General features: G+C 37.9%; 1 protein-coding gene and 2 long non-coding RNA genes across 3 annotated transcripts in view; 2 read left to right on the top strand and 1 right to left on the bottom strand.

Moving 5' to 3' along the window:
- Positions 1 to 1,666, top strand: part of LOC137617895 (uncharacterized) — a 20,825-nt gene extending 19,159 nt beyond the window's left edge. Inside the window, exon 3 of the long non-coding RNA XR_011039692.1 lies at positions 1,080 to 1,666. This is a non-coding gene — a long non-coding RNA (uncharacterized lncRNA). The remainder of the gene's footprint in view (positions 1 to 1,079) is intronic.
- Positions 1,667 to 10,659: 8,993 nt separating this feature from the next.
- LOC137617894 (uncharacterized) lies at positions 10,660 to 33,286 on the top strand. Its single transcript, XR_011039691.1, has 3 exons — positions 10,660 to 11,278; positions 16,727 to 16,858; positions 30,318 to 33,286. It is a non-coding gene; the product is annotated as an uncharacterized lncRNA (long non-coding RNA).
- Positions 33,287 to 63,632: 30,346 nt separating this feature from the next.
- The window catches only part of LOC137618493 (uncharacterized), a 17,641-nt gene continuing 11,753 nt past the window's right edge, over positions 63,633 to 69,520 (bottom strand). Inside the window, exons 4-8 of the mRNA XM_068348651.1 lie at positions 69,161 to 69,395; positions 68,055 to 68,158; positions 67,044 to 67,187; positions 65,666 to 65,863; positions 63,633 to 65,342 (exon numbers count right to left, since the gene is read on the bottom strand). Coding sequence (XP_068204752.1) covers positions 64,872 to 65,342; positions 65,666 to 65,863; positions 67,044 to 67,187; positions 68,055 to 68,158; positions 69,161 to 69,395 — 1,152 coding nt within the window. The 3' untranslated portion in view covers positions 63,633 to 64,871. The remainder of the gene's footprint in view (positions 65,343 to 65,665; positions 65,864 to 67,043; positions 67,188 to 68,054; positions 68,159 to 69,160; positions 69,396 to 69,520) is intronic.

Below are 69,520 nucleotides of genomic sequence, written 5' to 3'. Positions count from 1 at the left end.
ACACATTCTCCTCTGTCCTCATACAACTGACAACACCAAACAATTCTTCTTGACCCAAGGGGTTAACTACTGCACTATAATTGTTCAGTGGCCACTTTCCTCTTGGTAAGGGTAGAAGAGAGACTAGCTATGGTAATCAGCTATTTTAGGAGAAGGACACGCCAAAATCAAACCATTGTTCACTAGTCTTGGATTGTGCTATAGCCTCTGTACCATGGTCTTCCACAGTCTTGGGTTAGAGTTCTCTTGCTTGAGGGTACACTTGGGAATACTGTTCTATCTTATTTCCCTTCCTCTTGTTTTGTGAAAGATTTTGTAGTTTATATAGGAGATATTTATTTTGATGTTACCGTTCTTAAAATGTTTTATTTTACCATGTTTCCTTTCCTCACTGGGCTATTTTCCCTGTTGGAGCCCCTGTGCTTATAGCATCCTGTTTTTACAACTAGGGTTGTAGTCTTATTCTCACAAAAATATATAACATGTACTCATATCTTAATGACGTTTTGACGCTGAAGCTTAAATTGCAAGGATACTTCAAGAGTTTATTTAATGAGGTTGAAATAGTCTTTCATTTAAGTGTTAGTTTTTGTAAACGAAATGTTGGTTTCTTGTGCCATAGTAATTATCTTTTAGAACAAAAGAAAATATTATGCTACTGGATAAGCTTGATATTTATTCCTACATGAATACAAACGAGTGTCTTATTAAAGGACAAATTACTTTTAAACTTGTGATTTTTCATAAATGGAATTGGAAGTATTTTAACAAAATTCTCTGTTATAAGCCGAGGTGGTATTCATTCAATTAGTATAACATGGGGCCGAGTACATACTGATATAGCAATGGTTTTTCTTTAGAAGCATGTGATTATCTTCATTACATTATTTTTACAAAATAGTAAAAACTTCGATTTATTTATTTTCATTCAATCTGCACTATGTAAGGTCAGACCAGGAAGTATACTTGGGAACTATATCTTAGTCAATATATTCAGGGGAGTTTGAGGCTGAATCATCACACATTGAAGTGAGTTTGTTTTCTATAAATAACTTTATTTTGTTTTTTCCTTTTTACAGGTTCATCACCAGTTACGACTCAGCTTCCTCGTTTTAGATATCCTGGTAGTGTAGGCGGACGACTAAATTTTACTCAACAGTTGAAAAAACATATCAGAAGCTTTTAAAAGAAATTTATAGAGATAAAAATTCAATTTTCTGCTACTGATGAGAAGGGGGAAAAGAAAGCCTTTGTGACAGCCAATATCCCAATTATAAACAGCGAAAGAAGCGTCAGTTAAAATAAGAATATACCACATGAGATGGAAAAATTACATCACTATAACTCAACGGGAAAGAGGAAAAATAAAAATGTGCAAATTTTCAAGTTCCAACCTTAAGTTGCAAGTACATCGTAAAATCTACAATTGCATAGCAAAAGTTGGCAGTAAAGTGAGAGTCACGAAGCATACCAATATAGAAAAACGTATCTTGACAAACTTCGTAAATAACAACATTCAGTATTCCACTTCCAATCATTTCTTAGTTCCTGGTTCTTTGAGCCTTCTTTCTGGCTGGCTAGCCACAGACATGGTTCAGAGTTTCATCCTACAAGTGGTCAGCTTTTCATGCATCTTTTTATTGCCTCGTTGTATCATCCATATTCAGACAGGGGAAACGTTGTCTTCCATATTATGTTCATGCACAATTCCAACATCAATGTTTCTCTTGTCTTCCAGTTGCTAAGGCAAACATTCTTTATCTGTTGAGGGAGTTTTCTTGTATCTTCGTCTTCACTATAATATGCTGTTCTTCGTATAGTGCATTTCATTCTCTTGCCTCGACGAACATTCCCAAGTAAAGTATCCTTTTGAGTAGAAGGAATTTTCTTATCAGCATTCCTTCTTGCATAGCTTTTTTGGGCTCAGGCCATGTCGTCCTGATGGAAGTTCCTAAAAGGTAGCTTCCTAGGGTATATTTGACTACAGTGATATTCCCAGAGAATTTTACCCTAAGGTATCCAGAATTCTAACTCCTGGAGCGAATATCCCTAAATAATCTCACAGGTATATCGCATAATATCAGAGGACGTATTCTTGACACGTCACATAGCTATATTCACCCCGAACAGTACTAACGCTTCGAGGGGTTACTGTGACAAGAATCTGAAACGAGAGTGAAAAGAGAGCCGCTCCTAAGGCATCTCTCCTATTCCATTTCCAGTGTGTATCTGATGAAGGCGGTAGCGCCCTCTATATTCCTTTTCGTGTAGCTCTACTACTCGGTGTTTTCCCTTGTGTTCTCTCGTTATTTTGGATTTAATTCAACATTTTGATGACTTCTCCGGCCTCTTCTGCCTCTGGAAAGTTGAGTATTATCTTTACTGGTATAAATGTAAGCTCTTGTCGTTTTGAATTAAATCAAAAGTGATATTAACGTAAAAACAAGAGCTGTTGCCTACCAGAGGCATCCTGGATGCCATCGCTCTCTATATAGGGGTCATTTAGTTAGCTAGAGCGACGTTCCCGGTTTGTTATGCTTTAATAATCTAGCTATTTAGCTCCTCTAGGAATGCTTATATGATGCCATTAGTTTATAATTCGGTGATTTAGGTAACCGATCTTGCCCTTTGCGAGGCTTAGTAGCTTAGGCGCCTGGCCTTAGTACTTTCATGCATGATATAAGTTTTTCCGAGTGTTATATTTTTGAAGCTATAGGCAAATATTTTATACATGTAAGATATTGTTGAATGTTCTTTCCAAGATTGTATACGAGAGAGTTTCGGTGAGTTAGGTAATCGATTCTCATCGCACCTAGGCTAGTAACCTAGGTACAGTAGTATACTTTCGCACATCCCCAATTGTTCTTTTCTCCTCCGGAGGCTAAGTTCAATCCCTCTCTCCCTCTGAGTAAGCCTTAGGCTTAATCCTAGCGGTTCTATCTGTATAATAATTCAGGTATAACTATACTAGGATATGTCTGTCCTGACCTGATAACCAGAGTGACTGGTTTTTTTTGGTTTGGGCAGAACATCTGAGTTTCTAGTCTGTGGTCTGCCTCTTCCTATCATAGAGAATGAGTCTCCTTTGCTAGGTTAGGGGCGGATACAGGAAGCTTTGCTTCCCTAGTCCACGTCTGAAGGATTCTGTACGAGATGATTCCTTCCTCTAGTGGTCTAGCAGACTGTCCTGTGTTGTTTTTCTCGGGCTGGAGAATGAGTTTTCTCTGTTGCCCGGCGAAATAACTTCACCTAACTTTGTTCTGGTTGGGAGGAGGATAGCAAGTATTGCCAGTCTTCCTCCCTAATAGACAACTCTAGATTAGGATGAGCTTCCCTAACTGCTGAGTGTCTCTCTTGCTAGAACGAAGTTTATAGGACCCTTATCCCTCCCCCCCCCCTCTTCTTTCTTTTGGCCGCAGTCCTACTTCCGGACCTAGTGTAGGTTAGGATGGAGGACCAGCTCAGCTCTCTGCCGGCCGGCAATTACGTGTCGGCCGGCAGAGGCCCCTTGTTCGTTGCAGAGTGAACCCTAGACCTCCCTTGGTCTCCCTTCCATGTCCGCCGGTAGAGTCCGGCAGGCTATGGATTCCTTGGAAGCCTGAATGCTACATTCTCCCCTTCCATAAGTTCACTCTTTCTGGATGGAAGGTCGTATGGCAATGCCGCCTTTTAACCTTACATCCATACTGTTTCTCTGACTATTGTGTTGTACCCCTAGCCCGGCTGCCGGCTTAACAACCGACAGCCGGACAGGGGGAGGTTCTCTGGTTCTAAGCCACTGCTGGCGGGCATGGGTATTGCTACCTTTGCCTGCCGACAGTGGAAATACAGCTGTCGGCCGGCACACATTTGCGAACCAGTGGCCTGCCTCCTATTAGTTAAAGGTAGTATATCTTTGAACTATACAGGTGTAATGCCGGCTGGCACAACAGCATGCGATGTACAGTAGTTACTATATTTGTAGTGTAGTATACACTGCATTAGTAAAACTGAAGTACAGAGTTTGTGATAACACTAAAGTTCTTCAACATACTTAATGTTATCTTGTACAGCCTTTTGTTGGGACTGTACAATATATAGAAAGTGAGTTCTTTCTGTATTCATTTTATCCCGTATATTAAAACTTTATTTTAAGGTGTGAACTACACCTTAAATTTCCGTTTAGGAAATTATATAAGGTATTCTAGAATAGAATTAGCCTTAGTTTTAATATCTTGGGAGGTTACAGCAATTGACTGGACAGGAAATACAAGTATGTGTCTTTCCTTCTTTCTTTTATAGCTTTTCTATATAAGCTACATGTTTTAATATAGGTGAAGAGCCTTCACTTGATACTCATGGATTTTTTTTCTCTTTACAGGAGGACCATCCGAAGTGCGGGAGTGTGTTCTGTAATGTCCGCAGTAAGAACTTCTGTGGACATTAGCTTTGCAGGAAGCATGCAGCATGCGCAGCCTCCAGAGGTGATCTCCGGTATTGGGACCCTCAGGTTTGCACTGTATGCTCTAACCTGATTACCGAGGCTTTTGACGACCCTAAGTCGACAATGTCAAGGGATGCTGCTAGGGAAAAGTTACGAACCTGGGTGAGAGGTTTTCAGGAAAAACACCTCAGGCCCCTACCTTCCAAATGAGAAGATGAGGGCCTACCTTTTCCCTAAAGCATCGGCTGATGCACTCATCCCTCAGCCTCAGGTGGAGATACCAACCGCCCAGAATCCGGTAGATTCTGAAGTCTCGGCCACCCTTCAAGACATCCAATTGGACGATAAGATGTCGGAGGTGTCGGATTCTACTGAGAAGGACCTTCTAGGAGAAGGTCAGGAGGAGGAGCTGTCCCAGGCTCCTGGAAGAGGTGGAATTTTGGCCCAACAAAGATTCTTATCCGGACTGCTATGTCCGTCTTAGGAAGGAGCCAGCCTCAAAGGAGGAGACGGAGCCGAAGGAGGTCATAGTTTTTTACCATAGTAAAGCTCAGGCGTTACTAGCGAGCTTGACGAAAGAGAGGGGCTTCACTAACTCAAAGGTGCCAGCCTTGAGTAAGAAGCTTCCCTCCTTTGTGGCCTCTCCTACCAGAGCCTTTCCCTTCATGGAAAAGGGATATAAGGCAGCCTTGAAGGCGGTGGAGGCGGGAAAACCATGCCCCTCCTTGGAGGAGTGCAAGCCGTTATCTCTGACCTTGCCCTTGGACCAAGAAAACTGGAAGGACGTACACCTTACCTTCTCAGTCGGGAAGCTGGAAGCTGATATCGCTGAACGTCAGTTTGGTGAGGAACTTCCAAAACTGTCAGAGGTTCTCTTGCGTAGAGAGCAAGAGATGAAGGAAAGACTTGCCGCATCGATGTCGTTGCAAACGACATTAGAAACGATGGCAAGTGACCCCAAGAACCAGGGCATGTTCATGGTAGGGACCAAAACCCATCTGGGCACAGTTACGAAGGATCTCTATAGCTTTATTAAAGCTAGAAGAGCCTGTAGAGAGTTCGTGTTCGCCTCGGCTGTGGTGAGGCACGAACCGAGGAAACTGATCTCCTCTCGTATCTGGGGTAAAGACCTCTTTCCCAACGAAGTGGTTAAAGAGGTAGTAGACAAGGCCGCCACAGAGAATAGGAACCTTCTCAAAAAGTGGGGCTTAGGTCTTAAGAGAAAGTCTTATCCGGATGAGGGTCCCCAAACCAAGACGACGACAAAAAGGCTTAGGCCATCCTCTCGGCCGGCTAAACCCTACCGACAGCAACAACAATGACAACTTCCTGTGACCGTGGTGCCTCAGATAGTGGCACAACCTCCAACCACGTACCAGCTGGTACCTCAACAAGTGGCGACACAGTCGCCAGTTTTTAACCCAGCCTTCGAAAGGCAGACTTCTTCCTTAAGTTCGAAAACTAGAGGAACAGCTAGAGGTTCTTCTAGACGCCCTTCAAGAGGAAGGGGATCCAGGGGAGGACGCGGTCAAGGAGGCAAGGCCTCAGGTCCACAACAGCAGAAGTGAGATACTTCCAGTAGGAGGGAGACTACAGCTATTTAAGGATCGCTGGACCTTCGATCCCTGGGCCCACAGCCTAATAAAGAATGGACTAGGTTGGAGCTGGAGCATTCCTCCACCTCAATTTCATCAATTCTTCCAACACTCAACCCCCAATCTGGAAGAATATGTCCGAGAGCTCTTAGACAAAAGAGTAATCCGGAAAGTTAAGTCCATAAAATTCTAAGGAAGGCTGTTTTGTGTTCCTAAGAAGGACTCAGTAAAACTCAGAGTCATTCTAGACTTGTCGCCACTCAACAAGTTCATAGTTAACTACAAGTTCAGAATGCTCACGCTTCAACACATAAGGACCCTGCTGCCTAGAAGGCCATATACTATCTCTATAGACTTGTCTGACGCTTATAGGCACGTTCCAATTAATCATCACCTCTCCTCCTACCTAGGCTTCAAGTTACATAGAAAACTTTACGCCTTCAGAGCCATGCCTTTCGGGCTAAACATAGCCCCAAGGATTTTCATGAAGCTTACGAACGCAGCCGTCCATCAATTACGCCTAAAGGGGGTCCAAGTACAGTAGTAGCCTACTTGGACGACTGGCTGGTGTGGGCAGCATCCAGGACAGAATGCATGCAAGCTTCTAAGATAGTGATCCAGTTCCTGGAACATCTGGGATTCAAGATCAACATAAAAAAGTCTCGACTTTCTCCAGCTCAAAAATTTCAGTGGTTGGGAATCCACTGGAATTTGGAGTCACATCGACTTTCCATTCCTGGTAAGAAGAGGAAAGAAATAGCAGGATCTGTCAAGAGACTATTGAAATCCAAATGGATATCAAGACGCGAACAGAAGAGAGTGCTGGGCTCTCTACAGTTTGCTTTGATAACAGATCCAGTGCTAAGAGCACAGCTAAAGGATGCAACAGGAGTCTGGAGAAAATACGCATCAAACCCGCGAAGAGATCTAATAAGACCACTACTGACTCGACTGCGAACGCTTCTCAAGCCGTGGTCCAATGCCAAGCAATTGAAGAAATCAACACTTCTTCAACCGCCTCCCCCGTCAGTAACTATCCACACAGACGCTTCAAAGGAAGGCTGGGGAGGTCACTCTCATCAGATGAGAGTCCAAGGAGCTTGGTCCAATCTTTTCAAGTCATTTCACATCAACTTTCTAGAAGCCATGGCAGTCCTTCTGACACTAAAGAAAGTATCTCCTCGCCGCTCGACCCACATAAGACTGGTTCTAGACAGCGAGGTGATAGTGAGAGGCCTGAATCGACAAGGGTCGAGGTCACCTCAAATCAACCAAGTGATGTTGGCCATATTCCGTTTGGCGGAAAGGAAGAAATGGCACCTGTCAGCAGTTCACATTCAAGGGTTCCACAATGTGACGGCGGACGCTCTATCCAGGTTTACACCTATAGAGTCAGAATGGTCCCTTGACGCAGGATCGTTCTCCTTCATCTCGAGTCAATTCCCGGAGCTGCAGATAGACCTCTTTGCGACGAAAGACAACAAGAAAATAGATCGTTACATGTCCCCATATGAGGATCTGCTATCGGAGGCTGTGGACGCTATGTCCCTGGACTGGAACAGATGGTCCAGTATTTATCTGTTCCCTCCGCACAACCTCCTTTTGAAGGTCCTTGATAAGCTGAGATCCTTCAAAGGGAAAGCAGCAATAGTGGCCCACAAGTGGCCAAATAGTGTGTGGTTCCCTCTGGCATTGGAACTAAGACTAAAATTCGTACCACTACCTAATCCATCCCTGTCTCAGCGAGTACAGAAGTAGACTGTCTTCGCTTCATCACAGAAAACACGGAACCTACATCTCATGATTTTCTCTCCTTAGCGATGAGAAAAAGATTCGGTGTTAAAAGTCAGTTTAGACTTTTGGAGCAAACCAGAAGACATTATGAGGCTTCAGGGAAGAAACAGATATCCTTTGTCAAGGCAAAGAAACCAAAAGAAATCTCGACAGATTCCTATTCATCATTCATCATTCACCTTCATGAGCAAGGTTTAGCAGCCAACATAATTCTATTGTTCAAGCCTGCCTTGACAAGTCAGATACCATATGCCTTACAGGTCGACCTTTATAACGACGTTCTTAATGAACTACAAAGGCCCATGCTAGACTTAACCCTTCAGTGCCTCCAAAGACCCTTTGCATGGTCATTAGATATGATTCTTCATTGTGTATAAATAACGAACAATGAGGAATATGCTTAGAAGGTTTTGAATTTAGTCATATTTCTGCTTGTACTCGCCTTGGGGGCCAGAGTTAGTGAAATAGTGGCTCTCTCTAGAGAGGAAGGCCACGTCCAGTTCTTGGAGGGAGAACTGAATCTATTTCCAGACCCAACTTTTCTTACCAGGAACAAGCTACCCACCAACGGGTGGGGTCCCTAGAGAATCTGCCCTCTGAAGGAAAATGCATCTCTATGTCCAGTGGAGTGTCTAAAGGTCTATCTTCATAGAACTTCAGACTTTATGGGAGGACAGCTGTTCAGAAGAGAAACCCTGGGTTCAAAGTTATCTATAACTTAGGGCGAAAATCACCCGTGTTATTCGCAGAACGGATCCAGACAGTACACCCGTTAGTCATGATCCGAGGAAAGTTTGCCTCTTCCATAAAATTTCTTTAATTATATGGACTTTGAACATCCTTGTTCGTACACCGACTGGTAGTCATCCAAGGCGTTCTTTATGCACTATGCGAAGCAAGTGGAGCAACTTAAGAGGTCTGTGGTAGCAGCAGGTAGAATTCTTTAACCTTCTGTTTTAAATCTGCGAGGAACAGTGTAAGTAATTTGGGATGATTAATTAAAAGGGTGCGTGTGTAGTCACTGTATGTTACTACACACTGAGCAATAAGCCACGAAAGTGTCCTTACGAACTGTTCCATTGACGTCGGTGAACTATAGCATAATACGGACACTTGTGCCAAGCGCTTCTTACGTTAGTGTAAACAAACAGTATACAGACTGTATCATTATTATTAATAATTCAATTGAAGTGGCAAATCTGTTTCCTAGTAGACGAAACAATATTTTCTGTTGACCGTTTTTTCTTTACGCTTTAACGCATATCATCCACATTTTATAATTTTATAAATGTTGATCTGATATGTACATTTATTAAATCTTAATAAACTAGTTCATAGTGAACCCTGCATCTTATTCGCCCACACTCATTTTATTAGAAATGTACAGAGCATTAAGATTAAAATATGGATATTTTTATCATGGTATGTCTTTTAAGATTGTTCCCTGATTCAAGCAAAAGTCCACTCACCTTAACCCTTCCTTAGGAAGGGTTGACGTGGTACCCTAACAGGATAGTGACAGAGAGGCAAAATTTGTTCCTATGCGGATACAACCGTTATCCAATAGTTAATAAGAGTAGTCACATTGGGGAAGGTGTCACAAATTCATACTGACATTGGTGACTCTTATACAAACTTTGCTTTATAATGTATAGGGCGAGACCACTATACAAGCTTGTCATTTTGTCATCCATAGTTATTATGTACTCCTCGAGACTTTTTCCAGAGTCTAGTACGACTCTTCCCTGTAGGGGGCAGGAAGCACTAACATAGTTCATGCTTAGATGAAATGATGTATGACGGTAACATCATAGGTCTCTAGGTCTAGATGGACCAGGAAAATACTTTCTTGAGAGTATGGCACCGATTGAGAATCCACAGATACAGTAATGCTCTGGTAAACTTCCATCAGGACGACATGGCCTGAGCCCAAAATACGGATTTTGAGCGAAGCGAAAAATCTATTTTTGGGTGAGGTAGCCATGTCGTCCTGATGGACCCGCCCTTCCTTTTATTGTAAAAGGGCTTATTGACCCCTCCCTATAATACAGTATCTGTAGCACCTCGTATATCGCTACAAGGAATAAAGAGGGCGCTACCACCTTCATCAGATACACACTGGAAATGGAATAGGAGAGATGCCTTATGAGCGGCTCTCTTTTCACTCTCGTTTCAGATTCTTGTCACTGTAACCCCTCGAAGCGTTAATACTGTTTGGGGTGAAGATAGCTACGTGACGTGTCAAGAATACGTCCTCTGATATTATGCGATATCCCTGTGAGATTATTTAGGGATATTCGCTCCAGGAGTTAGAATTCTGGATACCTTAAGGTAAAATTCTCTGGGAATATCACTGTAGTCAAATATACCCTAGGAAGTTACCTTTTAGGAACTTCCATCAGGACGACATGGCTACCTCACCCAAAAATAGATTTTTCACTTTGCTCAAAATCCGTTTTATCTTTTCCGCGGTGCTTTATATTTCATTACATTGTTTCGAATGTTAGTAATTACTGTAATACTGCTTGGTATATCTTTACCCTAACATCTATTGTCGTATTTTTTTGCCATTCCCTCTAGTGTTTTAACATAATAGAAAATCTGTCTTTTTATGCTGAAGGAATTTTCTCAATTTGAACAGTACCTCTCTCCAAACACTTTTCAATCTTAGCCTTTCCATAGGAATCCTTTTATACTAATAAGAATGTCTCATGTTTCTCATTGTAATGTCTCATGTTTCTCATTATAAACCCTTACACCTTTCATGGCCATGTACATTTGCTAATGACGCAATATGTTTAACAGTTCTACATGTTTATTTCTATTTGCTGTATTAAAGTCATTTGCAAAACCCTCCATAGAGCTAAGACCCACTGAAGTTATTTTCTAATTTTTATGTTCCTCCCTTTCAGTCGATTGGTACTAAGATCTCCTACAATTTACAATAACGACTGGCATTTAAAGTTGTATCTTGGTAATTGCCTGTCTGCTTATGTTGGCATTACTCTCTGTGGCAGTCGCATCACAGCGTTTGGGATTCATAGTTGTTCCTCGACATCGAACTTCATACTCTGTTTCTTACGTTAGGGCCCTTGTCACTGCCTTCCTGAATATTTATTCTGTTTCTACACCTTTATTACTGTGCAAGCCACTATCTTACTAACTACACGTTATGAACATGAATTAAAGTGGATTACTGGAAGGAGGTTGTAGAAAGACTAAACTCAAGGTTATTGAATTGTCTGCCTCAGAACTAAAAAGCAGCAGAATCAAGCCTATAATGAAGAGTAGATTTTAATAATTACTTCAAAAGTAGAGTGACACATGAAATCGTAATATACAAGAAATTAACGTGAAGAAAAAAATATGACCAAGCGGCTCGCTTGATGGGCCAGATGTGGGACAATAGGGCGACTTCCAGCCTTGACTTTTCGCTTATGCCACCTGTACATCTACATTTTCATCGGTGAGTGTTGAAGTATTAACATGGAAGATAAGTATACATAGTATGTTTAGAGAATACCGTGGGTGGTAGAATGAAAGAATCATAAATATTTAAAATGTATTATCCAAAAGGTTATTAGAATTTCCATAAGATTATTCAACCTGAATGTATAAAAAAAAAATAACTCTATCCTCAGAGATTAACAAAGGAATTTCAAGTAATTTCTTAGTTAAAGTGTATATAATTTTTATGAACAGTTTGGGTACTTCTGTTGTGACTGTATTCTGTCACTTTATATAACGAAAATTGTATAATCCTGTCGGGTGTGATGATACAGATATCCAGGAATATTGAACTGTCATAGCAAATGAACTATTAAATTTTGATTTACTTAGTTTAATTTGCTTTGCTGTGCACAGTTCAAATAATTATCAGGGATTACTTTGGACTATAGAGAACTTAGTTTAAAGGCTCCCAAGAAGTAGAGGCTACACAGCCTAAACTGCAAATAGTAGTAAAGAACTTTATGTAGCAACTATGCACTTAATCTGTATTTGTTCCGTAACTGAAATACAAACCACGCTATTTACATGGGGTAATTACTTCGGCGTAGCTGAATGACGAGCTATAAAAGATTTAACGAGGGTTTACTACCCCGCCGCTAGTTAGCGGGGGGGTAGGGAGTGGTAGCTAGCTACCCCCCCCTCCCACCCCCACTCACACACACACACACACACACACACACCGGTGAATGCTTCACTTTACTTTTGGCTCGGGCAGAGAACAGACCTGTCTGCTCTCTCCCTCGCTTTGACTGCCATATATAATCTGTTTTTGCTTTTTCTTTTCCAGTGTATTTTAAGTTGTCCTCTACTACTATGCGTACATGCCCTGGACTTCCCGGCCGCCCTTGTGGGACTTTTATGTCGGCGGTCGACACCGATCCCCACACCTTATGTCCTCACTGTAGGGGCCAGTGGTGTGATAGTGGTAATGTTTGTATAGAATGTAGGGAGTGGTCTACCTCCTGCCCGGCGCCGGAAGAAAAAGTCTAAAAGGGATCTTTCTCCTTCAGAGGCTTCTTTGAAGAGAGAAAATTTCAGGACTTCTTCTTCCGTAGCCCTTTCCTCCTCCGAAGCTTCCGCTCGAGCGGTCTCTTCTGAGAGGCCTGCGTAGACCATACTGCTGTTGTCCGATCCCGGGGTGCGGGAGAGGTAGTCGCCTCCCATAGCGAGGCGGCTGCCCCTCCTCCCATGGAGGAGGATTTGAATATGTCTAATCATGATTTTTTGCAGCTTTGGGCTTCCTTGGGGCTGCAGGGTTCGCCCTCCAAGGAAGCCCTGTTTGACATGATCAAACTTGGTGCAGCTGTCAAACAATCGCCAACTACAGCAGGGATAGATCCTCTGTCTGTGGTTGACGTTGTTGTGACGGAGACATCTCGTGGGTCTAGTCAAACCCCCGTTCCTGTTGCTGAGGTAGCTGACGGCTTAGATTCCCCCTCTGAACACCTTTCCAGGGAGGATCTAAGTCCCACGGTCTCTCCTGCCGGTGATTCTCCCCCTCGGGGGAGTTCACTTACAGAGACTCCTCTGCGGAGGCCTCTTGATGGTCAGCTTGCTGATCCCACGGCCCCTCGTGGGCGTATAAGGCGGAAGGCCCATCCTCCCCTTCGCCATAGAGGCCTTCCTTCCCTTCACAAGGGAGTTAGGAGGCACCTCTTCGGCTCGAAGTCACCACAGTCCTCTGCGGAGGAGACGACTCGCCGTTCGCCGATCCTGCCAGCTACCACCTTAGACCTCTCCGGGGATCGTTCGCGATCCCCTTTGGATGATGGTCGTCCTTCGGGACCCTGTGATCAGTCTCCCTCCAGACCTGCTGACTTGCCGTCACCCTTCGATGTTGCGGATGCGCGTTGCGCGCCACCTGATCCTGCCACTGCGCAGGCACCGGGCCCTTCGGGGCTTAAGGGCCTTGAGTGCAAAACCATACCTCTAGCCCTCAAGCGCCAGGTTCTTCCTGCGCGCCCTCCTGCTGCTGCCGCTGTTACTGTCTTAGCGCTGACCTGCGCGCGTGCGCGCCCCTGTTCCTGCTACGCGCCAGGGTTCCCCTGAACGCCCACATCCTTCTGCGCCCCGGCGCCCACCAGCAGTTCCTGTTCCAGCGCGCCAGCGCCCACCTGCGCACACGCGCCCACCAGCGCACACACGCCCACCTGCGCACACGCGCCCACCTGCGCACACGCGCCCACCTGCGCACACGCGCCCACCTGCGCACACGCGCCCACCTGTGCCCCAACGTTCCCCGGTTCCTGCCTCGTCGCGCGCAGTTTAAGAGGTTCCTACACTAGCGCTCAGGCGCTCACAGGTTCCTCTGGACTCGCAGCACCTGTCTGGAGTTACGCGCGAAGCACGCCCACGTGCAGTTCCAGTCCCAGCACTCACGCGCTCGCCAACGCAGCCCAATCGTGGCTACGTCTCCTCGGCCACCTCTCCTCCCTGGCCCGTCTCGTTCCCAACAGTCGCCTCAGAATGAGATCTCTCCAGTGGCGACTCAAGTCCCAGTGGAATCAAGGTCACGATTCCGCGAACACTTTGATCCCTATGGGTCCTGCGGAACGGACGGACCTCCAGTGGTGGGTGGCGGACGAGAACCTACGAAAGGGAGTGGATCTTCTCGTCCTTCTCGTCCTTCCCCCGGATTTGATGTTGTTCTCGGACGCATCAAAGAAAGGGTGGGGGCCCATGTTCTGAACCACAGGACCTCAGGCCTGTGGTCAGAATCAGAAAAGTACCTTCACATAAACCTTCTAGAAATGAAGGCTGTGTTCCTGGCACTTCAGAAGTTACACCAAGTCCTGGCGGGCCACTCTGTGGTGGTGATGAGCGACAACACCACGGTGGTGGCTTATATCAACAAGCAGGGGGTTACCTTTTCGGAACAGCTATCCCATCTTACAGTAGAGATCCTGAGATGGTTCAAAGTCCACTCGATCTCGCTAGCGGCTCGCTTCATTACAGGCAAAAGGAATGTGCTCGCCGACAGTCTGAGCAGAGCGACGCAGATAGCGAGTACCGAGTGGTCTTTGGAACCCCAAGTAGCCAACAAAGTCCTGACTTTGTGGGGTTCCCCGATGGTGGATCTGTTCGCTACAGTGCTGAATTTCAAGCTCCCGCTGTACTGCTCCCCGGTCCCGGACCCCAAGGCTCTCTGGCAGGATGCCTTCCAACAACGGTGGACAACATCGATGTGTACGCCTTTCCCCCGTTCTGTCTGATGAGGAGGGTGCTCAACAAGACCAGAATATCGGTCAATCTTTCAATGACCCTGATAGCTCCGCTATGGCATCACGCAGATAGTTTCCGGACCTTCTGCAACTCCTCGCGGAGGTTCCGAGAGAACTCCCTCCATGTCACGAGCTACTCAAACAACCACACGCCAACATCTTCCACAAAGCCGTAGCTTCGCTTCGACTTCATGCCTGGAGACTATTCAGCATCTCCTCACAGAGAGAGGATTTTCGCAACAAGTTGCTAACAGGATGTCTGGTCACCTGCACAAGTCATCCGCAGGGGTCTACCAGGCAAAGTGGCGAGTCTTCTGTGGTTGGTGTCGTGGAAGGGGTATCTCTCCCCTCGATGCCACTATTCCAGCAATAGCGGAGTTCCTCGTGTATTTGCGGGAGGAAATGCGCCTTTCAGTCTCGGCAGTGAAAGGCTATCGCTCAGCCTTAAGTCTTACCTTCAGGCGTAAAGGAATGGACATTTCTTCCTCGCTGGAACTTTCCCTTCTCATACGGAGTTATGAGCTTACCTGCCCCCAGTCGGAAGTGAGACCTCCTCCATGGAACGTGGTTCGAGTTCTCAGGTCTCTGAAGAGACCTCCCTACGAACCATTACGCCAGGCTTCAGATCGCCACTTAACCTGGAAGACGGTTTTCCTGCTAGCTTTGGCCTCGGCCAAGCAAGTCAGTGAGCTACATGGTCTCTCGTACGACATCGCCCATTCAAGGGGATGGGGGGAGGTAACGTTCAGGTTTGTCCCTGAGTTTGTTGCCAAGACTCAGAATCCGGGAGTGCCGGACCCACGGTTCGACTCTTTCCAGGTTTCGAGTCTCTGTTCTGTAACATATGACCCAGACCATCTCCTATTGTGCCCAGTGAGGAGTCTGAGGCTGTATCTTAAAAGAATGGCAGCAGTTCGTCCCCAAGTGCAGGCATTGTTTGTGAGCACTGGGAAGACGAAGAGGAAGGTTACCAAGAATACCATCTCGGCATGGATTCGGGAGGTAATACACCTATCCCTGAATCCTGACCCTCCTCCGTCACGTTGCCCTAGAGCACATGATGTCGGGCGTAGCTACGTCCCTGGCCTTCAAAAATAACTTCTTAGTGACGCAGGTTCTGCAAGCAGGGGTGTGGAAGCGTCAGACGACCTTCACAGCCCACTACCTGCAAGACGTGACCCACAGGAGACTTGATACGTTCTCTATCGGTCCTGAGGTGGCTGTACAACAGCTGGTTTAAACCTCGGGCTCCTCAATGGACAAGTAGCAGAGGGTTGAGGGCATTGTTACCCTGTCTTAGTCTGCATGAATGAAAAGGTATGTCTGGCCCTTATTCTTTTCTTCATCCTCCCCTCTCTTGGGGAAAGCAACATCCTGGGTTCTCTGCACAGCTGACCTCAAACCACTGCAGGTAAATCATATTTCCTTGTGTTCCTAGTATTAAGTTAATACTGTCACGTCCCCATACCCTGACGAGGTGGTATTGGGAGAGTCCTAGCCTAAAGTTTCCATCTAAAGGACTTCAGGTCAACTTCCTAAGACGAGTCACTCTTCAACCTTCACACACAGCTTACGTAGGCCGCAGCCCTTGCATAGCAAGGTGCTAGCGAGGTGCAGGGACTCCTTATTGTTAAGTGCTGACACACTCAGATATTGAGTCCCCGGGTAAAAGCCAAAAGCCAGTACTGGCCGGGACTTACCACCCTTCCTAAGGGGAGTCGCCCATATTAAATGGCGTGGTTTGTATTTCAGTTACGGAACAAATGACAAATTCGTAGGTAATTTGTATTTTTCCTAACTAAACAAACCTTAGCTATTTAATCAAACTTGCCTGCCAGCCCTATCCCCCGTGAAGTCCTACCTCTAAGCAAAGTGAGCTCAGCACAGGTGTGTGTGTGGGGGGAGGTAGCAAGCTACCCTCCCTACCCCCCCCCCCCCCGCTAACTAGCGGTGGGGTAGTAAACCCTCGTTAAAATTCTAATGGATCATCATTTCAGCTACGCCGAAAGTAATTATCCATATTAAATAGCTAAGGTTTGTATAGTTAGGAAAAATACGAATTTGTCATTTTTGAAGAAATCAGCACATCAATTTCATAGGTTTAAATGAATTTTTTTTATGAGAATTTCTTGAAATATTAGGTATCTGTCTTACTAAGATCTAATAACATGTTTTTCTTTCAGCTGAATCAGCTTTTGACGTTGACAGCTTATTCGAGGAACTAAGAATGTTTTTTTAAGGCCTATTCATTACATGGCAAAGTTAACCAGGATCAAATATGGCCTATTTTTCTGCTGGATCTACAAACTGTAGAGGTAAAGAACTAAGAAAACTAGGTCTTCTGTACAGAACTTGAGTAAAAAGAAGACTATCTTTGATTGATAGTTAAATCTAATAATGTGCAGCAATTATTATTTTTTTTTTTATCTAAAAAGGGGTAGGCCTACCTGCTAAGAGTTATGCCTTGGAAAATTGTAGATTTTGGACATAATCATCTGTTAATCTGGAATAACTTACTTTTCAGAAAGTTCATATAGAGTTCTAATATTTTGAAGGTAAAAAGTTTACGTCATGTTACTTATGTACAAAGGAAGTCATTTGGGAACACATTTGCATTCAGGAAACTTATATGCTCCAACACATATACAAACCTTTTGCTCTTTACTATGGATATATTGTTCTATAATGGCTGGAATCTAGCCATAAACTTTTAACTCAAGGTGTTAACGACCCTCCGCTAGTTAGTGGGGTTAGTGACTTAACTCACCCAGTGCGTTAAGTCACTTTTGGTTTTGGCACAGTAGAGTTAAAACGTACCATCTCCCTCTCCCATAAACCCATTTATTTACATAGCCATAAGCTCACTTTGTTTTCTTTCTCTTTACAGGTGTGCTTAATTTTTTAGGACTGCTAATATGTGGATTTTCCTTGTCATAGGTGGCTGCTCTTGTGGCACGTTTATGTTGGCATGGGAGACTGATCCTTAGACTCTTGGCCCTGCATGCTGACAACAACACTCTTGCACGCAGTCCTCTTCCTGCCAAGTGTCAGGAGAGGTCCTCCTCCCATTGGGAGTGGTATGGTGGGCGTTATAAGAAGTCTGAGGGACTCTTCCCCTTTGGGGTCTTCCTCGAAGTCAAAAAAATCCTGACTTCTTTCTTTGGCACCCTGTTCACTCCCTGCTGACTCTGATCGCTCGGCCTCCTCCGGAGGGCAGTCGAGCAAAAGTGTAGACCATTTGACCCCCAGACAACCCTTTAGCATGGAGAACTCCCCCGTCACTTCTCGTTGCAAAGCAGCGGTGACCCCGCCCTAAGGGAAGTCTAGCTTGTTTGACGCTTTGCATCAGCATTGGTCTTCCTTGGAACTTTTGGATCCCCCCTCTAAGGAATAGCTTGTAGAGGTACTTGATCTTGGGGCACAGCAGGAGTGCATGGCTGACTCCTCGGGTTGGCCACAGCCTTTCGAAGGGAAACTGTAGACTCTTGAAACTTTCATGTCCACGAACAGCTGAGAAGTCATGTTCTTAGGCACCGTCTTTGAGTCCTTGCTCTCTCCAAGTCGTGAACAACCAGAGAACGAGTGGAGGTGGTTTGTAGTCGCCTTCCTTTCCCTTGAAATCCTTGGCACGGGATGTGGAGGGATTTTCGTTCATTCTGAGGGGTGTTGTTGAACCTCATCATCCCATTTTCAACTGTAATGAGAGGTAGTGGTTGGAGCTCGTCTCCGTATGAGATTTCCCTTTGTTATCTAGGACCCCTATAGGTCCTAATGTGATGTGGAAGGTATTGCCCTGAGGAGAGGTCAACTGGTGTTGATGTTCATGTCCCTTCTTGTCCAGCCTGATTGGTATGAATTCAAATTCCTGTAACTGAGGATTAAGCCTTAGAGGAGCTCATGACCTAACGCACTCAGTTGTATGTTCTTAGAAATGTGAGAATTCTAGGTGTGGTTCAGCCAGGAGACACATGCACAAGGAACAAACCCTTTGTTCTGTTGGACCTCCAGCAGGATTGAGTGCCTTGCTGTGTCAGTTATTACTTGTAACCTGTATTCCAATGGCAAGCGACCGATGATGGATCGCCGCTTGGCATCTGTAGTAGATAGCTAACCTGCTGGCTAACTGTCTCTAGGTAAGTGATTGCAATAAAAATGCTATGTCGGACAACATACATCATAGCACATCCTTGCTCCTCAGATTTGGGTGAGGAATGAATGTGCTAAGTTACCTGCCACGCACGCACAGGTGAACTACTGCATTCAGGAACAAATGTGCTTCGAGATTTAAGAGCTTGTTGATGACTATTGTAGTGATTGTAATTGTTCATGGATACCAAGGGACGGACAGGCCACGCTTGTGGACTCGCTCCTGATGATGATGGAGTGACAGCTTTAAAAAGCTTGTGTGCTCAAGCGCAGGTGTGCGCTGACATTTCTGAGCTTTCTATAGGACTGATGGGTGACCTACAGAAAAGGCAAGAGAAGGTGTTTACGCCTATGCTCTAGATCAGGTTCTGAAGGGCTGACAAGCTTAGAAAGCATCCAGAGATGCGTTGATCATCAATACATATGAGACCCCCAGAGGAAGCACCTACAGGAGGCACACTAGTAAGCGTGTCTCCTACAAGGGGTTCACATGGTCGAGCGCCCGAGGAGGAGGTAGTGAGCTCTGAGAGCATGAGACCAATAAGGAGAGACTATTCTCTCTATTCTGGAAGGAGATGAGCCAGTGGCATCTCCAATAGACGCTAGAACACTCTCCCTCCTAGCCCCCAGAGAGCACTTCCACCACCCCATCCCAACAATCCCAAGGTAGGTCACAGCAGTTGAAAAGCATCTTCAACCTGAAAACTCGATTCTCCCAATAGGTGCCCCCCCCCCCCTTTTTTTTACGAGAGGAAATGGGATGGGGTGTCTACCAGCATTGACGTTTGCCCTTATGATGAATTTAGGACCATCACTCTTACCCGAGTGGTTTGCATAAGAGAAAGACAGGGAACAGTCTGAAGGGAGAATACCAAGGGAATGTGAGAGAAGTCTTGACTTAAACCTTGAGGAAGATCCAAAGGTGAAGAATCCCTTTTCAACTTCTTCTTCCACCTTTTGTCATATGCCTCTCGCTGGGAGGATGGCTACTCCCGACACTCATTACAGGGTGAATCCTGGTTGCAGGAGTGTCCTCTGTAAGCCACGCATAAAACATGATTATCTATTTCCCTTTTTGACATGGTGCCGCATATCCAACCCGACACATCGGGACAAGTTCAAATCTCTGACGGTATCCCCACCCAAGACAGTCGCTCACAAAGACACTGAAAAGAGAAAGCAATCGATACTCCAGTCAGTGATAATGTCTGTTCATACCAATGGCTGAAATCAAAGTTGTTTGACAGCAAACGGGGTTCAGTGCTTCCTCGTTAACGACTGGTAACTTCTGGTCGATTATTTACACCTAGTTATAAAATTATAACAGCTGTATACTCCAGCTTTGCTGTTATCTCTGTGAAGGACAAAGGTCTGTATATGTACCGGAACAAATGCAAAATTTAGGACTGAAAAATTCATATAACTTCTATCATCATAGGGCGGAACAGTGGATGTTCTATGCTCCGGCTACCTCATCCCATTCATTAGTTCTCTTTAGTTCTCTCCCTCCTCTGATTCCTCCATCAATGACATCATCATCCTTTCATCAGGGATTGACAAAGGACCTTGTTTCTTGGGCATAAGTCCAGACCATAGTAGAGAATGATATTCTCTAGGAGGTCTGTAATGGGTTCACTGTTTTCTTCAGTTGACACTCTCCTCTTCAGTTGACACTCTCCTGTCGAGAAGGTATCTGGAGGCTGGAGACAAATCATAGACTTCTTGGCGTTTGAATGAGTTTGTTCTTCAGACTCCGTTCAAAATGGAGATCACTGCCACTGTCAGGCAGGTAATCAGGCCCTTGGTCTTCATGAAGTCGATCGACCTGAAGGATGAGCACTTCCAGATGCCAGTACATCCCACCTCCAGGAATTACCTCTGGTTCATCATAGCGAACATAGTATATCAGTTTAGGGTGCTACGTTTTGGTCTAGCAACAGCACCTAAAGTCTTCAGCATTGTCTATTACATTACCTAAACAATTGGCTGATATTGACGTGCTCAGTGAAGGGCCCTCTCCTTCACCAAGTCAGACTTCTCAAATTCTGCCTTGATCTGGGAATTGTGGTAAATCAGGGGAAGTTGGTTCTCTTGCCTAACCAAAGACTTACATACCTAGGAATGGAAATCGACATGATCTTAGGGAGAGTTTTTCCATCACCGGATTGCCTGGCATGCCTACGAGAGGTGGCGCTCAGCTTTCTTCAACAACCTCAGCTACAGGCACATCAGTGGCAGAGGTTGCTAGGCCATCTTTCGTTCCTTGAACGTCTCATCCCAAACGAACGTCTCCAGATGCTTACCATCCAGTGGCAGCTGAAGAACCTCTGGTCACAAAGCATCAACTTCCCCCGGAATGATAGTTCTGGCAGGGGAAGAGCAAAGACGAGACGTGGAGTGGTGGGTGGACGAATCCAATCTCCTGCTCGGTGGAATTCCTACAACTTCACGTTAGGAGGTTATCCAGCATCTCCTGTCAAAGAGATCATCTACATCAGTGTATCAGTCCAAGTGGACCATATACTGTGGTTTGTGTCGTAGAATGGGTGTCTCTCCTCTCAGAGTATCTACACTTTCATAGCTGAATTTTTGCTTTATCTCAATAGGAAAAACTCTGCTTAAAATCAGTGATGAAAGGATATTTCTCAGCTTTGATCCAGGTCTTTAGACTGAAATTTGATGATATTTCCTCCTTGGTAGAACTCTCTATATACATGCGAAGCTTTGAAAAGTTCTACCATCTGTTGGAAGCGAGACCACAGCCCTGGGTACCAAGGTTCTTGGTTCCTTAAAATGGTCCCCTTATATACCATTGAGGTTAGCTACTGACAGGATCCTGACCCTCAAAACAGTTTTGTTGCTTGCTTTGGCCTCAGATTAAGCGAGTCGGTGAGTTGCATGGTATCTCCTCTGACATCTCTCTTCCAAGAAGATTATGGTAGGTCTCGTTCTCCTTTGTCCTTAAGTTCGTTGCTAAGACCCACAATCTATCGGTGCCTGATTCCAGGTTCACTTCTTTCCAGATCTCAAGCCTTAAATAGGTAACCGATGATCCTGATCAGCTGATTTTGTGTCCTGTGAGAGTGCTGAGAAACTATTTCCAGCACACACTCTCAACTCGTCCCCATATACATCATCTCTCGTAAGTACTAGGAGAATTTGAAAGAAGGTGGCCAGAAATAAAAGATGTTATCGACAGCACAATTAGACCATCATTACCATCCTCTCCAAGGGGGGATATAAGTCAAAGCACATGACATTAGGGGAATCAGTAAGACCCTAGTCTTCAGAAATGATTTCTCTGCGATACAGGTACTTCAAGCAGACGTCTGGAATTGTCAAACAACATTACCTGCAGGACTTCACCTACGGGTCCTTGTATACGTTTTTGCTACGACCTGTTGAAGCTGCACACCAGGTGGTATAATTACCTTAAATTCTCTCATAGGACTATCAGCAGCCGATCTACAACAGAGGTTACATGTTAGCCTTGAGTAAAAGTAAGAATGACTGGACTTTTCTTTTCCTTTTCCTTCCCCTCTTTTGGGGCACAGCATCTGTTTCCGTCAGATGGATCCGAATTGTCTGCAGGTAAGCCCCACTCAGTATTCAGCTGTTCTATGCCATATTATAGAAGAGTTGTTCGTACACTCCTTGCAAGGGGGAGTGTGATATAACCAGGCTGACCCATCAACATATATTGACACATGGATTTCAAACCCATTACATATTTTTCCTAATATTACAACACACACACTCTGCTCATTCCATTTCTTACATAGGCCATGGACCAGCTGGTATTGCTGAGCCTTTGGTACACAAGGTGTAAGGATTCGTCACTCCATCTGCATCAAAGCACACGAGTGTGGGAGTCCTGGGAGAAGTTTCCAGCCAGTTAGAATGGAGATTTCGTCCTTCCATTTGTTCTAACATCCTTGTGGAACAATGATAACGGTCACCTAAACCATGAATAGAGAACATTACTACTAAGCTAGTGAGACATGCAAAATACAATGTTCAATGAAATATAAGTTATGTAATTACAGTGTCTTATTCCATTAGATTGCTCCAATTGACCATAATTCTATAAAAATATCAATCCTTGGCCACTGAATGAACTCACAGGCCCAAACATTGCTATGTAATCCAAATTTATATATCAAATATAATCTAAGCAATGGATGTGTTTATGAATTCGGGCAATTTAACCTCTTGCTGGGGCCTGTAAATCCATTCAACACTTAAGCACAAAGGGAAAATCTATCAGGTGCACTATGAAATAAAATTTAATACAGTTAGCAGGAACGGACTAGAAGTTTCAGAATACAAAACAAGCTCAGCTGTCCAAAAGAATGCTACTAATATCATTCGGTAATGACTACAGTGGACGACATGAGGTGCACTGTTGGCACTACTTCCTAGGCCTACAGGAAATATAAGTGGGGCCTTAACTGTATCTGCTTTACAGTAGGCTACAGGAAACGTTATTGGTGAGAAAAAAGAAATTATGGATCATGGGTGTTTCTACTTAATGACACAGGGAATCTTACAGGCGAAAAAATAAAATGAATGTGTCTCGTCATATGTTTATTTTACGATACCAGCAACACTAAAGTCACCTACTAGCGAAAAAAAAATTAAATAAAGGGAATTCTTGTCAAAATTTTACTTTACGTTACTAGCAACACTATAGTCACCTATTGGCGAAAAAAAAATGAAATAAAGGGAATTCTTGTCAGATCAGACCAGATCAGCTTCAGGTTGAGGCTTTGCCTTTGCAACGGCGCCTCTGTGTCTTTTAGTTTTGTGTGTTCCTTATTTTCAATAGTTTTTCTCTTTTCATCCACATTTGATGTAGTACACTTTTCTTATTTTCAATATTTTCTTCACAAAAAAAGAATTTTCCAACTGTTTGTGCACTATCTTCTTCGTATGGTTGTTGGAGCTCAATTGCTTTTATTCTTATATCACTAAACTGTGGACAATATAACATAAAGTGGTTAGCATTTTCTTCTACTTCACAGAATACACAGTTTATATTTCCATCTTGGTGTCTGTTTTTTATATTCAAGCCCAGTGAGTTTGTCCTTGCTCTGAATAATAAAATTGACGAAAATGAGTTGTCATACACTTCCTCCTCCTTGATTTCACTTTTCCAGTTTTTATACAAAATTACACACTCCTTGCACTCCATTTCACTCTTCCATTTGCTTGTGTCCCATTCTCTTGTTCTCTTCTTATGTCTTCTTTCGTACATCTCTTGACTTCTCTCATCGCCATCCCACATTCCTCAGCATACTTCTTCACATGCATCCACCACTTCCTCTCTTTTTCTTCCATATCATTAACTATTGCTGTTAGTAAGTCTTTTTCTCCCTTATAAATGCTATGAAGGTACCTCAGTTTTCCATCCATTACCCTTGTTTTCGTAGCAGATGCTCCTACATCCCCTCTCAAGGCTACAATTGCTGTATTCTTTACACCCCCTAACATCCTTCTATACACTCCATTCTCTGCAACTTTTCTATTTCCGTTTCCGTTAAGTTAATTACGTTTGTTCCATATAATATAGAAGGTAGTGCTTCACTTTTCCAGAATGTTTTCCCTATCAGTATCTTATTACAACTTTTTCCTATGATCGAATATGTAAGATTAGCTAGCTTTTGCGCCTTAACTATCATTTCACTTTTCTGTGTTTTGAACATATTCCTACTATCATCTATCTTGATACCTAGGTATTTAATATTGCTTACTACTCTTATTCCCTCTATATTATCTGGTTTCTCCTTCATATTATATAAAAGTACGCTACTTTTGTCTCTATTTATGTCTAAACCACACTGCTTTCCTGTATCTATCACTTTCTTTATGTTCAATTCAGCATCCTCTATATTCTCAGCAAGCACTAGGACATCATCAGCAAAAAATAATACTACTAGCTTTATAATATCATTTTTAAAACCATTACCTTCCTTTTCTACTTGTTTTATAATCTGATAAGTTATTAATTTGAATAATGTTTTAGAGCCAGTACAGCCTTGCTTTATTCCACTACTTACGCTCAATTTTTGTTCTACTCTTTCCCCTATATCCAACGTAGTCGAGTCTCTCACATATACTTCTGCTATAGAGTTAATTATACTAGTATGTACTTTATATTGCTTTAATGTTTCTATCAGCGCTTCCCTTTTTATGGAATCGAAAGCTTTTTTGAAATCTAAAGAGGCAACTATGAGTTTTATCTTATTTTTGAAAGTTTCTTCGACCATGTACTGTAAGATGAATATGTTATCCTCAATCCTTCCTCCCTCTGTAAATCCTGCTTGACTGTCCTCTATGGCAATATTACTTTTTAGATGTCCTTCTATTTCATCTTTGATAAAAGCCATGTATATTTTATATGATACATTTGTGAGCGCTATTGGTCTCAATTTCTTTGCTGTTGGTTTGTTTTTCTTTTTTAACATTTTGTAATTCTTTCCAGAGAGAGAGAGAGAGAGAGAGAGAGAGAGAGAGAGAGAGAGAGAGAGAGATACCACAGCAAACCAGAACTATTTAGAGAGAGAGAGAGAGAGGGGGGGGAGGGAGAGAGAGAGAGTTATATACCACAACATACCAGAATTATTTCGAGAGAGAGAGAGAGAGAGAGAGAGAGAGAGAGAGAGAGAGTTATATACCACAACATACCTTTACTATTTCGAGAATTACGAGAGAGAGAGAGAGAGAGAGAGAGAGAGAGAGAGAGAGAGACCACAGCATACCAGAGCTATTTCGAGAATTAGAAGAGAGAGAGAGAGAGAGAGAGACCACAGCATACCAGAGCTATTTCGAGAATTATGAGAGAGAGAGAGAGAGAGAGAGAGAGAGAGAGAGAGAGAGAGAGAGAGAGAGAGAGAGTGTTTATACCACAATATACCAGTAGTATTTCAAGAATTATGAGAGAGAGAGAGAGAGAGAGAGAGAGAGAGAGAGAGAGAGAGAGAGAGAGAGAGAGAGAGAGAGACCACAGCATACCAGAGCTATTTCGAGAATTAGAAGAGAGAGAGAGAGACCACAGCATACCAGAGCTATTTCGAGAATTATGAGAGAGAGAGAGAGAGAGAGAGAGAGAGAGAGAGAGAGAGAGAGAGAGAGAGAGAGAGAGTGAGTGAGTGTTTATACCACAGCATACCAGTACTATTTCAAGAATTATGAGAGACAGAGAGAGAGAGAGAAAGTTATATACCATAACATACCAGAATTACTTGGAGAGAGAGAGAGAGAGAGAGAGAGAGAGAAAGTTATATACCATAACATACCAGAATTACTTGGAGAGAGAGAGAGAGAGAGAGAGAGAGAGAGAGAGAGAGAGAGAGAGAGAGAGAGTTATATACCATAACATACCAGAATTACTTCGAGAGAGAGAGAGAGAGAGAGAGAGAGAGAGAGAGACCACAGCATACCAGAGCTAATTCGAGAATTAGGAGAGAGAGAGAGAGAGAGAGAGAGAGAGAGAGAGAGAGAGCACAACATACCAGAGCTATTTCGAGAATTATGAGAGAGAGAGAGAGAGAGAGAGAGAGAGAGAGAGAGAGAGAGAGAGAGAGAGAGTTTATACCACAGCATACCAACTATTTCGAGAATTATGAGAGAGAGAGAGAGAGAGAGAGAGAGAGAGAGAGAGAGAGAAAGTTATATACCATAACATACCAGAATTACTTCGAGAGAGAGAGAGAGAGTTATATACCACAACATACTTTACGGTACCAACGACACTATAGCCACCTATTGGCGAAAAAATGAAATAAAGGGATTATCTGTCAATAATGTACTTCACGGTACCAGCGACACTATAGCCACCTATTGGTGAAAAAATTAACTAAAGGGAATTCTTGTCAGAAATGTACTTTATGGTACCAGCGACACTATAGCCACCTATTGGCAAAAAAAGGAAACTTGTGGTTGTGAACTTTCGAAAAAGTAATAAGATTTCCCTTTAAATTCATAATATTCAGAGCATATTTTTGCCTTTCAATCAACATCGAAGAGTTTTTATTAATAAAAACCCACACAGACAGTCCTTTCCTTCGGTTCATTTTTAATGGAAATTTCCCGGAAATTGTGTTTTATACGCCATTTAAATAGAACAAAAAGTGAACGCTGAGGCCATCTAGTGGCCACTATCGGAAATAGTTTTGTTGAATGGAACGAAAACTGAACGCTGAGGCCATCTAGTGGCCACTATTGGAAATAGTTTTGTACGCTTTTGAAAATGCTAATTCTTTGTTGAATACGGAGCCTTTCGCCGTCTTTAATTAATTTCAAAAGAGTCGCTATTAATGCATTTACATATATATAGCTCTATTTTCATTATAATTTGTTTTAAAATTAGTTTATTCACGAATAATTGCATATTTTCACTGTTAAAAAAATCAAAAGTGAACGCTGAGGCCATCTAGTGGCAAAAAATTGAACCAGTTTAGTTTTAAAAATGCTCAATAGGTGGCGTGGGGGGTATGTTTTTTAACAAAAAACATACCCCCTACGCTACCTATTGAGCATTTTTAAAACTAAACTGGTTCAATTTTTTGCCACTAGATGGCCTCAGCGTTTACTTTTGATTTTTTTTAACAGTGAAAATATGCAATTATTCGTAAATAAATTAATTTTAAAACAAATTATAATGAAAATAAAGCTACATATATGTAAATGCATTAATAGTGAATCTTTTGAAAATAATTAAAGACGGCGAAAGGCTCCGTATTCAACAAAGAATTGGCATTTTCAAGTGTACAAAACTATTTCCAATAGTGGCCACTAGATGGCCTCAGCGTTCAGTTTTTGTTCCATTCAACAAAACTATTTCCGATAGTGGCCACTAGATGGCCTCAGTGTTCACTTTTTTTCGTTAAAAAAAAAACAAACAGACCAAGATAAATAAAAAGCGGAATATTTTTTGCCTTATCTAAATCTATTATTTGCCTTGCATTATCTTTATTGTGAGATAGGGTATCAATTATCAACATATATTCATATAATAAATAGTATTTTTCTTCAGGCTAAAATCGTATATTTAAAATATTACTTAAATACGTAATTTTGGACATGAAGTCCAGTTTAATTTAGTCATAGCTATAATAATTCAACAGTATAAGAAAACGTAAATCTGTGGTTAAAGAAAATGTAAACCTGGATCCTTAAAGTAATAGGACTAACTTAGCTAAATTATCTATATGTATCGATAGGATTATTTTGATGATGTGAATGAAAACGCGTCGTATTATGCAAAAATATTTATTCAATACTATAGTTGAATTATTAATTAGACTTCTCATACTATTTTATATGAAAAAATGTCAGAATACCAAGGTATCCCTGTACTAATTTTCAAAATTAAAGCTATAGGCTTTTGTATTTTTTTTTTCTGTCGAGAGATGGCTTTAACATTACCTTTTTTCAAGGATTGGATGCATTAATATACATTAAATATGTCTCCTAGATATGAAAGACTATTATGTCATGAGTTTTGCTATCGTGGGTTTGACAATTAACGTGGATTACGCCATAATCATGATAGCCTACTATAAATACTATGATATATGCAAAAATGCTAGAATAGCATCTTATTCTCGTACTAAGTTTTGAAATATGACCAATAACTATTGTACCTGTTTGTCCTGCAGAGCACAGGAATTTTCTGTATGTGATAGGATCAGAAAAGTATCCCTTAAAGTAAAATGAGTAAACGTAAATTTCTGTATCACAATATGTGTTTAAGAAATATTTTTAATAAATCATTTACGTCAGTAGGAAAAGACTTATATATAAACAAATCTAATCAATAGATAGTTTGAATCATACAAACGACAATAAAAGGCATAATATATAATTAGATGAGGAGAAAATGTTCCACTAGGTAATCATTTGATTTTCAAAATAATGCATAAAGTCGAGACTAAATTTTTTTCGAATTTTTGCCAGAAGATGACCTTGGTGTTCATTTTTTTTTTGTTCCGTACCAATGAAAAATTAGATGTAATACACCGAAACTCAAAATTAAAACAATTCACAAAGGAAATTTACTATTATACATAAAAAAATACATTAATATAATATATTCTAACATTAATTAAAGGTAGGCAAATATGTTTAATAAAATCAATTGAAATAACGTACTAAGCAAACTACCTTTTCAAAATTAAAACAAAGTAATGTCCGAAATTATTTTCAATAATAGCATTCATATTTTGTTTCATCGATTTGGAGAGAAAATTCTATTTCCTTTAAATTTTGATTAAAAATAAATTTTAGAAGGATAATTCTATTCTTCATATACAATATTAATAGCGAATAAGTCAAAATTGGTTAAAGAAAGAAATATACTGTGAACGTAAGTTTGAAGGTTCTTATTTCGAAATCCCAATTTATTGGTAGGTTTAATAAGTAGTTATTCATTTTTTCTTTGCACAAATCGGCAGCTATATTGTTTCCTGTACTGCAAAACAGACACAGTCAATGTCCCACCGATTAGATTTCTTATGCTTGCTCATCATAGTCATTCTTCTATAATTTCTTTGTAAATTTCTTAATATCTAGATTCACAGATTTTCAGATTTTTTCATAGGTATGATACAAATTAATTAACCATGCACTCACACCATTAGGTATCAGTCAACCCATAAAACCAATCACACCACTTCCGTATAATAACATCTAGATGTGCAATAAAATAGGAACTAAAAGAATCAGATAAATTCATTAAACTAAACTTGTGTTAGAACTGAATACTCTGTTAAAAAAATCGAGTTCAGCGTTTTACAATTTTCCCCTAGTATATATCTTAAAGATCTGTTAAAGAAAGAATGTATCCTGCTCTGAAAATCAAAAACAAAATAATCTGCTAAAACATGTTTTATATTAATTGTCACCTGAGTGATGATACAAAATGAAGAATTACAAGGTATTCACTGAAGGATAGATTTGTCCTACTTTTTTATTAGAGGTCATTTCAGACCATCAAGCCTGCCACTTATTCTTACAGGGAAAATGTCTACTACTTTTAAGATCTTTGTAAGGAATAGGCCTACTTATGGCGGATGCCCATTCCTAGGGCCAAGGGAATAACGGTTATTAGGACCGAGTATCTTGCATCTCATAAGGCCTGCTATGAATGTGGATGTCATGAGATTTAGGTAATGAAAATTTGTGTCAGGCATAACAACTTCTATTTGCGTTCGATCTACCAGTATCAAGACATGGATGATTCTGTCGTCAACTGTCTTCTTACCATTATGGTTAACATACAAGATAATAGAAACCAAACCAAATACTCGTATAAATACGACCATCTTCTTTCTCAGTCGTTCATGGATATGTGAATGATTGGTTCTTATCTTTATTGGACAGACAACGCTGTCTGTGGACATTTGATCCTATATATAAGGGCATAATATGATTGATTAGTTTGTGTTATAAATGTACTTTTTGTGGGCGCATCTAACCTTGTAATTGAAATTTTTTCCATAATAAAAAAATTCTTCAAAATTTCTAGTCAATTTCTATTAGTTCTTGGATATGAATAAAGGCCCAATTTCCATAAAAACAAAAAAATCTGATTCATTAGTGGACTAATTTCTATTTCATTACTAGTTGAACTAGGTCGCCTGCTTAAATGGAACGATTTTATAGCCGCAAATCGGACGTTGATGTACATCAGACCATAGACATTCGGGAAGAAAAACGCATTCTTAGACTAGGCTTCCAAGTGTTCAAGTCATTCCTAATTTTAAGATTAACTTTGTACAAACGTGTTACAAAGAGGCTCTAAGTATCTTTAAGGTAATGATAGGATCATATTGCTAACCATTTAATTTTCCATTTGAAATTCAAGATTTTTAGAGAATTCAGTATTTAAATTCAATTAGATCCTTATAGCTCCATACTAGATAGATTTGTATCCATTTCTATATACTTGGGATCTTAGTTTGTCTTTGGATGTCTTGTGCTTTCATACTTAGAGCCTCATACTTAATCTCATTCTCATCAATGTGTTAGTATCTGTTTAAAATGTTTTTGTAGAAATTCATATTATATGAGGTTAATAGCTTTTGTCAATTAGTTAGATACTTCATTACAAGATAGATTTAATTCAGAAAAATAACATTCTTTATTTTAGACTTCTAAAGGTTCCATATTGCCTATATAACTCATAATTGTTTGCTAAATAAGAGTAATGTTTCTAGGATAGGGAATGTTAAAGAATTAGATATGAAGTTATAATTTAAAGAACAATGAATCGGGTACGTAATACTGTTTAAATTAATCGAAAAGTTTGTTACTTAAACTTTTCAACTTTGTTATCATCTCAATTTTACCTGTATTTTCATGATAAGAGGTCAAACTACGTGTCATAATAGGTCTTAAGCTGTACATGTTGACAATGTACAGTATCTTCAACCATCTGATTCTGTAGTTCTGGTTCTTAGGCTGTTGAGATCCAATTGGTTCATCCTTCGTGATTTTACTGCTAAAGCTTACTGTATTCTTCTATGGGTATTTCTGTTCATTTTTCTTAATCAAAGTTTTTGCTTTTGCTGGAAAGGTCATAGGCATGTGTGGATATTGATTTAAGTCTGGTATGTGAAGTATTTCACGCTAGGTTTTATGCCGTATTGGGTCTCATTATTGCATGGTGGTTACTAGTTTTACTTTTCATTTGGGGTCATTTTTAAATTTGGGAATTCTGTTGGTCGTCTGCAATCAGAAAGCGTCAGTTTTCTATAAGAATATATGCGCTCAATGAAGATGGTAGACATTATCGTCATGAATTATCAAATTTCCTTTCCATTCATTGTCCTTTAATTACCGAGTTTTGGTAATATTAACGAAGTTCAACTTCCCCCACTGAATAGTGTCGAGTCGTTCGGATACTGTTGAATGGACGGGAAGCTTGTTATAGATGTCTGTGGCTTGGTTAGCGTCTTTAATATTTCCTTTTGTTATTGGACTAATCAGGTTATATGTTAGAGGGGGAACCTGGCATTAAAAATATATCTATCATTCGGAGTTTATGGTTTAGCCAGTATGATAGCTTGTTTTGAATTTGTTTTATTCCTTGGACTTCTTTCAGATCAAACTTTCAGAACTTTTTAAGAATATTTAAAAACATTCTTTTATGTTACGTAATTGTTGTTAACAAAACCTGTGGTTTATTGGTTGTCATTGTCATCACGTGGAGTCAATGAAACCAAACTTTTTCTTCAACATTAAAATAATCAATTTGGTTTAAAAGTTGTATGGTGGTTTTTAGTCCCTTGGCACCAATATCCGTTCTTTTTTCCTTACGTTTTTCAATTCTAATAGGCATCTAATGTGATGGTCTTCTCTGCCAACCGGGATAGTTTGACTTGCTTTTTTCTATGCGCCCATACCAACTTTGAGTCACGCTGGCAGCAACTCTTATTTTCACTTAGAATTAAATTTGTACTCTTCGAATCTCTTCTTAAATCTGACTTATCCTGACTCCTTCAGGCTGGATTCATGTGAATTTGATAAGACAGAAATATGACCATCCTGTAATTATTTGAGAGATTGTTAAACTCTTTGGCAGTAGGTTTGATAGAGATATAGTGAAGAGTTTCAAAATAGGCAATAATTCTTGCGTAATTATCTTATACGTTAATGCCATAATAATTGTTTTCGACTTGACGTGAAGATATATACCCTCAATCTATATAATCTCTATTTATTTATAAATTTCAGAATCAAGAAAATTAAATAAAATAAACGTGGTATTATGTACTCTGAACTAGGATGCGTTCATTAACTAAAGTTTTTTTTAATTGATGAGAATGTGATTAAGATTAGTTTTTAAGTGTTGTTATTGTTATTTTATTTTGTCACTTACAAAAAGAACTTCTGTACTTTTATATGTCAAGGTATGTAATTCTCGTGTAGCCCTTAAATTCTGCTTTCAAAATTACTTATAGATTATGAGATCTTTCCGAAATTACGCTTAGATGTTATTGGTTTGCTTCTCCCTTTGATTTTAATCTTATAAAGGATTACATTCTAAATATATTTTTGGTATTTCGGATTGTAGGAGATAGATAGCTTTCTATATTCACATATGTGTAAGACTCTATAGGGTGAAGTACTGTCATCCTCTAATATATTTATCATTCTAAATTTTATAGGGATACCATAATGAAGGTTGGCGTCACTCGTATAGGTATGAAATAAGATTTCAATATCCTTTTCTGCATCTGAGTTTTTTTTTTTAAGTTTTCACTTTTCTCTTCATAAAAAAAGATTCTTTCATGAAAGTAAGAGGTATAAAATATAAATGAATAATATTAACTTTTCTAGACTGGACTAAAGTGCAGTAGTATAAATTGTATGTGAATGAAAGTGGAGAGTTAGGAATATACTCTAGGTGAATTAAAGTGCAGTGCATAGTATTTCAGTAGTCATGGATTACAGGTGTATTAAAATGTTAGATTTTGTACTTTAAGTTTATCAATGTATCGGGAATTATCGGTTATCAAGCGCTTGTAGCTGAAGTAGTCGGGAAATTTAAATTAGCAGTAAATTTTCGAATGAGAGCATGAGGGAGTGAATTTGGGGGATTGGGGCAGTTAAAGGATGCTATAATTATTCGGAAGTTGGAATGAGTAAAGCCTAAAGAAGCCTTAGTTTAAAGCGTTTTTTTTTTTTTCAAGGGGAAGTCGAGGTGCTCTCTCTCTCTCTCTCTCTCTCTCTCTCTCTCTCTCTCTCTCTCTCTCTCTCTCTCTCTCTCTCTCTCTCTCTCTCTCTCTCTCTCTCTCTAATTGTATGTTATTGAAGGGCTGCAAGAACATACCTTGAACATTAAAACGTTAAATGCTTGTCCATTCAGGAATTTTCTATGAAATTAAATTGTGCAGAAGTTCTTTTCACTCTGATGCTTAATTCCCATTCCACTTCATTCCAATAACAGATCTCCCACTCCCTCACCTTGATCCTACCCCAACCCAATTTGGAAATGTTTAAAAAAATACCACCCAGTCAATGTTCATGTGACTGAGGTCTCCCTCCGCCCCCCTCTCCCTTCCAGCATCAGCATTTGCCATTTATTTCTCTCCATGAAAGGGCCGAAGGGTTCATGAAGTAGATCTTGTTTTGAACTACAGGAACCACTGTTCATTTAGGCTTTTTTGTAAATTCCTCCTCATTCTATTGTTGATGTAATGAGAGCAGTTGCCTAATGTAACATTTGGAGTATGTTGTACTTGTCAAAATGTTGGTTAACATTCAAAATGTTGGAGAGCTCAGTCCACTTGCTTTCCAAGTATTGACAAAATAGGGTAGATTCTGTTTTGACAATACAAGTCATGATCAGCGATTTTTCACGTCATGATTCAAGTTGCTTAAAAGACTCAGATCGGTTTTAACTTATAGCTGATATATTAAACTTTTAGAGTTTATTATGAAATACTTAGTTATGTTCAAATCTAAAGGTTTTTAAATTCAGTCATCTAGAATTATTGGATATTGTAATGTCAAATGAACAGGTTTTGGTGCAATTTAGTTTCAAGTGTAAATATGTATGTAATGTAATTTCAATGACAAATGTTCATATGTCACGTACAGTGTAATGTAAGTAATGTACATTTTGATAACATGAAAAGATTGTGATTTAAAGTACACTCAAGAATCTATGAAAATTTCAAAAAGTTAATGCTAGTTTTGGTAAAATTTAATGGTAGATGTTAATGAAACTATGTTTACAAAGATTTTTTAAAACAAGAGGTGATGAATGTTAATTGTTGATTATATTTTCTTTAACGTAATATCTTGAGTAATTTTAAGTTTCATTCTAAAGAGGTGTCCAGCTGAGTTCTCAGAAGTCTGTCAAGTCTCTGATTTCTACCAATTGTGCCCTTGATTTAGAGAAGGGATAAATAAATGTCAGTCAACTTAAGAAGTGTAATAAGTTTTCGAATATCTGATTTTGTTTTTTTTTTTTTTTTGTTTTTTACGGGTAAAGTTTTCCTAACGTTAGATGCAAATGTTTAATGGTGATTAGTTTGAGTGTGCGCACACCCAAGTGTGCGAGTGGACGTTTTAGAGATTAAAATATTGACCAGACTTTAGGTATATGTTTCACTTGATTTTGTTTAAAGTAGATGATATCCAGATTGGGGAATTCTAATATGAATAAAGTTGAAATAATTTAAAAGAAAGGTTTAGCATATTTTCTAAGTAAGGATTATTCTCTTATATTTAAGATATAATTATTCATTTCAATATGTCTGAATTATCTGTCTGGCTTGCTAACGTGTTCATAATTTTTCGATTAGGTGGAAGCTATCATGATTCAGAAGTTCAATTCATTGAACTTAATGTGTTGGGTAGTAAATGTGCTAGTGAGGTTTGCTGATGTACAGGAATATACCCAGTGTTTCTACAAATGAACATTAACTGCCCTAGTGAATATTTCATCTTCCCTAAATACTAGTCTAGATACAGAATACCTTTATTAATTATAGTAATGTTAGGTAACAAATTCTTGATAAACATTAAACCTTGCACAATGGATATTGCCAGTCAAAATCTCAAGTGGATTTTTAGTACACCGTCGTAATAAGTTACCATAAGTGAACTAATATTACAGAAAGGTTTTCACAGCGTCCCTTCTGTTACTAATTGAACTGACTCCTTACTCCTCTACATTATCAATGTTCCTACTTCGTTTCTTCTATCTTGATGTCCAACCTCTCAACTTTTACTACAGTTTATATTTTTCATTTTATTTTTACCAGGGCAAAAGAAGTGTACTACACATAAAGGAATATTCATCTTTCTCAGTCGATGCATATAAAAATTATTTAACTAGAATTTTATATAATTTTTTTTGCTTATTAAATGTCTTTTGAAAATTAAAGACTGGCTTGATCACGGCAAAGAAGTGATTTCATCTACAATTTTCCTATAAACAAGTAAATTACATAAACGTTTTCACGAACACAATACTGCCGTTATGATGCTTAACTTTGTTTTCATTGAAACAATTTTACAAATTTATATTAGAACGTATCGATAGATTTTGCATTCCATATGATTAGCCATAAATGTTTAGCTCAATAGCAGTTAAGAAACTTTTTGCCTTTAGAAGCTCGTTGAAGATTTAATCTGGTAAAGGAGAGCCCATGCTTATCATTAGTATGCGTACAGAATTATAATAAATTTTTCTTTAGATGATTATTAAATGGAGTAATAATCGGAATGATCTAGAGTTAACTGATTTTGCGAATAAACATAAAGTTTAAATACAATTTCAAAAATTTACTTTGTAAAGGTCACTTAGTGTTCTCTCTCTCTCTCTCTCTCTCTCTCTCTCTCTCTCTCTCTCTCTCTCTCTCTCTCTCTCTCTCTCTCTCTCTCTCTCTCTCTCTCTCTCTCTCTCTCCCCTACCTACCTACATGTAAAAGATATTTGATGCATTTTTTTTCGTCTTTAAGCTTAAATCAGCATTGTTTTTCTTTAAAGTATATTTTCTAACAATATATAAAGCTTGGAAGTAGGTAGTTAAGGGTCCTTCAGGTAGTTATTCCTGACAGGTAGGCTACCAATGTTTTCTCAAAACTAGTCTTGAATTACTGAACCCATAATCTTATACAAAATCTATATAAAAAACGGTTATTCCATGTACATCAGCAAAGTTATATTGAGAGGTAGAGTTGGTTATCATCTAAATGTAAACGTCTTGTGAATTGATCCAGATTTACCAAACTGAATATTAAGATTTTTTGGTCCATTATTCTGTAGTCTCTTTCAGAAACAATAGATTATATTTAGGTTTTATATGGTATTAGAATTTTTTTTTTTTTTTTAGAGAATTCATGGCTGCTTCTTTATTATAGACATTGAAGTTTAGTTAGTTTGTGATCTGCTTATCCTTTCTCACTTACATTCACAAACATATTCATAGATGAAGATCAGCAAATAATGCTATTAATTTCGAGTTTCCCCAAGAAAAAAATCCCCATACCTAACAGTGAGTGTTTCGCATCTAATTAAATCTTTGCAAACAAACGACATTTAGAACTATTTAATTAATTCTATGCTACCATAACCATATCAAGGCGTATTATTTTATTCATTAACGCTGATTTACGTTTTAATGATTTTGAAGATTATAATTCAAAAATCGGTCTCCTTAACATTTTTATTCGTAATCATTTCCAGATACTCTTTCCACTTTCAAAATTTAGCAACATCTCGAATTCACTCGATACAATTGCAACATTGACATTTGTACCAACGTTTAGTATTTGAAACGAGATGCTATTCCCATCTCGGGAAGCTCATTTTCGTTCACTATCTTCATTAAGTTTTCAAGAAAGGTTAATATATAAATAGATAAACAATATATTGAGTAATGATAATCATTAGACCCAGTAATATTTCATCTCCGAATTTATGTGCTTTAAGTTAAAAAAAAATATATATATATATATATATATATATATATATATATATATATATATATATATATATATATATATATATATAGGCTATATATGTCATTGATGAACAATAGTAGCTTCATCTTTTTTTCTGTTTCCCCTTATTAAACAACTTCATTGCATATATTTTAGATCAGTTTTAATACTTGATATATGATGTTTTTTTATTTCATTTATAATCCGGAAGTTAAATTTCAAGTATATGAATTATATACATTTTCTTGTCAGAGATAATCTAGTAATTCCCTATATAAGATCATTGTTTCTTTTAAAGTTTCAATTACGATTGATAAAATATTAACCCTCAAGAAAATAAGAGCTTTGTCTTACGTTTCCGTTAACTCGCCTAAGTTTTTTAACAAGAATTATGTATAATAATGAATGGAATTGCGATGATTTCCTATATCAATCATCATTTTGCCCAGATTTTTTTAAGTAATTCTTAATTAATCTCAATTTCATGCTAGTGAAAAATAATTTGTATCCGTTATCATACATTTTTAGCTCCCCAATTGATAGTCCCTACACTAAGGTAACAGGATATTATTTACTATCATACTCTTTTCTCTCTCTCTCTCTCTCTCTCTCTCTCTCTCTCTCTCTCTCTCTCTCTCTCTCTCTCTCTCTCTCCACATACACATACATGCGCGTGCGCAAACTCCCTTCAATTAGTTTTACAAGTTGTGTTCTAGATGAATTAATGAAAGTCCCAAAAGAGCATACATTTTTCGTATATACCTAATGGTTTGGTTTCATTTATCAAAAATAAATATAAAATTTGTAACATTAGAACAAAATTTCTTCAAAAAGCAGATCAGTTTCCTTATTAGTAAGAGCCATGAATTTCGCAGGTGGTGGTAGTTAGCATAAAACTTAAGAAAATCAGGTAGTCGAATAAGCTGGTTATTTAGATACAATAGTTCAGTCAACTGCAGCATAGGAAATCTCTCTCTCTCTCTCTCTCTCTCTCTCTCTCTCTCTCTCTCTCTCTCTCTCTCTCTCTCTCTCTCTCTCTCTCTCTCTCTCTCTTTTATTTGAGAACTTTATTGCACGTGTAAAGTTGACAGGCTGTCCACGTGTAAGGTGAATGTGTACTTCGGTCCGATCTGACTATCTGCTAGGGGAAGTAGCAAAGGTGGTCAGGGCAGTAGGCTTGCGCGTCTCTTCTTTTTTACCCAACTCGGTCATGGGCATCAAGTGGCAAGGGATAGAGGCGCAGTTTGGCAGACTGGGATCTTAGCTGGTTTTGAGAGTTGAAATTGCTGATGGGACAACGCCCCTTTTTTCTTTTGTTATTTATTAATCTTTTCAAAATTTAGGGTTAAATATCTTCCTCCCTTGTAAATGTACATTTTGTTAAAATTTGTCTTGCTTGACATTCATTTCTAATCAAAGATCCGATTAAACTAGTCTCATTAATCTACCATAAATATAAAGTAATTTAAATATTGCAATGTTAACTTTAAATTATTTTCATATCATCCTTGATGTCTTTATTTCATAATCATTATAATGTTGTTTGTAAAATTTATAATAAAGATTATAAAAAAAGAAGGAAAAGGAAAGCATTCAAGGGCCTGGTAACTTTGCTTAATCAGAAAAAGATTTTGATAGTCACTTGTTACCAGGTGGGAAAGGGGATGGCCTTGGTGGGCTTTCCTTTTCCTTCTCTTTTTTTAAAACTTTATTTATATTTTGATGTACATATTACTTACACTGTCATGACATGTGGATTCCTCTGCTGAACTTTAACGTACACCAGCGCATGTTCATAGAAAACGAGGCGAATATCCTTTAGTGTTCCTACATTGGGCTACTCGGAGGAGAAAAAATCCCCATTTTCTATGACTTGTCTGGCGGGGTGCGTTAAGTTTTCAGAGAATGGGCTTTATCGGATTTGTTGTCCATTTTTTGTCATTGGCTTTACTGAGCATTCATGTTTTAACTAAAATCCATTGTACTGAAACCTGCTTCATGTATGACGTTCAATTTTCAATAATAAAAGATGATAAATTTCCATTGTTTTTACCTCATCCAGATTTTATAAAGTTTAATTATTAGAAAGCTATTTTGATTGAAAAGGAACTATTCAAGAGAATAAGTCCAAAGTTTAGTAATGATAAACAAATGCTTTCTAGAGTTTAGATTGTGTCTCTTATAAGCAACTTGAAAATTTAGCGAAGTTAAATCAATGGTTATGACAAAAGCTAGTGGGCCTAGCAAAAAAGTGGCATAGCAAAAAAGTGGCATAGCAAGTGGCTGAGTTATCCAACATTTTAGAGCAAATTTTGACAAAGTACCAATATACCCAATGGCGTATGGTAGGCATACTGCTCTTTTAACATCAATGGTAGAAGGATCAAACTTTGTATAAGAGAATGGGAAATAAGCCTAAAATGAACACAAGGTTCTAGAGAGTTCAAAACCAGGTTTATTTCATGGGCTTTTTGGCCCTTTAGTGGAGAGAACAGGCATTTTCTGGTGCTAGAAGGGGGGAGGGGGCGGTTAGGGAGAACACTCTGGGACATGAAATATTGGATTTTTTTAATCAATTTTTTATCTCTATTTTCATATACTCGTTGGTAAATAATAAAAACTGCTTAGAATTTTTCTATTTTATTTTCTCCTTAAGTGTTTTTGACATATATATTATACATACATACTATTGAGACAAGTTCACATTGTAATGAAATCTAAAGATTTTCATATTTTATATGCATTTTTATATTATTAGCTGCCAATTCAACTATATATGAGTTATAAACAAAATTTTTCGGATTAACTCTATAGAAACAGCTACCATACAACAAGCGCTCAATCAATTTCTCTCATATTTTGGGGGGGGTCAATCGTGGCCATATGACAATAGGCAGGTATTCATATGTTAACTTTGTTCATTATGTCCCCAAATGTTTGCCAGCTCAGCATTACTTGTGTGTTCACACTATAGTATTCTGAGGCAATATGAACCAGAATCAAACTCATTTCTACTTATTTTCTTTAACTTTCTACACGTCTCAAATCACCTTCAATACACACCCGATTTCTTACCTACAATTTAATCTTAAAATAGGTTTTATCAGTAAAATTTTATGGCAATAAAAGTTCAGCATATTATAATGAAGATCACTATATCTTAAAGTAAAAAAAAAATAGAAATCTAATAATTTACATAAATCAAAGCTAATTAATGTCACCAACCCTCGATGCAATCTTTAAACTAATTCAAACAAATCTTGATACCTTACATCGAAATATAAATATTGCCATAACACCACTTACTTCATCCAATGAAAAATCTATCACACTGGCAAATACGACACTCATAAGTTAAATCACCAAAAGTAGTCAATACACTAATGAAGGTCCTTGCAATTATTATCTATCACATGTACATCCTTTACATATAATGCTGTAACACCCAGCAGAATTGGCAACTATTCAGGATTCAAGGGTCTGTACATATTACACTACTCTCTCTATCCTGACTGACACAAACAAAACTGGTGTGTTAGTCGGGATATAAAATAGAACAATATGTACAGACCTTCATTGGCCCTTCTTATTAGTTTCTAATTCTGATGGGTATTTCAGCAATACGTGTGAAGAATGTACTTGTGTTGATAATACTTGCATGAATCTTTCTTAGTGTATTGACTAATATTGTCGATTATCTATATAATGAGCGTCGTATTTGACAGTGTTATAAAGATTTGACAGACTATAAAAGTTTAGTGGTGTTATTGTAATATCTATATTTAGATGTAAGGTAATAAGATTTGTTTGTAGCATTAATTTTAGTGTAAAATTCATTGGCATGAGGATTGGTGACAGTTTGGATATAAGTAGACATCAGATTTATCTTTTGATCCTCAAAACTTAAAATATGGGGTCTTAATTTTAATAAGATAAATTATAATACCATACAATTATTGATAGAATCCGTTTAAGATTGAATTGAAGGTAAAATTGTGAGAATATGGAAGGGATTTTGAGATTGTGTGTGTAGAAAGTTGAATATGGTAGAAATAAAATTTTGATTCTGGTCCATATTGTCTCCAACCTCACTACACAGTGGATACACGCTAATAAGTAATATTCAGCTCGCAAGCGTTTGGTACGTACAATGAACAAAGTTAACATACGAATGCCTAACTTTTGTCGAAGTGACAACGGATTTGCCACCAAAATATACAACTGAAAAATTGATTTGACCATTCGTTGTATGGTAACTGATTCCAGAGACTCGACACGACTGGACAATGACTATAGGGCAAACAGTTACCAGAACACAAAAGGCAGTTAAGGTTTTTAGCATTGAAAAGAACCCTAGAAAATTGAAGATTGAAGGTGAACATTGGAAAGAAACCTATTATGTAGTAGACAAGGATATTTAGCAAGCAAGCATTCAAGTGGAAGATGGTACAGAGATAAAACAGAACTTCGATTTTCAACTATTTGGGATCAATATCAGAGAAGAGGTACTGAGAAGGCAGTGAGAGTCAAAGCAGTATGGCAAAAATGGAAAGTAATGAGTTGTTTTAAACAAGAAAATGCCATACTCAAATTATATGCCCCGTACTATTATATGGGGCATAAACTTGGGAACTCAAGAGGAAAGAGTTGGGACCGTTAGAAAGAATTGATACACGTTGGCAAGAGATTGCTGAAATCACTACTGAAAAGGAGGGAGTCAGGATATAAGCGCGAGTGGTATATGTAATGTAAAAGATAAAGCTAGGAAAGCTCGGCTGAGATAAGTCATATGTAGTAAAAAGTGGGGTGGAACAAAGTAACAGAGCTAAGAACAGGCAGTGATTAGGAGGAATGTGAAGTATCAGCTGACCAGATGGATGGATGCGGTCAAAGTCTAAAAAGTATGTAGATCTTGGATGTGGCGAGAAAAGATAACATCAATGTTTGCCCGTCGAGTATTGCCCAGTCGTGTGGACTCGATAACTTTTCTATCAAATGTAACTATTGGTAAATTATTGAGTGAAGACCTAAACATTCTTACGGCAGATATGGATTTTTTCTTAATGAGTAACAGTTATATTGTAACGAATTCAAGAACATGTTTAACGTGTACTGAACAATTAAAAGTGATCTATGGTTTAATATATTTCTTAGTACTTCAAACTTGCAAATGACAGAATCAACTCTTCAATATAAGTATATTTAGGTCTTCACAATTTAATACATTGCTAACCAACTGCAGCTTTAGAGTGACAAAACTACAAATGCAGATACTTCAGTGATGGTCATTTCGAACAATTCAACGCTATAACATTAAAAACTTATTTCATATAAAGCCTATTTACAAAACTCATTTATAACCTAATAATTTCTAAAAGTGGGTAGTGCTGGCATTAACATACGTACTTTATACCAAGAAAACAAAACCAAAATTCTTAATCTTGAAACAAGGCAACTAAGTTTCCTAAGCATCTCCCTTAAGATTATACAAACCCAAGGTTCATCCTAAAAACACTTTCCAAGACCAGAATTACTTGGTAATTTCTTTAATATGGCCCAATTACTTTATACCAAAATGCATTCCTAGGTGCGTTTAGAATGTATGCTACTAAAGATTCCTTTAAAGTTTATTTCCTTCAAGAAAAACATCTTAGACGAAGATTCTACCTCACTTCACGGAATAAGTAATTTTGTCTACTAGAATCCCTTACTTCCCTTTCAAAAAATATTTCTTATCCTTTACTTTAAAAATACTATTCCTTTCAAATTCCCTCTAAACCACCAACCCTAGTTTTAAGTTACAAAAACTTGCACCTTTAAACCCTTCATTAAGAACTAAACCACCTCTAAGTCAATATTCTATAATCCTTATCCCTGTTTGAAATAACGTGATACACCCACAAAATTAAGGACTTTCTTACTACACCAAGCTAAGGTACGAGGTAATTTCACCTAAGTAAACACAAGCAAATGTCATTAAGCTAAGTATATTAAATTATCTGCAAAGCAGTTTTGTCCCTCTAAGGCTAAGTAAAATGACAGCATCACTGACTCATGTAATAAGAGTTGAATGATTACTTAAAACAAGATGCGAATGACTGCATTAGTTGGAACTTAATTTCATTTAACAATAACATTTACATCTAGTCATTATACCATGTCAAATTTCCAAAAACATTTGGAGAAAACTTTTAAACAACCGGGGGAAATTAATGATAATTATTTGTCAAATGGATTTTATTAAAAAGGTTTGAACAATCACAGTTAATATCAAATTACATTGATTTACAGATTTACAGATTTAGAGAGAGAGAGAGAGAGAGAGAGAGAGAGAGAGAGAGAGAGAGAGATCTGCAACCATGTTATAATAGAATATTAGCAATTATTCAGGATCTTTTTAATGAACTACATATTTCACAAACTGACATTCTTGAACGCTTTCTTAGTCTCCTGTGATCTAATGATGAGTATTTAAAAATGGGTCTTAACTGAAAATATATTGTGTTCCTTTAAATGGAAATATAAAAATTCAACATAAGCGAGATAAAAGGATATGAAATAATGTAAGAACTATCTTGAAAAAGGCTGCAGGCAAAATTTGCTCCAAAGATATAATAATGTGAACTTATTTTGGAGACAGGTAAACTTTGATTAAGATGAACTTCAGAGTAAAATAAAGATGGATTGAATACTATATCAATACTGGTTTTAAGACTTCAGATAATGCAATGGGTGCAAAAATTAGATAGAAAGGAAATCAAAGGAAATATGAAATGGTATTGCAACAAATGTAAACATCTTTAGACAAAACAATACTGATGCAATGCCGGTCAAACGTAACAACTTGTTATAAGTGTACACAGACAAGAAGCCTAAGGAAACTGACGCTTGTCTCGACTATTGGAAACCATAAGAAAATTGAAAGATTAGGTAGCTAAGAATTTAATAATTAGGTGCTATTGAATTAATCATACTTCAAAGGCGTGAGTTTCCTTATATAACCAGATAAATACGAGAAATTCTCAATTTTTACGAAATTTATATGCAAATATTTTCATCATTTTGTTAATTTTACATACTGATATATCTAAGTCAGTTTTGAAATAAGATAACTGGCAGTCTATAAGGCTTCAATAAAGTCAATTTAAGCTTAAATAATTTACATATAATTGTTAATATAATTCTAAATACTAAGAAATTATATGAAGACCCGAGGAAATATGAATTTAGATACTCAGGTTACTTAACTTATAAATACTTTGCTATTTCCTGTAACTTTGCCAATCTTACATCTTTAAGATTTAAACGTTCAGCTGAAATTACTTTAAGTCCTAACTGGAACAATAACATCACCTAAACAATTCATTAAACCTGGTACAGAGTTAACATTAAAAACCAGTGTGTTTTTCCATACCTCTATAATGCTTAATGAAACCGCCAATATAAAACTGATTTCAAGTAAATTTCAGTATATGGAAACTATGAAATAACTGATTGTTTGCTCAAACGCTCGACAGAACTTTAAATGCCCCAAGCCTTATAAGATAGCCAGCAGTTAATGACTATTTAGACATTTTTAGAATATTGCAATTTGAAAGCATAAATCAATATCAAATAATTTCTGCGTTGGAAGTCTTTCATCGTGTTTCAAAGCAGCTGCAGAGATCTGCTGTAGGTTTTCTTATCTTCAAATGGCTCGTAGCCCTTCAGACGATGTGGCCCAATGGATTTTTTCAGTAGAAGATCAAAGTCCAGAATATGATTTTCTTCGATGATAGAGCTCAACCCTGTGGGAAAAAAAGCAGATTAATACAAGCTGAAGTTATTCCATTAACAAATTATTGATTTACTGATGAAATCGTTTGAACTAGTTAAATTAGCATTTAGTAAATAAGTTTGGTGTAACGAAGATTACAAATTATCCTTATAACTTAAGAGGAATTATCACCCCTAAATTAGGTTATCAAATCATTACCTTACACATGCAATGCTCACTAAATATACAAGTATTCCAGAAATCTATTTTCAAATAGATTTTACCTACTGGATGAAATGCTATTCTGATCCTTTAATGTTCCTGAAATGGTATATCTTAACTTACTACCCGCTATGAAGTTCAATCCTAACCATGTAGCTAACTTGCTTTCCTTAATTCAGCCAACATTAATCCACTATCATTTCGATCTTCTTACTAATGCAGCCTGCATTAATCCAATTAAGTTCAATCTAGTGATTGTTCTATTTCATTAAACTTATTTCAGCCGCCACTGAAATTTCTCATTACTCTTGATTTCTTAATGCATTATTGTCAAACCATATACGAAACCTCAAAATAATCCACACAGACTATCCTGTAGGCCTACTCAATTCAAATGACTCACTTGCGTCTGAGTATATCAAAATCCCTGTAAATAATGACATGAGAAAACTCTTCCTCTCAGTGTTAATCTTATAAATTTACTTGCCTTTACTAATTTTTATTTGGAATATCTACGGGTCAATCGCCCTATACCAAAAACTGCTCTCATTATCTAATTACAAAATATATCCAAAAAAAATTAATTCCATTTAATTTATACTTTGTATACCTTAACATAAAACGAGATTTTTATTCAAATCAAATCAAGCAAACATATGAACTCATTTAAAGAAAAAGTAGCTACAGATATGTAGCCAGGTAGCCACTGAGACAGGAAGATCATGTTCATATCGTGCAGGTAATTTGATTTTATTTGATCAGATTAAGTTAAAAATAACTACTGTAATTGTTTAAATACCCCAGTTATCTCCGATTACCCTCGAAATAACTAAGACTAACCAGCCTCACCTTCATTGTCTAGCTTCCATCAGTCTACACAATCCTATATTAGTTTAAAAGCTTCAGTCTACACAAAACCTCAGTGTCTACACAAAGCCCCAATCATAACTATCCCCTAAACAGCACTCTCTTCGCACTAAACCTCAATCTGTCCCCAAAAAATCGGCAAAATAGCCCGTTTGTCCTCGCACTAAACCTTCACTCGTCAACAAACTAGAACGTTAATCTGCAGACAGACAAATCCTTAAATCTGTCGATAAACCAAACCTTAAATCTGTCTACAGACCAAACCTTAAGTGTCGATAAACCAAATCTTAAATCTGTCTAAAGACCAAACCTTATATCTGTCTACAGACCAAACCTTAAATCTGTCGATAAACCAAACCTTAAATCTGTCGATAAACCAAACCTTAAATCTGTCTACAGACCAAACCTTAAATCTGTCTACAGACCAAACCTTAAATCTGTCTACAGACCAAACCTTAAATCTGTCTACAGACCAAACCTTAAATCTGTCTACAGACCAAACATTAAACAAGTCAAAATTTAATCCTTTGACAAGCCTTAATCTGCTGGTAAACCAACCAAACTAATTCATCGGAGAATAGATTTAAATTCTTTGTAAACTTCTAACCATAGACAAGCCAATTTTTTCTCCATTGATAAAAACGTTCACTGAAAAACTAAATCCATAGGCAAACCCCCATCTTGATTATTCATACTGCTATATTTCCTCAATGTTCAGACATTTTAACCCATCGTATTCCATAAGCATAAACCATTAAATTCGAAGTTAAAAATTAGTTCACTAATAATTTGACATTCCCTTCAACTGACTAAGCAACTTTAATTCAATGTATTTAGCATAAACTTTACTTCAATGAGATTGGTCAATTTCTCTGAATTGGTTAACTGAACAATATTACTTTAAGTCAGTTACTTAATAATTTGACTAGCCCTAGAAAATTACTCAACCAATGAAAATTCAATCTACTCGTACTCTATTACAAAATGACATTCTTTTAACTCACTAATTTTACTCATATTGGGATAGCCATGCCAAACTTCATGTTGACAAAAATTTGCGTCATTCTCCTCAATCCAATAAAATACTTTACCACACTTATTCTAAGTAAAATTTGTCCTTGGGGTTTACAATTAGCTGGAACTATTCTATGAACTTTTTTTTTTTATTAAACTAAGGGGTCTAAAAAAATCTGGGCTACCAAATAAACTTTAGATTTAGAAAATTGTGCCCTAATATGAATAAGCCTTTTAATGTCATTAATGTACTGTTTTACACTGATGAAATATACTGTATACCCTATTATTAATGTGTTCATAAATAACCTTATTAACATTTGAAATTTTTATTCTTAATGTTTAGATGCAGTATTTTAAAATCTAAAACGTAACATTTGTATTTTTCTCAACTAAAACCTGAGCCCTTTAAATTAGGAATATCCCTTCAGAGGCGCTGGAACAGGCTGTGTGAATTCACACTACTTGCATGCAAACTAACATGCATGCAAACTAACATGCAACTGACCATATCCTACATATAGGATACATATAGATGGCAGATAGGAAGCATCTAACTGGTACATATGCTGAAAAGCTGAAATCAAAGAAAACATTGATTGTAAAATCAACTGATGAGGTTTCAGCAGTTAATAACAAGAAAACAATTACAGTATGACCAAATTAAAAGCCCAAGTTGAAAGCACTGCTGAAACAAAAGATGGCCACCTTATCATAAAATTTGCAGATAAACAGAACCTGGAGCAAGCAAAATCAGAATTGGAACAAGGTAATGTAAACAAGATCACTGTTACTGAAAAAGGAAAACTTAAACCGAAGATAAAACTTACAAATGTACCAGAAGATGATATTATTCAAAGTCTGAAGCTCAAGAACCAGTGGCTAAACAGACAAATTGTAGAAAATGATGATCTGACTATCATAATGCAAGAAAATTCAAGAATGGATAAACAAACACTATTATAAAATGTACACGTACACCTAAGATACGTAAAGCAATCTATGAAAATGGAGATAAACTTAGTACCACATATAGAATATGTAATGTTTACGATCATTACATGCCCTACCAGTGTTACAAATGCCAGGAATTTGGGCATAGTGCAGCAAATTGCAAGAATAAACAGTCGTGCCCCAAGTGCGCGAGAGAACATAAAGCGGGTCATTGCAATGTTGTTTAAGTTAAATGCATAAATTGTGTGAGAAAGAACTATGATACAGAACATAAATCCTATGATAGAGTAAACTGTGAAGTTTATAAACAAGAAATAACAAGAGCCAGAAACAATACTGACCATGGCTTCGATTAAGAAAATATCATGTAATCTAATAAATATAAAATCCATTGGCAATAAAACTCATATCATTAAGGATGTCGTAAGTGATCAAGATGTGGATATTTGCTTATTAACTGAAACTTGGTTGAGTGGTAATGTGAGTGACAGATCGAAAATAAATTAAATGACACCTAAATCTTATAACTTTTATCATGAACCAAGAGAAAACAAAAGAGGTGGTGGCATTGGAATCTTAATTAAGAAATCATACAAAGTTACAGTAAGAAATCATCATAGTTAATTCATTTGAATATATAGATATTAAAATTTTATCTCTAAATGTAAATCTACAAATAGTTATACTCTATAGACCACCGAGCAAAAGCAAAAGAATGTTTCTAGATGAATTTAATAACTTACTAGATACATTGAATGACAATCGAAATATAGTTATATGTGGTGATTTCAACCTACATCTTGATAACAGTAGACCCATATGTCAATGAATTTAGAGAATTGATTGACAACCACGACCTTGAAAACACAGTGTCTGAACCAACAGCTCAGTCTAATCATATACTAGATCTAGTTAAAGTAAACAACAAAATCATCATACTAAATATGGAGATTGAACCTGACTTCTCTATATTAGTCCAGTAAATCTAGCCCAAAATAGGGGGTGACCCAGGACAAATTGCCAGAAAAACGAAACCACTTTCATATGTTTAAGTTAGACCTGCCACATGATATATCAAAAATGTAGAAAAATATATTTGGTGGAACATGGTAAAATATGCAAATTAAGGTAGCCATTACTAAAATTTCTGTTTTTGCCTATACTGACAAAAGTAATAGAGCTAGACTTATGAAAATGATATCCATACCCATGTTTTCATGGTCAAGGAATCATATGAGACCAATCTTAGGGATTTGTGATGATTACATCATAATGAATTCAATATGGTTGCCGTGGTAAGCACGAAAAAACTGAAAATCGCAGTAACTTTTACAGAATCCCACCAAAGACAGCAAACTTGGTGTCTATGTGAATGATTATTGAGCTTTCACATGTAGTAGTTATGAGGACTCTCCACAAAATGATGATTAAAAACCAGGACAGATGTTATAAGTCCAAACTGGAGAGTGGTACTAGGTGTTCCGGATGAGAGTAAATGTAACCCTGCCTAATGCACGACACCCGCCTCTGTCATATAGAAGAAATGCCTAAACTGTTTAACCATCATGTTTATTCAGAAGGTCGGGTTAAAAAACCAAGCTTTCATTCTAATATACCAAACTTTGCTTTGTTTTTTAACCCGACCTTCTGAATAAACATGATGGTTAAACGGTTTAGAGGCGGGTGTCGTGCATGAGGCAGGGTTACATTTACTCTCGTCCGGAACACCTAGTACCACTCTCCAGTTTGGACTTATAACATCTGTCCTGGTTTTTAATCATCATTTTGTGGTGAGTCCTCATAACTACTACATGTGAAAGTTTGAGCTCATTCTTTACTTATTTTAACACACTTCTGATCAGTTTCTCTATATTGCAGGATGCCCAGGGGATTCAGAAAAAGAATCTGCTTTCCTTAAAGCTGTTGAAAATTTAGAAGCAAATGATGTAGAACAGACAACTGTCAACGATATAATCACAAAGATGGCAGAACTATTAGGACCCAATTGTGAACCGTATACGTTTAAACATACGAAAAAAATGCTTCAGAAACACTTTGGTGACAGCATTTTGATAACTGAGATTAATGGTACTGAAAATGTTGTGACATTCAGGCGTAAGGCACAATCTATACTCAACAATTTCTATCAGCAATCAAGGCAGCTTGACTGTGAGTTAGAAAAGTTACGAATGGTAGAGGCAGCCGCCAACTTAATTAAGAGCGACATAAAGTCAATCATTCAGTCCAAGGAGTTATATCCGAGTACACTTGAGATGGCTTCAACTGAGAAGACTCTGTCATATCTACCAAATTCATTGAAACGTTTTCTTGATGTCCTATTTGTTGGAAAGGAGAAGAATTTAAAGATAAGCTCAGTTGGTCAAGCAATGATGCAGGCAACCCGCCCTAGGGTTATCACTGCTCCACTCCAGCTAGGCCTGGGTGTTCAGTTACATCATCACTTTGCTTCTAGATTTCTGTTAGATACCCTGTACCAGCATGGATTTACATCCTCCTACTCCGAGGTACTTAAATATGAACGATGTGCAGCTGTAAGCGCAGGCATTGACATTCCAGGTTTTCTTCAAGGTCACTTTATGCAGTATGTGGCAGATAATGTCGACCACAACATCAGAACACTTGATGGCAGTGGAACTTTCCACGGAATGGGAATTATCACCGCGATCACTCCCAAAATTGACCATGCATCAGTAATCAAACGTATAAGTATGTCTGCAGAGGACATTGCAAAGGTTGGGAGGATACGTATACATCAATTCTCTCCAATGAATGAAGGCTTGGCTACATTGAAGTATGAGAAACTGAAGGGAGATGATGAAATGCTAGGAGACAGGCTCATGGACATAGACCTGTTATGGAAAGTGTCATTCTGTGCGAAACCTCGCCGACCTGGATGGTCCGGGATGATGCAGCTGATAACTCATGGTGAGCATCCAGGACAGGCATCTACTATGTTTTTGCCCATGATAGACTTAAACCCAAGTGATATGAATTGTGTCTATTCTACCCTCATCTTTGTTTCTGACCATGCACATCGATATGGAGTGACACCCATAATAACGTTTGACCAACCTCTCTGGTGGAAAGCCATGACAATAGTGGAAAGTGAAGATCCAAGCACACAGCTACATTCAGTTATAATCCGTCTTGGAGGTTTTCACACTTTAATGAGTTTTCTCGGGAGCATAGGACACTTGATGGCCGGAACTGGACTCCAAGAATTGCTGGAAATGATCTTTGCTTCCAATACCGTTACACACATTATGAGTGGAAAGGCTGTTGCAAGGGCTGTACGTGGTCACCTGTTGCTTGACACTGCTTTGAACACAGCTTTGATTGCAAAAACATTCGGCCTTCAGCTAAATGGCACCTCTGCTACAGAAGATCACGACGATGAGGATAGCTCAACGGTCATGGAGTTTCAGGATGATAACACCTTTGAGGATATAGATCCTTTATCGGTTTCAGTTCTTAATGGTGCGGAAATCCCTCTCCCAACTGAAATTCAGGAACTTGGAATTTTAGTTGATGAACTTCTAGAAGGACAAATGGTACCATCTGAGATAAGTTCATCACCAGCATTCCATTCTGTCAAGGAAAGATTACTGAATGCACTAAATGCAGTAGAACATAAAACAGGGAAACTGTGGGTTATGTATATGAAATTGATTGACATTGTTCGGAACTTCCTGAGGTCCGAACGAACAGGTGACTGGAAGTTGCATCTTGCAACCTTGCAAAATATGTTGCCTTATTTTGCTGCCTCTGGACATAACTTGTACACAAAATCGGTGTACCTATATCTGCAGAAAATGTGGAAGCTGGAGGATTCCAATCCAGATATCTACTCCAACTTCATGGACGGTTTGCACGTCGTGCGAAGGTCGGATCGTTATTGGGCAGGACTGTCCCCAGATTTGGTTATAGAACAAGTTCTCATGAGAAGCCTTAAAACAACGGGTGGTTTGACGAGAGGACGGGGTATGACAGAAACACAGCGACTGGTATGGTGTCTGTCCAGACCTATTTGCGCAGAGGTCAATGATGCCATGCAGCAACTGACTTCAGTTAAGTATGCAACAAGTGAGCAGCATAAAGATCTGTCAAAGGCACGTCAGGCAAAGGACATAGCCGATACCAACAAACTCGTTTCAATACTGGCAGAAAGGAATCCATTTGAAGAAAGTATGTCATTGCAAAATATTGTGACAGGGGTAGCTACTAGAGAGGACGTTAATGTAGAGTTAGCCAAGGAAGTTGGACAGAAAATTCTTGAGGATATGACAGGAAATATTGTTAATCAATATGTATTTCGGAAACGAAATCAGGTTATAACACCAGAATCAAAGTCAACTATCAAAATTGATGGGGAGAAAGTGAACATCGATCCCCAGCTACTGTTTCAGAGACTGGTGATCGCCGGAACACAGGCTACAGATCTGCTGGATGCCTTTCAGTATGAACTATGCTCTTATCCACCAGCTCTGTTTGAGACCAGGCACGTTCAGCTTAAAGCCAACAAACCAGCCCTTGCAAAAGCTATTTGGGATTTGATCCCACAGGATGATCGTCCGGACAAACCTTCCAATTGCCAATATGTACTCGATGGTGGTGCCCTACTTCACAGGATTCCATGGCAAATTGGAGACACCTATAAGTCGATCCTTCAAAGGTACACGTCATATGTGAAGAAACGTTATGGAAAGGCAGTCATCGTTTTTGATGGTTACACCAGTGGGCCATCAACGAAAGATAGTACCCATCAAAGACGCCTAGGAACGCGCCAAGGAAGAGCAGTCAATTTTCAAACTCAGATGTCGCTCAAGATCAAAAAAGAGGAATTCCTATCAAATGATGAAAACAAGCAACGTTTCATTAATTTGCTTGGTGATTCCCTTGAAGCTGCTGGTTGTGAAGTTCACCACGCAAAAGATGATGCTGATCTACTTATTGTCCAGACCGCAATAAAGGTTGTGTCGCAGTGTAATGTTATTCTCGTTGGAGATGATACAGATCTTCTTGTCCTTCTATGTTATCATACTAAGAATGTGAAGTATAATATGTTCTGGAGGCCGGAGCCTAAAAAGGGAAAAAAGGAGCAACTTCTGAACATTGGACATGTATGTCAGAAACTTGGAGATGATCTTTGCAATAGCATTCTTTTTGTCCATGCGTTCCTTGGCTGTGATACAACTTCACGTGTCTTTGGTTATGGAAAGGGTGTGGCACTGAAGTTGGCACAGGACAGTGAATACTTTTGTGACCTTGCTAAGGTGTTTGGCAACTATGATTCCAGCGAGGATGAAATAATTCAGGCAGGGGAGAAAGCTATGCTTTGTGTGTACAAGGCAAAACCAGATGGCAATCTGGATTCACTGAGACACCACAGGTTTCAAGAATTAGTTGCCACTAGCAAAAAAGTTATTCACCCCAAATCATTGCCACCAACTTCAGGGGCAGTAAAGTACCACAGTTTCCGTGTTTTCCACCAAGTTCAGGCGTGGAAGGGTAACAGCCTGAATGCTGAAAATTGGGGGTGGAAGATCATCGAAGGAAAAATGTTCCCCCTTATGACTGATTTGGACGTTGCTCCAAAATCACTATTGGAAGTGGTAAGATGCAAATGCAAGACAGGGTGCGGAAAACGTTGTGGGTGCAGACGACTGGGTCTTGACTGTACACCAGCCTGCAGTGAATGCAGGGGGATCTGTGAGAACATGAACTTGGAGAACACTGACGAGACTTCAGATGATGATCGTGATATCTTGGGCATGTGAACCTACATTTAAGGAGAATTAAATGGCATGCCTTGGTTTCAATTTCAACAAACTGACACCTGCATTATAGATAAATAGACTCATTTACCATGAAAACCTATAAATAGACACCAAGATTGTTGTCTTCGGTAGGATACTGTCGAAGTTATTGCGATTTTCAGTTTTTGCGTACCAACCATGGCAGCCATATTGAATTCATTATGATGTAATCATGACAGCTCCCTGAAATTAGTCTCAAATGATTCTTCGACCATGAAAACATGGGTATAGACACCATTTTCATAATTCTAGCTCTATTACTTTTGGCAATATAATCAAAAACAGATATTTCGACAATGGCTACCTTGAATTGCATATTTCACCATGTTCCACCAAATATATATTTCTACATTTTTGATATTTCTTTTAGCATGATAATTAAAAGTCATTGCAAGTAATTTCATTTTTCTGGCAATTTGTCCTAGGTCAAATGGTAGATTTACTGGACTATATCCCCAAAGCATAAGTTAATGTCTTGAAATAGACGTTAGAAAAAATAATGCAATACAGAAGGAAATCACATACAGAATTAAGACTAACTTTGATCCAAAAGAGTTCATTGAACAAAGCCTAGAGGATATAAAAGGGATAACACCAGTCTGTAACTGAAGAGAATCACACCCTCGTAGAGAGAGAATCCTGTATAAACTGCATTACTGATAGAAGTTAAACTATACTTGCAACTAATTATAATAGGTGCCCGGAAATAAAAAAAATAACAATTAAAGAAAAATCGAACTGGTTTGATAATGAATTACACGGAGAAAAAGAAAAAGAAAAATGGAGGATAAATGGAAAAGAAATAAAAATAATGAAAGCTGGCAACATTACAAAGCAGCTAGAAATCGCTACAATTACCTTATCTTAGTAAAAAAAAAAAAAAAAAAAAAAAGAAAAAAAAAAAAGCCCTATTATAAAAGTGTGCAATGAAAATGACCCACGGTAAATACATAAGAACCTAAAGAAACTATTAGGTCTAAAGACAGAAATAGTGTTGCCTGACATAACTAATGATCCTAGATGCCTAGCAAATGATTTTATTGATTATTTTGAGGAAAAAATAAATCAAATCTGCTCCAGTTTTCACAACATCGGCACAACAGAGCGAAGGAATACATCAGCAACATGTGTAAATAAGCTAAGGGTATTCAAAGAGTTAAGTCAGAGATTATATGAGAATAATAAAGAAAGTAAAAAAAAACCTACTGCGGAAATGATCCATTTCCAATTAATGTAAAAGATGTAGAAAATTTCACCAGACTACAAGAGACCTACCGAAACATGGTAAATATGAGTAACACAGGCAGTTTTCCCTGATTGTGAAAAAGTTTCATGTATCAAGCCTGTGTATAAAGGAAAAGGTGATGCAGACAATTTAAGTTCATATAGGCCAATATCAAATGTCATTTTTCGAAAATTATTGAAACTGCTGTACACGAACAAACCTGGAAATATCTGAAAAATCTAATGCCATACCTGATGATCAATCTGCATAGAGAAAATTACTCTACAGAAACAAGTGTTAGCGATAAAAAATGACAAATTATAACAAATGGCAAATGTTGCATTCTTGTGATGCTTGATCTAAGTGCAGCATTTGATACTGTAGAACATACATATCTGATGGAAGACCTTAAAGCTGTGGGCATCGTAGAACGAGCATACGACTGGTTTGTGAGTTATCTTGAAAACCGCAAAGTTATAGTAATATCAAATGTTGAATCTGAGACAAGAAAACTAACCAAAGGGGTGCCTCAAGGCAGTGTACTAGGTCCTCTCCTGTTCGAAATTTACACGATTGAACTGGCAAATATACTTGAAACTCACAGTTAAGTTTAAAATATACGCTGATGATACACAATTCTATTTCCCAATAGAATCAGTTGATGAAGCTAAAAGAAAGACACATGAAATAATGAATGACATTAAGGCTTGGATGTTAACAAAAAAGCTCAAGCTCAATGAAGACAAAAGTGAATGTATTATTTTTGGAAATGAAAAAGATATAAAAAGAATCGAATGTTTCCAAAGAATTGAAATAGGTCAATCGATCATTGACCTAAAGAAATCTGTCAGGAATCTTGGAGTAATCATGAATGATAGACTGACAATGAACGAACATATAAATATGGTAAGAAATTGTAACTATCATTAGAAACCTAGCATTTATTAGTAAATACTTAGATGAAAAATCTATGGCCATACTCATTAATCACAACATTTTCAAGAATTGATTACTGCAACTCACTGTTCTATGGCTTACCAAATTATCAGCTGAAGAAAATTCAGAGTACAAAACAGAGCCGCTAGATTAATAAAAGGACTACACAATAGGGAAAGAGTTACCCCTGCACTAATTAAATTACACTGGCTACCGGTAAAAGCGAGAATTGAATACAAGCTACTCTTACTAACGTTTAAGATGCTGAACCAAAATGAACCAAAATATCTAAAAGAATGCCTGAATAAACTAGAACTAGAAACAAATGTTAACACAAGACACGAGTGACAAACATAGGCTATTTGAACCAAGAACAAATAGTAAATTTGGTGAAAGGGCTTTTAGCTACTGTGCGCCTAGACATTATAATAAACTGCCAACTGAAATGAAGGACCTAAAGGGAGCAATTGAATTTAAGAAGAAACAAAAGACATTACTTTTCACAAGATCATATGATTTGGAGGATGCTACAATCAAAGAATTGTCTAAGTTATAATGAAAATGTTTCGTTAGATGATTAACATGGACCCGCCCGAGTAGTAGTTCACTCGACTTCAGTGGAGGGTTGGATTTAAACCCAAAACAAGTAAGTAAACCTACTCTACAGCATTTACGGTCTTAGTTTAGTCTTGTTCTTAATCTCGGCAGCATCTGAAGCTCGATGTGTACAATAAATTTTGTAAAAGTTACTTGGCAGTGATGGCATTCCTCTCAAAGGGAAAGTAAAAAATTTAAATCCTTTATCACATTGTTGCTGTAATCCTTATCAGACATAGTACAACAAGTCTGTTCCTTAGGCCTATTAATGAGCTAACTTTTCCTCATACATACTGCGGTAAAACATTGTTAAACACCAGAACTTCCAGACATCTGGTATAGTCAGTACCTCTGTACCTGCAACATGTCGCCGAGAAAACCCACCAACCATTTAGGCGACTGTTTGGCTTATACGGTTGTAGGCTACAATGTAATTACCATTCAAGAATGTTTTGCTCGTTCACTATAGTACGGTTACGTGCATGACAGGTGAATTTACCAATTATTACAAACTAAGAAATAGCAAAAAATATACTAAGATGGATCAAATTTATCCCGTCCAAAAGAAAGGGTTGCCTTTGTACCATTACACTAGCGACCTATTAAAGCTAGAATAGAGTAGGATACGTGCAAAGGTTATACCAGACCTCTAAAAATATCTAAGAATTGCTACATACGGTGCAGTCAACAAATATTGTCAAGAATAGTTAATGGTTTTAAGTTACTGAAACCAAGATATACCTCTACTGTAGGTTATAAAACTTTCAAATACGCAACCCCAACGGTAAATAAGCTCTCACTAGACATCCAAAGATGTTAAGATATTAACACTTTCAAGAAGTTGACTTCAAAGTGCTTTGATAAATTGGATTTGACAATTAAGACTGAATATGCTGTGGGATACACTAAATACCTCTGTTCAACGACACTGATTTGGCACCCTTGGTGGGTACCATGCAAAGCCATCGGAAGCGGCGACCTCAAGAAAAAGGTTTTATATAATGTGCGCTATATTGGGACCAGTGTAGCAGGAAATTCCCCCCCCCCCCCCGCCCCCCCCCCCCCCCCGACTGAAATTCCCCCGGAAAAATTAGCCTAGGATCGATTTCCCGCCCGGGAAAAGCAGCCCGGGCTGTTATTCCCCCAGGGGCAATTTCAGCCCTAAGATATCCCCCCCCCCGGTCATTTCTCCCCCACCCTCCCTTACAGAGAAACTATTTTGTTGAATTAGATAATCAACGGTAAGTTTGACAAATTAGGAATATATATATATATATATATATATATATATATATACATATACATATACATATACATATATATACATACATATATATATATATACATATATACACATATATACATACATATATATATACATATATACACATATATACATACATATATATACATATACATATATACATATACATATATACCTATCACCTTGATACATATATAATATATAATATATAATATATATATATATAATATATATAATATATATATATAATATATATATATATATAATATATATATAATATATATATATATATACATACATATACATATACATATATATACATATATATAAATATATATGTATATAATTTACACAATGTTGCGCAACGTTACTAACGTTACGATGCCATTGCTACCGTTGGCAATGCTACGATAATATTAACATGTGTATTATAAAGCATTTTTCCAAATACCCTTCATAAAATGTGAAAAGGTACAAAAAGGCTACAGAACCAAACAAACCCACCTAATCTAGCCTAGCAGTTCCCAGGTCAACCATTAGCCGGGGGCAAGCCCCTGGACCCCTTCCCAGGTAAACTCCTGGCCGGGGGCGAGCCCTGGACACCCTTCCCAGGTCACAACCCTAAGCCGGACTCCCTTCCCAGGTCACAAACTTTAACTGGCAAGAGGTAAGGTTGAACTGCGCGCACTAAAAACATTAAAATTAAAGAAATTAATGACTTTCATGACCCGGTGTAAAGGTCCTTTTCCCCCCGTCCGGAAGAATGGTCACCTCCCCCAAGCAAAGAGAATCTTGGCCCAGAGGGGGGTATATTATCCTGGGACAAAGTTCCCCGGGGGGAATTTCGGACGGTTGGAAAAAACTGACCATTACACCGGTATCTGTAAGGGCTAACCACATTTGGTGCGACCTAGCACATGCCTCATCCCACCAGTCGACCCCAGACCAAAACCATTAAGATTTCCTCTATACTGGAGTATCGAGCTGCGCTACCCCAGTCACGATCGGTCAGTTGCTTGACCTCCAGATCCAAAAATGCTTGAACACCCAGGTTTCATTATTGAACATTGCAATATAGTTAAGACATTGGAACATTATTGAAAAGATCTTTGCAAATACACTATTTTGAATCTCAAATGCTACTGGCAGAAACCTTTATTAAAGTTACAGAATTTAATTAAAAAAAATCCCGCTTTGCTCCTTTTATAGCGCAAACCGTAAGAGCCTCTATCCACCTGGTAGTTAGGAAAAAGAATACGTGGTGCTTATGTACGAAGTTGCTTATTCGAACAAAAAGGACCCAGTGTTATATATTCTAGACCTCATTTGTTTTCCGTATTGGAATATACAATTTACTTAAAACTCTTATCTATGCTAATGATTAGGGTAGAAATGCGTGCTTGATAGATTCAAGTCAATGGAAGTTTACGCCAAATCCAAGTTCAAATAGAGGGTGGAGGGGGGGGGTAGCTAAAACTCATCCTTGTGAACTCGCCCCTTTGTAAAGGGTTTCATACCAAATTATATACAATCCATGGATTTAGTTTCACGTGCTTTGGCCGAGAAAACCAAATTTGGACAGAGGCGAGTGGGAGGCTACCATTTACCCATATATGATAAAATCGAATTATTCAAAACTTTATGAACTACTATTCATATGGTAATATGAGCAAAACCCGTTAGAGCAAAGCGATTCATTAGATTTAAAATTACACCATAATACTAGCCCACGGGCCTAATGCGCGTAGAAAGAGTCTTCCGTTACCCAAAATACAGAACATCCGCTAGTCAAACAGGATTAATAGAGTACACTTAATCCTGGTCAGAATATAAGGGCAACGAGAATTTGTTTTAGGCGAAGCGAGCTCCAACAGAACAAAAGCCAGTAAATTTAAGTTTCTTTGGCATTCTAACATCCAGGTAAATACTGTACGTTCAAAAAAGTTAGCGATTTCGTAGTGCTCTACGAGCTGCAGTATTGCAAGCGCCGGGCCAGAAAAAGCTAAGCATGAACAATGCTACGAACGACTATAGAAAACGGGATAGAAAAGTTTATTCTATTTCTATGCGTCCGGTGGCCGCGCTGGAAACCCATGCAAACAAAAGCAGTTTTAATCGTGTATCATTGCCACTGGAGTTTGATTTCGGTTTATATTAAAGAAACTGTTTGAAATATTTAATTACGTTCGATAAAATATATATCAGACGTACGCCGTACTGTGTATTTTCTGGGGTTTCGAACGTTATGGAACTATGGCTAGCACTATAGTACTTAGCCTACATTTATATAGGTGTTCTACATTGCGCAAAGTCAGTTCCCCGCAGTAACAAAATATGGATTGCTGCCAGAAATAATTATAAAAAGCTTCCAATACATCACAAACCAAGTGGCAATTCTATTTTACTTCGTGTTCCATCTCTGGTCCTATACTGCAGGGGAACACTACAAGACATTGCATAATTAATTTGATCTTATACATTCCATGGCATTCAGTATTTTACGCTGAGATTGTCAAATCCACATTATAGATGCACTTTCAAAACAAGTTCCACAATTTTACTTACGCCCACATGCAAACATCTTAACTTTCACCACCGTCTCAAAATGAGATTCCTGGATCTAAAAGTTAGCCATTTCATATTTTGTTCCATTTTTTACAAAACCCCACTAACATTAGAACATACTACATATACAAAATAGGTAACAGACTTAATTGCTTAGTGGATTTGACAATGCAGACTACAATAGGATTTTCCAAATGAAGAATGAAATTATTTCACACTGCACGCCAGATGAAAAAAAAATGGCTATATACTGAACGGAGTTCGTTAATTATGTTACCGAAATAGAATGAATTCCACAAAATTTCGATGCAAGACAAACTCCGATGAGTTTTTCGAGATAGTTGTCACTAGTCGTATTAGAACTGAAGCGGAGGGGGCAAAAAAAAAAAAGAAAAAAACTGGCCGTATTACATCCGGGAACTTCGGGTGACCGCGGATACAGTTCTAAGGTTGAAAATACTTCAAAAGAGCATGCGCTGTTTCTTTGGGTTATAAACTATTGCCTTTACTATCCCTAATACTTGACAATCGCGATCCAAATCGGCAAGAAAAGTATTTGCCAATGACATTTATCGGAAATCAAATTCTGAAAATTATGGCAATGGCCCATTACAGTGATACACTAACCTGACCTTGAGTAGCTTCTCCAACCTATCTAATACTGCACTCTCCCTCGTCCTAAAGTTCATATTACCTTAGTATTTCTCACGGTTGAAGTACTATATGCAAGATAAGACCTTTAATCTATTCTTGTTCCTAGAAGCAAAACTTGATAAATTGCTTCTTAAAATCCATAGTAAACCAACTTGGTTTTAGAGAACACAATTTACGCGTAGGCTACCTAGGACTCTTGCGTACATTAATAGACAAGAGAAAAACCACAAAACCCAATACCAACCTTTACACTTTCCAGCGAGATCCGGCACAACCTTAAGAGATGCACACCCTTGGACACCTGAAGCCAAACAGAAGAACGAAATTTTGATGTTGAAATTCAAGTTCTGTCCATTGGTTAACAGCCAATCAGAAGCGCCATAGCCTTGCAGTTCTAACGAAGATGAGGACTGGGGCTCCTGATTGGCTGGCAAAAAATAAAGGTACCTCATCATATATAATTACCCAATTAGCAGTTTACTAAGTAACAAGACGCCAATAGATTTGAATGGTTTATTTTTTTTTTAATTAATGCAGGCATACAGTAAGCGAGATACATAGATCACTAATTAAAGATAACAAATAAACTTGAGAGAGAGAGAGAGAGAGAGAGAGAGAGAGAGAGAGAGAGAGAGAGACTTACATCAATCGACAACAGTATCAATGAATCTTTCCTTAACTCTGCAAGAATATTGTCTAGATTTATCGTAAAAAAAAAAAATGTCCAAAATCAAAAAGGAAAATACGATAAAAAAGAAAACCCTCAGTTAGAATAAAGTTAATCAACAAATTTTACAAACATTTATTGAAACTACAATTCATGGTTCACTTCGTATTTTTACCAAAATATGAACTCTTTCATAGCTACATAATCTCTATTAGATTGAGACAGACCAAAACAAGTGAAGAGGAAAATGTAAAGTACAATAGTCCCAAAGAGCAATATCAAATCATTAAAATGCATCTCCAGATTAATCATTATGGTATAAGGGTTTAACCTCCAACTACCCCATTCTTGATGTTCCTAGTTTTGGGGAACTATGGACCAGAATTATACATTTACTTATTTTTTACTTTACTTTATATACTTTATATACTTATATACTTTTATACAATCGCATATTTTCACCTATGTAAACTTTCACTTTTACCTTCAATATTATAATCTCACAACTAACCTTTCGATAATTTAGACAACAGATAGTCCACTATCAAAGTTCCAAGTATATACAAAAATAGCATACAAGTTCATATCTATATAAAACAGTAATAACAGAGATTGATAACTTGAGGTATTTGGGAAAATAAATTTCACTTCTCAAAGGTTTAGTTTGTTAAAAAATAAATGTTTCATTCTATAGTAAAAACGATCAGATGTAAAGGGGCCCATACACGTTAAAAAAAATCGTTCAAATTTTGCATCAAAATTTTGATATCAAATTTTTGATGCAAAATTTTGACGATTTTTTTAACGTGTATTTTAAGCTTAAGACAAAAACATTTCTATGCCCCCACTTTCTTACTTGACACACAACCCGAATCTTCATTACATTTGCAAATACGACTCCAAATTTAAACATAGCATAGAGCAATACATCATAATGTTCGAAACACTAACAATTAGGATCTGTGCAAGTATTAAATTCATCAGTAAATCCTGCTTTACTCAAACAGCGATTACCACCGTCAGAATTGATTCCCACTGCATTCCTATGGCAACTATTTAAAATACCATCAATGGCTCAACATATTACTGCAATTTTCTTTTATCCTGATAACACAAACTATAAACACTTCATGTTCTGGATATATCCAAAAGATCCATAGTTCAACTTGGGCTTATAGCATCCGGCTTTTCCAACTAGGGTAGTAGATAATAATAATAATAATAATAATAATAATAATAATAATAATAATAATAATAATAATAATAATAATAATAATAATAATAATAATTGACACCTTTGTACACTACTCCATCCTTATTTGTAAACTGCCCTCCAAGAGCAACCCCAAGCTTCCTTAATTATCAGCAAACCACAGCCCTCCGATCAACACAAAATAGCCGTGTCTAAAAACCTGGAAGTGCCACACACAGTAGGTCACATTTACTTGTCATTTCAGGTAAACCGGCATAAAGAATCCAGCCAAACAGACAAAAGTGAGGCTTAATGAATAAAAATAAATATGGAAAATTACAACATTCCTCCCCTCTAAATTTGCCTCGCATTGACATTCCACAATTCTGTATGACATTCACATCCACATTTTAACAGCCTTATGTAGGCTTATATACTGCAATTATTCTTGCATCTGGTGGACTTTAATATGAATAAGCCAACTCAACATCTTTTACTGTTTCCTCTTTCAATCTCTCAAAAACATTCTCTATTCTTCCATGCCATATTAAAACGGTAGTTTTCTTTCGACCACTTCATACAGTCATGGGTTTAGCCACGTCTAAACAATTAACTCATGGATTTCCTTCCAAATGCTATGAATCATTAAAATACTCTCAACTCTGTTACCCTCCTGGCCTTTGGGAACTTTCGCACTTTCTTAACAAATTTATCAGACTTTTACCGCATTCACTCCAAGTCGCAAAAGTTCCACCTTTTCAACAAACCACTCACAGTTGGATATTTTCAATTAATCCATCTTCCAATTTGGCATATACTCCTCAAATGGCTCATTAACATTATATCATCCAAATATGCATCAACATTCTATTTTGGAAACTCACTCAACACAACATTCACGACTTTTTGAAGGGCACCAGTTGTATTAGCTAATCCAAAAACACATGTTTTTAAACTGGTAGTGCCTTTTTGCTGTTGACCTTCTCTCTTCTGAAATCGGATTTTGGTAATAGCTACGCATTAAAGACTGTATCATGAATACTTTCACTCCATGCATTCTATACATACACTCAGATAAGATACACATTGGAAACTTATCTTTCATAGACACCCAATTAACTTTTCTATAATATATACATCCGGTTACCCCATATGCACAATCTGATTAACCTATGAACTCGCACTCAGCTCAATCTAAACCACTCTTTTGCTGGGGAGGCCACTGCTGTGGTTGAGCACCCTGGGGAGGCGTTGGGTGACCACTTGCCGGCTGACGTTCTGGCGAGTATCTATTCTACTGGAAATGAAACCTTTAAATCAATATTTATAACCTTAGTCATCGCTCGGATCTTATCTCTTATTTGTATACTTTCACCTCTTTTCTTTCAGTCAAAATATTTGTCAGTGTTCGGTGAATGAGTTATTGTATTAATACAATACTAATTTTTTTTTTTTTACGAAATTTTGTTACATCTTCAAGAAGACTATCATATGACAAAACCAGTTATAGACAATACCTTAGTGACTAAATATATTTCTTAAATTTTCCACACCACAGATAATGAAAGCTTTAGGCTAAAAAGTGTCCTGAAACATTGATAACCTTACATATTTACCTTGAAGAAATAGAGTACACAAACTAAAAAAATGTGGTATGTATGACTTACAATGAAAACTGACATTTACACAAGGGTGCAGGATTTTTTTTAAACGTAAAATCTAAAACAACCAAAAGAATAGTTGATCTAAAAAGAAAAGTAAACTATTATTTACTTTTCCATGTCTAAAATGAATTGATAGAACATAGTTGTCGATTATAATAAATTAATAAATATCGCTGAGTTGCAATCATCAATAGCTCTCAGCAATAGATGCTTTTCACTTGATCTTTTCATTTTTTTTCTATTTTCGTCCTGCACGTGTGCCCATTGTCGCACAGAAGTTAACTATTGTTAATAGATAGACTCTCTAGGAACAGATCTCGAACTTATCAAATTCGTCGATATACTCAGACCGTAACTTTTGAACAAAGTAAGCAAAGCCCCAAATGAAAGTGATATCAGCGGCCACTCCCAAAGTAAGGCACAACATGTTGATGGTTTTGGGTTGGATCTTGTAATGCCCCTGGAGGGTGTCTTTCGGATCCTTCCAAGCATTCCTTGTCATGATCACTTGGAAAACATTACCACTTTCTCCTTCTTGGCTAGTCTTAACACCTGCTGAATCCAAGGACATTTTCACCCTGCATCTTCCGATCTTATTCTTCAGAATTAGTTGGCCCTGATACCTGCGCTCCTGGTTCTCGGCTTTCTTCAGTCGATGTCGCTGGAGTTCTACACAGCAATGACCGACGAAGAACAAAAGAAATCGAAGGGTGAAGAAGAAGAACCAGAAGTCAATGGCTTTCGGTGAGGCTGATTTTGGTAGAATGGTTACAGTCTGGAAAATAAAACTGCATGTTAGCATCCCTTGCTTGTTTTGCAAGACAGGATTATCTCATGAAATGAAAGGATTTTACCATAAAACGTAGTTGTAGACTAAATTTCAAGAGCACCCAAAAATAATTCTGTTCCACAAAAAAACTGTCAGGCAAATATGCATGTGACCAAAACAGTTTGTGATAAAGATTTACTAATTTTCAAGATTATCACAGCAAATTTATGTTCTAAGAAAAAGTAGCTGCAAGTAGTGAGAGTTAACTTTGACCAGTCCAACCAAACCTCAAGTAAAATCAAAACCTGCAAAGCAATTGTGTCCCTAACCTGTGAAAACAAAGATGTCATGACGAGTAGCAGAGACAGTGCAGTGGTAGCCCTCTGGTTGAATTCTTCTGTCGAAAAGGCTAAGAAGGAGAGGTGGCCGAGAACTTCCAGCACTATGCAAGGGCCAAGCATCGTCATGAAAAATCCTTCGTTTCGTCTCCTGATCAACACTGCTAGCACAACTTCATTCCTGGTACCCTGTGATACGGTACAGCAAAGTTAATAGATGTAACTTCATTCCTGGTACCCTGTGGTACGGTACGCAAAGTTAATAGATGTAACTTCATTCCTAGTACCCTGTGATACGGTACACAAAGTTAATAGACGTAACTTCATTCCTGGTACCCTGTGATACGGTACACAATGTTAATAGACGTAACTTCATTCCTGGTACCCTGTGGTACGGTACACAAAATTAATAGATGTAACTTCATTCCTGGTACCATGTGGTACGGTACAGCAAAGTTAATATATCAACTTCATTCCTGGTACCCTGTGGTACGGTCAGCAAAGTTAATAAATGTAACTTCATTCCTGGTACCCTGTGGTACGGTACAGCAAGGTTGTAGCGACAAAAGGAACTAACGAGTTTGTGCAGGACTAACCAGGCAATGACGCTTCCACCAGGCCACCACAACGCCTACTTTTTGAGCCTATCCCAATAAGCTCATCGGCTTAAGAACCAATACCTATGCAAGGATATAGGCCTAATGCAAGTTTTCAAAAACTGTTGTCACTTTACAATCCATCACCTGTCATGGCCTTAATCATTTGACTCTCGGGGAGTCATCAATTATGAGGTTAGGTCGTCACAACTATTTAACTCAGTTACTAAGGACCTTGGCTAATATTAAGACACACTTAAAGATTCTAAAATCAAATTTCTTTAAATATTGTACAAGAAAATTGATTAAAAAAACATTTAATTTTCAAAACCACTATATTTTCTACAATAGAATTCAAGGTCTTGCACATTGGTGGGTCTAGAGAACCTTTTCCAGGTTCAGCGGTATCTATCAAGAGGGTAAATCTATTTTTCCTTTGAATTTTTACCTCTGCATGTATGTATGTATGTATGTATGTATGTATTGTATGTAAGCATGTTTAATTTGCTATTTTTTACAGTCGTGTATTTATATATATATATATATATATATATATATATATATATATATATATATATATATATATATATACATAAAGTTGTGTGTATATATATATATATATATATATATATATATATATATATATATATATATATATATATATATATATATATATATATATATATATATACATCCAAGACACAGTGCCTGCACTAATAGGTAAGCTATCAAATTCGTTCATCCATTACTCAAACGGCCAATAAAACACTCACCGACGAATTATCCAAATTGACCATGCAGCGTATAGGATCAACATGGTAAATTGGAAGGCTGAAATTTTTGCTAGAGACTTTCAGTGCTCGTCTGTCGATCTTCACATTTCTGTTTCCCCGGATACTAAATGGTATGACGCATAGCTAAATTAAAGAGAGAGAAAAAAGAATAATATTTTGTTGTATGGGATGTTACAAACCTTGACCTTTGACCTTAACATGTAATAATTGGCGTGGATTTTCATACACTCACATATGAACCAAGTTTGAAGTCTCTGTGACTACGATGTCCAACCTTATGCTTTTAGCTTGACCGTGACCTTGACCTTCCAAATTCAAATCATTTCTATCTTTTTACATAACAGTCAATCCCTGCAAGTTTCATTGCCCTACAATTAAAATAAAAGGCCAGGAAGCTGTTCACAAATTAACACACACACATAAACAAACACACACACAGGGACGAAGACATAATATCCTTCCAAGGTCGTTGTCGGAGGTCAAAATAGTGAGGGTTATGTAATATACAAAACTTACAATAGGTACAGTATTCTCATCAAAATTCTTAAAAATAATTAAGCAATACATAAGGAAAAGCTAGTACCATTATGCCAATCATCTATTAAAGAAACTTGGCCTTTTCATCATAAATTCAGAATTGAAATAAACATATGCCAAAATGTTTCCTCAAAGAATTGAAATAAACACGAGGCAAATGTTTCCTCAAAGAATTGAAATAAAAATGAGGCAAAATGTTTCCTCAAAGAATTGAAATAAACATAAGGCAAATGTTTCCTCAAAGAATTGAAATAAAAATGAGGCAAAATGTTTCCTCAAAGAATTGAAATAAACATGAGGCAAAATGTTTCCTAAATTCATCATTGATATAAAAATAAGGCAAATGGTACAGTTGGCTTCATTAATTCTGGCACACTCCATGGGAAGCTGAAGCGACATCGGTGTACTGGAACTAATGAAGCCAACTGTACCTCGAGTCATCGTTGTACTTACTTGGAGATCAAATGGAAATGCCTCGAAGTGAAATTCGCACTGAACTGAAATATCCACGACCTTGATTTCCCTGATGACGACGTCTTCTCCGGAAAACTCTTGAACTACGAAAACAAATGTTGAATTAGCTATTTCATGACTTTATTATTATTATTATTATTATTATTGTTGTTGTTGTTGTTGTTGTTGTTGTTGTTATTATCCTTTTTAATATTAGTATCATTATTATCATTATTATTATCATTATTAGTTAAGCTACAACCATAGTTGGAAAAGCAGGAGGCTATAAGCCCAAGGGCTCCACTGGGGAAATATAGCCCCATGGGGGAAAGGAAACAAGAAAATCAATAAACTATATGAGAAATAATGAACAATTAGAAATAAGCTTCATGAATTATAGAAGTAAAATCTATCTAGTCATTTAATTTCACTTTTATTGACAATCTTGTCATATTCTTTTTTTCTACTGTTCAGAAGAATAGGGGAATGTCTAAGCCTGTGGGTTTTCTGGCATATTTTTTCTCTTGGTCAAATAAATTGTGTTCTTAATTTATATTTCTGAATGGTCTTCTACTCATAGGTTGCAGTATTCTGGGTTTTTATTGATACACTCAAGATATATTCTATTACCCTTTCTGAGTGAGGATACCTTAACGTGGTGAAAGGGTTTGCGTATCTGATCAGCAAAACTGTACTAGTCAGAGCCACCCATACACCCATACTAGATTGGTTTGCTGTGAGCGATCAGACGAAAACCACTCACCATCACCAACCGCACTGGCCAGCTTGGTGATATAAACTGGCTAAACCCCAGGCATGAATTGACATGTCTGAGGCCTTTGTCCTGCAGTGGACTAGAAACGGTTGCATTTGTTGTTGCGGTTTTTATACTACGTTGGTTTGCTGTGCATAATCAGACGAAAATCTCCCACCGTCACCAACCCGCACTGGACAGTGTGTTGATGAAAACTGGCTAAACCCCAGGCATGAATTGATATGCCTGAAGCCTCTGTCCTGCAGTGAACTAGAAACGGAAGAATTTGTTGTTGATGTTGTTGTTGTTGTTGTTGTTTTACAGTCTATTAACAAAAAAATAAAAGAACTACCTTCATAGCTATCTCTTTGGGAGATGGTCCCTGGAGCTTGAGGAATAAGGTCCAGCGCCTCAACCCTGAAGTCACTCCCGATTTTGATGTTATCTTCAAAGGTTGCCGTCGGGAAATACAGTTGCGGATGCCATATAGACTTAAGGTGGTGTATTTCAAAAGGCACTGCGCCTTCTTCAAGGTTATAGAATGTCAGTCTTGAATCTCGCCAGCTAAAGGTAGTATGCAAGAACACCTGTATAAAGAAGTGGAATTCGATATTATTATTATTATTATTATTATTATTATTATTATTATTATTATTATTATTATTATTATTACAAGTTAAGCTATAACCCTAGTTGGAAACGCAAGATGCTA

This window comes from Palaemon carinicauda, chromosome 24, assembly GCF_036898095.1.
Source record: "Palaemon carinicauda isolate YSFRI2023 chromosome 24, ASM3689809v2, whole genome shotgun sequence".
In the NCBI taxonomy this organism is placed as follows: domain Eukaryota; kingdom Metazoa; phylum Arthropoda; class Malacostraca; order Decapoda; family Palaemonidae; genus Palaemon; species Palaemon carinicauda.
Note: the sequence above shows the minus strand (reverse complement) of the source record. Positions and strands in the feature narration are given on the sequence as shown.